Below are 72,089 nucleotides of genomic sequence, written 5' to 3'. Positions count from 1 at the left end.
TTAATCTGTAAATTGTAACTGAAAGAAACTTTGAAAAAATATATCTTACACCTGTGCACTTCCGCATCTGTCCGCCACTATTTCCTCCTTTGTGCTTCTCTCCTAACCCTCGTGTGATCACGTCATATCTGAAAGCTGAAAATGCATCTGCAACTTAGTGGATAAAGGCATTTGGAAAATCTGGTCACTGGCCTCAAAGGGAAAGTCGAGTACTCTGAGTGCTAACTGACCACTCACAGCAGTGTGTTTGCTCGCCCTGTGGACCAGGCTGGTTCCATGGCCGCCGTACCATAAATAAGGAAGCAGACCACATCGGGGAACACAGGCCACCCCTAAATAGGCAGTTACACAGCTCCAGACAATTGCTGACATGCAGAAATTCAGATACAGGGTGCCAGATTTCAAGATTTTTCCAGAGAAAATAGACATCTGGGCTTTTAAGATGTGAAATCTCCAACTTCAAATATGAGCTCAAAATCTTAAGATCAATTTCAAGTCTGTTGAAGTTAATGGATAACAAACCCAGAGCATTGCAGTGCAAGCAGGAAAATATATGGGAGCCACCTGTTTTTCATGTGTTCCCTGTGAACTTCCATGCTCTCCTGCCAAGGCAGATCAGGAGCAGTCCTGCTGAAGTCACAAAAGTCAGGGAGTTCTCTTCCTATCAACTGTCCCCTTTCTAAATGGAAGGTTTTGGTAACAAGGCAAGAGACACGGCAAGTGTTGGGAACTGCATGCTGACACATAGAAAGTAGGGACCTGAAGGTTTCCTACCCGCTTGTCACCTCCTCTTCTGCAGCACTTTGCAGTGTCGGCGGCTGCTCTGGCCATCCGGCCTCAGCCTGTGTCGTGACCCTCCTGACTGTCCCCATGGCCAAGGTGAGGCCCTAAGCACCTGCACACTGTCCACTCCTCTGTTCCCTCAGGCTCTCATGACAGACTGCAATTTTTCAAGTGCAACAACAGCTCTATTCAGCTAATCCCCACCCCCAAACACCTGCTGATTTTCCAAATTATTTATTTGAGAAGATATTGTCTTTGCTAGGCTACAACTGTCCCCTGTTTTGTCCATGCCATGTTAGCAGAGGGATTGCCTTCATGCTGTCCTGTTGGGACATACGACCCTGAAGGGTAGAGACGGAGCCCTCTTGTTCACTGCTTCATCCTCGGCGCTTACAACAGGGTCTGGCCCTGAGGAGGTCCTCAAAAAGATTTGTCGCGTGTTTGAGTCAATGAAAGAACGAATGAGTATACAAAAACTGGAGCTGGGCAGATGCTCATTTGATCTCGTCCAAAGAAGAAGTAGCATTAAAAACTTAACTATTCCTAGGACAGTAAGGGAGTTTTACTCCCTCTCCTATTCGCATTTGTTGGCGGTCTCCTCACTGCCAGGCTCTGCGTCAGGCTCTTGTAAGTTGTTAGCTCCCAACAACATCACACACAGTAGGTGTTTTTATCCCCATTTCACAGATCAGGACTCTAACATCCAGAGAGTTTACATAATAAACTCCATTTCAGAGAATTCTAACCTGATCCTTCCCAGCTCCAAAGTATATGCTCACCTTAATGCTACCTTTATGCCAAATGAAGCCCAATTTCCTTTCGATAAAGGCATCGTGGGGATTGGAAACAAACGTGTTTTCCTGAGCCATGTGATCTAGCTGCACTTCATTTCCTTGTTTTCACTCACCTCTCTCCAGGTTGCTCTGAATTCTACCTTCCCCCTCTCGAGTCACTACCACCCCGACCGCCCACCCAGTTGACCACCCGCACAACAGACCCAGCGGCTTGGTGACTCGTCCTTCTGGCTCATCAACTCCTGCTGAATCCACCTGGAACGAATCCCCCAAATCACTCCATCTCTATTGCAGTGTTTCTAACGTGAACCCCAATCAGTGTTGACTTCAATTCGTCCAAGAAACATTTTATACTTTCTGAACATCTGGTAGCTTTTTCCTTCAGTTAAGCGTCTACTCTGACACAGTATGTGCCCTAAAATGCAGATACTGCCGTGAAAGAAGGTGCTCAAAGCCTTTCATGGATCCCCATTGCCAAAAGGACAGCGACGGTTTCCTTAGCAAGGAATAAAATGCCCTTCAGAGCCTGTACGCTGCCTTTGTTGATGGAGCGACTGTGGCCACTGCCTGCTGACAGCCCAGAAGCCCGGGATGTGATGAACGTGCCACACTCTTCTGCGTGTTCGTTGCTTTGCCGCCACTTGATTCTCCCTAGAATGTCCTCTCCTCCCAGCTATCCTCCGATGGAGTAAAATCCAGTACTTACACATCTGATTTAATAGACACAATCAATTAGCAAATAAAGATTTGTGTCACGCAAATGTGTTTGACCAAAGAACTTACCACAGGCTACCTTTTCCTTGTATTTTTGCTGTTGCGCAGAAGCTTTACTGAGGCTTAATTACATTCAATACATTCGCTAAGTTTAATTACATAACTCTGTGAGTTTTGACACACGTATTCAGTCATGCACCCACCATTGCTATCTGGACCTCAAGCACACAAGAAGTTCCCTTGTGTCCCTTTGCACACATTCTCCCCCAGAAACCAGCAACCACTGACCCGCTTGGTCCCCATACGTCTTCCCTTTTGGATTTTCTCCTGTTGTTTCTTTGAACCATTGAGATCCACTTGCACAAGAGGCACCGTGTCAGGCCAGGACGGTCTCCAGTGTCCTTCACAGGAAAAGACTGCAATGCATCTTTTTTGAAAAAAAGTCCTCCCTACTTCTTCCTCTAGGACATCCTTTCTTCCTCTCTGAGGGTGAATTTCCTGGGACATCCCATACGTAGTCTATTATTACTTTGTTTTGAAGCTTCCACTCACGAACATGCCCAGAGACATGTCATTTATTGCCCTGAGGCGAGAATGTTAGTGTTGTAAAAATATTTCCTCCAATAAAACCACCTTGTCTTCTTCTAATAATGAATAGCTTTGGGCATCAAATACAACCGATAGTAATTATTACATCTCTCTTAGCTGTCAGCAGCTTTTTCAGCTTTGTGCTGCGGTTGGCCCTGATTAGAACTGACATACGACTGTGAACGAAACATGCTCAGTAGGGACAATCCCAAATCAGAGGCAGCTCCCTATACCCACTTCTTCTAACGGAAAACAGAGTAAAGTAAGGAAGTGTGGAGATTCACAACTCTAGCAGCAAAGAGGGAGAGGTGAGGGAGGAGACTCCTTGGAGGCCATCACTTCAAATCAGTAGTCTTACCCGGGGCACCTGGGGCAGTCAGTTAAGTGTCTGACTCTTGGTTTCAGCTCAGGTCATGATCTCACAGTTCACGAGTTCAAGCCCCGTGTTGGGCTCTGTGCTTGGTAGCATGGAGCCTGCTTGGGATTCTTTCTCTCTCTCTCTCTCTCTCCCTCTCTCTCTACCCCTCTCCTGTGCATGCTTTCTCTCTCTCTCTCAAAAATAAATGAATAAATATTTTAAAAAATCAATACTCTTGCTAATGTGCTCTTGGGATAAACAGTCAAGGCATAAGCAACTACATGTGCATATTAAAATAAGATGATGTGTCATAAGCACAAATACCACTGACAGCCAGCTGGGATACAGAACAGGAATGAAGAACGGTTGCCAACCACATAAGCTGTTTTATCAAACAACAGGCAATTGCATAAATAATTACCAAACTGCTACACAGGTTTATGACATACTGGGTGCTAAGGATTTAAAAATTAAATTTAAAAACCACACTAAGTCTCCCTGCTTCCACACACGGTGTTACTCCAAGGCACTGTGGAATCTACTGGAGAAAAGGAAGACCTGACAATGTGGCCTCCTTCCACTACCACTAAGCAGGTCATCTACCAGTGATGGGTAAATAAATACGCAAACAAATACAAAAGAAAAAAAGATAGTTTCATCCTGAGATAGAGCAAAAAAACAGAGGAGTAATCAAAAACAATAGAAATGACAACGCCAACAATAACAACAAAAACAGGGTCACCTTAATGATTTTTGGTTTCAAAGTAACAAAACCTTAAATATGTTCCATAAACCGGGACTCTGGCAGAGACAAGCCCTGATGATTCTGGCTTTGCAGCTGTCTAGAGACCCTTGGAATGACCTCTGTGACTATGACCCACATGTTGCAGCCACTGGGTCCCAACTGGAACAGACAATCTGGTGACCTTAGCAACATTTCCATTTTTTTTTTTTCAAATACTTGTAATTTTAACCTGGCCAGCCAGTCTACCTGTAGGCTGACTCACATGCTTTAGACGTAAACTTTTAATGTTTTAATGAACATTTTAAAAAGCTAAATGCCTCTGTGTCTGAGATGCTCTTTGGTACCTCACTGAGCAACATCACCTTCCTCTTTCAACTCGGCCCCTGTCCTGTTTCCAAACTCCCTCATGTCTTATATACAGAGTAACACCACGGTTATGAGGCTAGGCTCTCGAACTAGACTGCTTGAGTTTCAATCACACTCCAACACTTTACGGTTATTGGCACAAACTAATAGTGATGATAGCTACCATTTACTTAGCACTTACTATGCTGTCTAATTCCTAAACAACTCTATGAGACGGGTACCCTCATTATTCCTATCAAGAAGCAGGAAGAAAATTCACATCTGCATATGAGGCCCAGAAGAGCTAAGTGACCGGCCTGAATTCACTTACTAATAAGCAGCCAACTGAAGATCTGACGTGGGTTTACTGGACTTCAAATCTGTGCCCTTAATCCACCTCTCGGTGTGAATAAAGTGGTGGAAGTCTTTGAAACTGCTTGGATGGCAAGACAGTATGCGTATCTTCCCAAGAGCATGTAGATAGCAGTAGCTGTGCACAAGTGTTTTTCAGAGAAATAGAGCTTTCTACGTTTCCTTTTCCAGTGCAAATCAACTCTAATGGTAGGGTGTTAAATATTAAATTGAGGCCTTTGGTAAGAAGAATAGAAGATACTGTTGAAGAAAAACATATTTTCCTTAAGTGTGTGTGTGTGTGTGTGTGTGTGTGTGTGTGTGTTTAATTCTCCGGAGCATTTTATAAGACATCATCTAAATACCAGGACAGCTGTGAATTATCTCCTGGCGGTAAACTACTGAGTGTAAAATGCCACTCGGTGGAGCCCGGCCTATTGGCAAGGTTCTTGCTGGAACATCCCTTCAGAGTTTTTGAGTATGGTCTCTGTGAGACCGATGGAGAGGCAGTGGCTGAGTTGCAGAGTCAAGTGCTCCCAAGAGTATTAAGCAAGGAGCAAACTGGACATGGGACCTCTTCCCACGTCATCACTAGTTATTATTTTGTGCCAATTCCTGCCTCTGACCAGTGTTTCTCTCCTCTCTTTTCTGGGAGGCAGAAGAGATTCTCGCAGTCTCTCTCCAACTGAGGAGTCTCTGAACTAGCCACCCACACCACTTCGTGCATCATATGTACAAAAATAGGACGATGAGGGAAGAAGCTTCTTTCCACGTCTTCCCACATTCTCGATCGGCACACTCTGTGCCTCTTGGCAACCATGGTGGGTCTGTGGATTGGTAAAGACTCAAAGATCAGTTAACACGTGAAAGGGAAAACTGACTGCAGATATGCTGATGTTTCATCACCCAGATGGAGCCAGGTTCTAAGTAAAGTGCAGGGCTGGGACCTGCATGGAGAAGGAGGGAGTGAAGGCAGGGCTGAGAAGTACCTTCCTGAGGGGATGGTGGTGGCAGTGGCGGGGGAATCTGCCTCCTTTCTTCCTCTCCGTCAGGCCCCCGCGCTGCATTTCACCGAGCACGGCCCTGAGGGGAGGCAGGCAGCGTGGAGTTTGTGGGCACTGTGTGGGCACTGGGGCCACTGACAGCCGGACGCTTGCCCCGAGGGTCTCCGGAGCCTGCTCACCCTTCTGGAGCACACACACGTGGAGGACGGAGCAACCCTCTTAAGTTCACCCTGAGTCCAGACTGGCTTCAGGCTCATCTGAGACCCTCAACAGTAACCACCCCAGGTCAACACGCCCTTTTTAAGGGCATAGATTTCCCTTTACTTCTAATTAGATGACTGGTTTTTAGTTGTACTCCCGGTATTGGGGGTAGTGCCTCATGTTTCGATCACAAATATGAGAGAAGTGGCCCCTGGCTCAAAGACAGAAGAGTCCGGGGCTGAGCCATGTGGCCCCTCACCTGAGACGACACAGGCAAGCCCCACGAGACCAGCAAGAAGGTCCCCTCTGTGCCAATGGTCCAGGTCCAGCTTTTTGATACCATCCACCTGATCTATAAGGATAGTTTTTATTATTCCTTGCTCATCACAGGTCTGCCATAAAGTTTGGTATTTTGAGTTGGCTTTACCAAGTTACAATCATTAAATAAGTAATTGTTCCCAGGCTTAAGCAAAATTGTTATGGAATTTACAAGAAATGTAAATTTTAAAATTAGAATTGCCGATGTCCATAGAATGTTTGAGTTTCTAGAGGCCAAGAGAAGATTTAGTGGAACCCATTTATTTTATATATACAGAATTCGGGTCCCACATCTATTGAAACTTGGCTTCTTAAATCTGCATTTTAACAATTTATTCATGTGAATAATCTACTGCAACATTTTTGAAAACTGCTCTTATAGCACTATTTTTCTGTATTTTCAAAAATATTCACTCTTACTTGCAATAAAGATTTGCCCTTGAGGAAGCAAATGCATTTTAATACAATAACAAGCAGCTAGGTATCTGAGCTAAGTTATTAATAAGTAAGGTATTCCAATAAATCTTCGTCCACACTTTCTGGTCCCTCAGCTTGTTTATTTCATTAGCAGTATTGAGCAGTGAAGACAGAAAAGAAGGAATACAATACACGAAAACACGTATATAAACATTTACAGTCCTCCTAAAATACCTTTCTCAGACGATGGCATTAGAACAGCTTCTACAAGGGAGAAAGAATTCAGCAGTATAAAAAGGATTCTCGTTAGTTAGGAATAACTTTGCAAATCATTTTCCCTAAATGCAAAAACACAGGAAAGGTTTGTTAGTTGCCGATGGAAAAGTCAGTGGTGAAATGGAGAAAGGAAGTGCTCTGGGTTAGCAAGTACTTGGCTTCTGGAATCTCAAGGAATTCAATTAAAATTCAAATGCAGTTGTGAGTGCTTTGTTTTACTAATGTGCTTCTGGTAAACGATTATTTCTGATAACACCTAATATATATTCATTGAAAGGGAAACCTTAAATTAGAAGGAATTGTTTTGCTTATCAATTTATCATTATCACCACCTCCGTTTGCTTGGGTAGAACATATATGCTATTACTTGTTCAGTAGGGAAGTCTTTGAAAATAAGCATTTATAAGTTAATTACCAGAACAATTACAGTAAATGACTCCTTAGGAATTCTTACAGTACAGTCATTTTTTTGAGAAATTGCTAAGAAAATTAATTTTATATATACGCTAACATGTAATGAAATAAACAAGCTATATTATAAGTTAAAATAATTTGTAATAAAAAACTTATTACAAAATATTTGCCTCATCAACTTTAGCTCTGACTTAACAAATTATTTCTTGTGGTCATTAAAAGCACAGAAGTACATCAAGCAAAATTAGATTATCTTTATTGATTTTTGTCAATAAATTCAATATTAGAAGCCTAATTTCTGCTCAGTCAGAAATAATTTCATTTTTATAATTAACTCATTTGGAGAGGGAATCAGGGCTATAAAGAACTGATCTAAACGGATGATATCATTACTGTGATTTATGACCATTTATTAGAAAACTTTGTTGATTGAAAACTTTTTGTGTAGGGAAATCAAACCGAATAAATCTCTCTCTCCCCTCTCCCTGTCAAGAGGAAATGGAGAGAGAAAGAAAAGCTCAAAGGCCATTGTTATGCAACTTTCCTGTGGTTTGCTGTCAGGTAATAAGTGGGTACTGAGCCCCTGGGTATAGTTACTCCTTGGCTGGGATCTTCTCTGAAAAGATTTCCTTTTCCCTTATCTGTGGATTTATACTATGACCATGAGCTCGGTGGACCTGTGTGCTCCTGTATCAGCAGGTTGCACCGTGACCTTGTCCTTGTCCTGATGCTCACGCTGTGCTAGGTTTGTTCAGGGTGAGCCCTTTTAGGATGGCTTCTCCATGCCTCTTGGATACATTCCCATCTTTTTTGTTTTTTGGGTTTTTTTTATTTAAGTATTCACGTCCACCACAAGGTTTTCCAGGTTCACCTTGCACTTTGCACATTCATCCCTGGAATCAAACATTTCTCCAAGGAGACTTGAATTCGTCCAGTAGAGTTGTGTTTCTTACTCCTCCGTCATGAAATGGAAATGGCCACAGCGGCTCCACTGCACCCCTCCTCACACCTGCAGTGTCCTCCCATCTGCCTTCCTGCCTCCATTCACCTCTCACCTTGTACCAACCAGTTATTCTTGTAACAGCCAGAGAATCTTTACAAAAGCGCATCAGAGCATTTCATTCGCCTCCTTACACTCTCTACGTTCTTGGTTTTGTACTTTACTTTTAGAAAGGAAGGGAAGGAGGGAGGGAAGGAAGAAAGGAAGGAGGACAGGAAGGGAGGGAAGGAAGGAAGGAGGGGAGGAAGGAAGGAGGGAAGGAGAGAGGGAAGGGAGAAAGGAGGAAGAGGCATGGAGGGAGGGGAGGGAGGGAAGAAAAGGAGGGAAGGAGGGAGGGAGGGAAGGAAGGAAGGAAGGAGGGAAGGAGGGAAGGAAGGAAGGAAGGAAGGAAGGAAGGAAGGAAGGAAGGAAGGAAGGAAAGAAAAGCTATTCTGCAAGACCCTCTGTGAACTGTCCTGTTTCCATCTGGGATTGTATCTCCTGTGATTCTCCATCTGTCCCTGTGCTGTAGCCACACTGACCTCCTTCCTTTCTGCAAACACCACACACAGCCCCCCAGCCTCTGTCTTTGCTGCTCCCTCTGTCTGGTCTCCACAGATTTACTCCAGTCTGCCTGTTTCCATCATTCAGGTCTCAGCTCCAGAGTCAGCTCTCAGAGAAGCCTTCCCAATTCTCCTTATCTAACATTGAGAAGCTAATATAACACACACACACACACACACACACACACACACACACACACACGAGATTTATTCCACATGTGCAAGGCTGTTTCAACATCTAAAAACCAATCAATGCAATTCACCAAATCAACAGATTATGGGCCAACAATCATATAATCCTATCAGTGGATGCAGAAAATAACAAAATCAATACCTGTTCATGATAAAAAGTCTTGGCAAATAAGGAGTACAGGACGAGTTCCTCACCTAAAAGAAAACAAAAACTATAGCTAACATAAGTAAGTGTGGGAGATAGAATGATCTCTCTGTTAGATGAAGAGCAAGGCAAGGACCTGTCTCCCTGTTCTTGGTCAGCATAGTGGCAGATGTGGAGTCAAAGCAAGGAAAACATAAAAGGCACACAAATTAGGAAGGAAAAAAACAAAACTCTTTATTTCCAGATGAAATGGTTGCCTGTGTAGAAAATTCCAAGTAATCTACAAAAAACTCATAGAATTAATGAGTGAGTCCAGCAAACTGATAGAATACAAGACCCACGCACAAAAATCAGTTGGATTTCTGTATTAACGATGAACACGCGGACACTGAATTATAGTCAGTACTGTACATGCTCAGGAACGCAAAAGAAGGTTCCAATAAGCTGAAATACTTACAGATGGAAAGACAATATTAGAAAGATTGTGGTCCTCCCCAAACTTATCTAAGATTGCAATTCCAGTCAAAAATCTTTATGGCATTTCTGACAGAAGTGGGTATGTGCAAAAATAGTGAAGACGATGGTCAAATTATTGTATTATAAATCACAGTAGTGAAAGTAATGTGACACTGGGATAAAGTCGGATAAATAGAAGGACCAGGTTACATGGTTTGGGTGTGAACGTGGGTGTGCGCGGCTACACCGTGATTTTCATAGACAGTGACTCTCAGCTTCCATTCAGTGGAAACAGTGGACAGCTCAGGAATGGTGTGGGAAGACTGTTTATCTATTCACAAACATAAATTTGAGACTAAGAACCGCGTGCGTGTGCCTGCACTGCACACATTCACCCCGAGAGGTATTTATGCACCTGCACAAAGAGGTGTGTAGAGGAAAATTCATCTCATGATTATTTATAATAATGAAAACCGAGAAAAAAAAGTAACTGTCAGAGCTGGGATCCGGTAACAAATTATGGCATATCCAGACATGAAATGCTATGTAACAGAAGAAAGAATAAGGTGAACTATATATACTGACGTTGAAAAATTTCAGAGGTATATTGTTGGGAATACAAATTAAGTTGTAGAAAATATTTAATAAAAAATTACTACTTGTAAATTTCTTTAAAAGAGCCAAACACCCACACATTGCTACCAAAAAATGATTTTCAGGAAGCCTCAGAGCGTCTGTCTCTCGACTGTCTCTGGGTTCAACCGTGACCTCTTCGACAAACTTCCATCCAAGATTCTCTCTCTTAAAACAACATGTTTCAGAACAAGATAGAAAATGTTCTTCCACATCGGAGTCACTCCATTCTGAGGGAGCTCCTTTGAAAGATGTCAGGGTAGATGTTCATCATCAGGGCCCCCTCTGAATAATAGAAAAGAGGCATAGGAACATAGTTTCTACAAAGTTAGCAGCTCTTTTGAAATATCGTCGAGGGATTCTGTCCCTTGTAAGACTAAAATTAAATAATGAATGTTCCCTAACATATTTAGGCAAGTAGGATATATGAGAGAGACAGAAGAGACAATAGCTGGGATCCTGAGCAATGAATTCTGACTTCGTTTATCACACCTGTTTGAGCCTGCCCGACAGGATAGGCTGGGAAGACAAAAACCCTGGGTCCCTAGAGATTGCCCTGTTCTTTACCAGATTGGGGTAGATAAAGGCCCTTTATTTCGGGGGTTAAACTCTGGGGAGAACAGTGATTATTCTTACTTGTTTTGCAGGGTGTGATTTCTAGCTTCATTTACTAACTAACACCTCTGTGTGACACTCATCCTCTCTCTCGACCTCAAAGCAAGAGTTACAAAGGGGCAGGTCCTGTCCTGCCAGGTCTCCAAAGACAAGACATGGGACCATCATGCCTGTCCTAAGTCCCATGGCCGAGGACAATACCTACTGGCTGTTCTTCTATAGAACAGCTCCTTCCCTTCAGGAATATGGCTCAGGCTTTGCCAGGGTGAGGGGCGTACCCCCCCGCCCCCACTGCCACCGCCATTGAGTCCTGTCTGGAGACCCAGCCAGCCAAGCTCTGTGTCCCCCCACCCCACCATGGTGCTCACGGGACCCAAGCTGGGCCAGCGTCCCACTCCTGCTGCTTGTGAACCTTGAACGCAGACACAAGGGGATAGAGCAAAGTGAGTAAACCCATCCCAAAAGTGTTTCAGTACCGAGACTGAGGACGAGCTTTCACCGTCCTGGGGTCGGTCAACCGCCCTGCCCTTCTGAGTCTTGTGTTTGCTTCCCTCGGTGAAACACGTCCAACAAATCCTCCATTTCCTTTCAGGGGGGAGAATCCGTCTCCACTGCCTGCAGCCCATGAACACCCACGGAGATGGAGGGCCTGTCTGAGCTCCACGAGCACCGTGTCCCCACTGCCAGAAGAGCTGCACAAGGACTCGCGGCCTCCCCTGTGTCCCTCCATCACAATCCTGCTTCTGGAAGAAAGTGGCAGAATTGTTCACACGAGTATGTCCAAGAGCAGTTGGCCTCTTCCATCCAGCATGTCTCATTCATATCCAGCCACACGCGTGGGGTTGTCCTAACACTGTGGGTGCAGAAGGGCGCAAATCAGACCTGTCCCCGAGCCGTGGGCCTGACAATCTGCCAAACCCCAAACCTCCCTAAAGACAGGACTCCAGATCCAGAGCGAGAGACGTTCGGGGGATGAAGGGGCCTCTTTCCCCGTCTGAGTCAGGTCAGATCTGAACGCGGAAGCCCTTCTGGAGGACCCTGTTTAGGGAATAAAACCACGCGTAGCTCAACAGTGATGAAAACACCAGTGGCAGGACGCCCGCTTCTCCACGTAGCGTCAGACACCGGGCCACTCTGCCCTTTCCCTGCCCTGTATCCCTCCCCCTGCCCACGCCAACAGCCCCATGGGACCCTCTCCCCCCACGCACAGCAGAAAATGCTGCCGGACTTACAGCAGCCTTCACTGGGGACACTGCTCTCTGAAACTCTCTAGCTAAAAAACGAAATGTCTAAAAGTATCATTTACTTTACTACTGTAATCATTTTAACAAGTAACTTTAGAAACATTAGCACATTTAAATAAGCAAAAATAAGGTAAAAAAACACACACACACACCCACCATCCTACAAAGGGACCACCACTCCTAATAGGTCAGCCTCTGTGTTCTCAGCCTTTGTGCATCTGCGTCCTGAATGGCACAGCTTCTTCAGAGACGTCAGCGTTCAGAAAACAGGGGTTGTGCTTTACCTGTCTGTGACTCGTGAGGGGACAGCGTGTCTGAACCAGAACAGACAGCCCACAGAGCAGAATGATAGGGAGAGTCACAGAGGTGGAAAGGTCTCTCACTGGCCTCCCGACCCCTCAGGACTAGCCACGGAGGCTCAGCTCTCCCAGCCAGACCTGAACCTGCCGGCCACTATCAACTCCCGCCATTCCGAGGCCATGAGGAAAACACCTTCAAATAACAGTAAGAAGTAAAATAATGATGATAAAAAGCTTAGCGCCCCATACAGGCTAAAGATGTGAGCTGATTGCTCACCCCTAATAAACCACCCAGTATCTAAATTCCCGGGGAATGAGCACTTTTCTTAGCACGAAAAGCAAATGCAAGGTGTTTTATAAATGCACGGGATTGGAATGAATTTTTGAGACCGTAGCATCTTTTGCACAATGCCTAAGCCTTTACTGAGATGCCCCTCCACTGCACATACCAGCCTCCAGAGACTCCCAGCCCCTGTGCCCATCCAGCCCTTTGCACTCCCCCGCTCCTACCCCTGTAACAGCCCTGAGAAGGAGCCTCCACATTAAAAGGAAAAAAGTTCAAAGTTTGACTCTAACACAAGCATGAACATCTTATTTACTGACTGGAGAATATTATCTTATTTTCAAGTGACCAGAATTTGATAGACCAGAGGAAGAAAAACTCAACAGAGAGAATTTTAAAAGTCTCTCGTATATCCCTCCGTGTGCCATGCTTCTCCAAAGATGCACTTATGAAATACGTCATACAGAGAAAGGCAGATACCATATGTCCTCACTCTTATGTGGATCCTGAGAAACTTAACAGAAGACCATGGGGGAGGGAAAAAGTGACAGAGAGGGAAGAAGGCAAACCATGAGAGACTCTTAAAAACTGAGAATAAACTGAGGGTTGATGCGGGGTGGGAGGGAGGGGAAAGTGGGTGATGGGCATTGAGGAGGGCACCTGTTGGGAAGAGCACTGGGTGTTGTATGGAAACCAGTTTGACAATAGATTTCATATTAAACAAACAAACAAACGAAAAAACCAAAGACGCACTTATACGCAGACTAGAGGAGCATTAGTGAATTTTATCACCACTTTCCCCGTGTTAGCACCCTGCACATGGGGGGCGCTTATCCATTCACTGGGCCAGATATTTATTGAGCAACTGGTGAGCCGCTCTGTTTCATCCCTGGGGTTGCAGAGGCAGCAGCGAAGTCCCGTCCTCCATGAACACCCAAGTGCAAAGGGTTAAGTGACAAGAGAAATGAGCATCGCGTGAGCATGAAGTCCTCCCCGGGGTGGGCCGTCTGCCAGGTGTCACTGGACGGAGATGAAGGTGGGGCCCCCGTGTGCGGGGATCTCTCGAGCTCCTCACGACATCGCTTTTTCCACTCTGTTGCTACCTTGCGAAAGCGTGAGTCCAGAGGAGACAACTGCTTTGGGGAGAGCTGAGCAGTGTAGCACAGGTCAAGGATGCCAGCTTCCCATTGCGAGGGGCCAGGCGGCTCTGGAAGGAAGACGTCACGGCCCTGCTGGCTCCCCACGCATCATCTCAGCGGGGTCCTGGACCCCATCATCGTCAGGTCTCCTCCTGGACCCTGAGACCCCTCCCCACCCGCCTCACTGTGGCCTCCGATACTTCAGGGGCCATTTACTCCTTCGTCCATCCCTAGGTTCTCTCCTGTCAGCATGAAAGCATCCTTGGAGAGGAAGGAGGCTAGGGAGTCATCCTCCCATTTCCTCAGGACCAGCTGTAGAGACAGGGAGGGAAGCGTAGGAGTTCCCGGGGTACCGAGGGAACTGGGTTCACCAGGTCTGGTAGGAAATGGAGAGGAGATCCAGGACACGGGCTGGACACAAATTCTCCTGACACATTACCTTGCTCGGTTCTACTAACTTCTTTCTTCCAATTTCTACTACTGCTTTCTTTTGAAATTGCCCCATCAGTGACCATCTGTCCCCTTCCCTCCACATTTGTAAATTCCCAAGCCTCCCCTCCAGAAAAAAAAAAAAAATTCGATTTAAGATGTAAGAAGCTCTTCTAACGATTTTAGTTTTCCTGCTGAGATCAATTACTGGGCAGTCGAAACCAAACCACAAACACCAACCCTCAAAGTACCCATGGTGCGCATCGGCCCCTTCCGCTCAGGAGGGAGCTCGTGTGCACCGAACAGGGGCGCATCAGCAAGCATCTCGGCTCAAAGGAGACACTGCGCACAACACATGCTGCGTCCCCTGCATGCTTTGGAAGCAATTACATCTAGTCTTGTAGATCCCTGGGTTTTGTTAAGAGGCCAGAAGTTCCCCGTTTCCATCACAGAAGTCTCCATGCCAGAGAATTCACAGCGATCCTCCCCGATGACATCCAAGGGGCTGGTAGCCAAAGTCCCCTCCACAGGCAAACAATGCATGAACACGTTCCTTTACTCAAAATACATTTCCTGGGTGCCAGGAAATGCACTTGGCAATGGGGATAAAGTGAGGAGTGAAACAGTGCCAGCCTTCAGGGATCCCAAAACATTATTATTTAAAAGGGATGCATGGGACTTCTACATTTTCAAACAGGGCACTATAGACTTACTGGAAAGGAAATTATTCACCTGGCTAGGCAATGTGTCCTTCCAAAAAGTGTGAAATATTCCTTGCCAAAATCTCAACAGAAGAAATTATTGGCAGTGTGATGCCTTTAAATAGCCCTCTGTGTAAAGTCCTCTGGTGGCAGGTGTTTCTGTGAATCCCAGAATGGGCTCTCCAGTGGTGGTTTCCATTCCCCAAAGCACAAAGGAAGCTGTATCTTCACATCAGGCCCAGTGTCCAAGGCTAGGCCACGTGGTTGGGAAGACAGCTGTGGCACAGCTGTGGCTCCCAGGGACAGTCCAATCTGAGCATGTGTGTGAGCATGCCACCTTTACTCAACAGTGAGGATAATGATGAATTAAATCCATTAAGGCCTACTATATGCCTGGCACTGCTTTAAGCTATTTCTTATAGTATTAACATTATTAGATCTGTGAGGCTCATAACATTAGTCTAATAATATTAGTTGCGCCCCCAAGTTATCGATGAAGTACAGAGAGGTTTACCTACTTGCGTCCAAAGTTGCCCCACTTATTTTTTTAAAATTTTTCATGTTTATTTATTTTTGAGAGAGAGAGAGAGAGAGAGAGAGAGAGTGTGTGATCAGGGGAGGGGCAGAGAGAGACAGACAGAGAGAGAGAGACAGATCTGAAGCAGGCTCCAGACTCTGAGCTGTCAGCTACAGAGCCTGACGCGGGGCTCAAACTCACAAACCGTGAGATGATGACCTGAGCCGGAGTCAGATGTTTAACCGACTGAGCCACCCAGGCACCCCAAAGCTGCCCCACTTATTAAGGGCAGAACTAAGAAATGAGGCCAGCCAATGTGGTTACGTATATGCACATACTTATACATGTACCACTTAAGAAACTAAAATTAGAAAGCAAATCTCTATATGATAACAGTTGGCTCTGCCAGGCACAGTATTAGGTGGATGGATGTTTCTGTGAAGAAATACCCAGTCTGTTTCCACATATGCTAAGTCTATGTCCAATCAATGACTGGCCACATCTTAACAACCTATTGATATCCAAGGCATTAAGTAGACCACAGGGATGAAGCCATTTTTTTTTTTTCAAAAGAAAGAAGAATAAAAATTAAATAATAAAATCTCTCCATTGTAAACACTTTGGAACTAGTAAATCCCCCTCAATATCCAAGTTAAATGTCAGCATCCAGAAGCAAATAAAGAATCAGTGAATCTTTTCCCAATTCTTCCCAAACCCTGAGATTTCTTAAAGATCAGTGTACTTTGCATTTACCATATGGATTATGGAATTTATGAGCTACCGATAAGTGTTGGGTCAACCGGGCAGAAGACAACTCAGCAGAAAGCTCCAGAAAACGGCGGCATGACTCAGCGCACTGGACTGTGCTGTGGAAACCCCATTAGGTTGATTGCACTTGGATGCCTGACTCAAGCGCAAAGTTATCTCAGGAGTCTTGTGACGCTTCTGAATGCTTCTGAACCCACGGCTCTCCAATTTAGCACAACTAGCGTTTGGAAGGGGTGTGGCTTGACCCGGCCTACGTCACGATGTTCCATCAAAACCCACTTTATAAGAAATGACCATTCCCGGTCTTTAGTCGTCCTCTGACAACTATCTAAGTGCATGTTCATCTGGTAACACAAACAATCTCTGAGGCAAAGTGTCACCTTTGTGTGAAACTTTCAACCCTAAAAAGGCAAAGTATCTGTGCCTTTGGGCAGGTGTTGGTGAAGCATCCATGTGGCCTGTTCGTGCTCAGCAGGTAGGGACCTGTGGCACACTGTGGGGGTCATAAATCCCTGGGAAGTCTCCACCATTCATTTCTTCTTATTTTATTTTCAGATCAAGGGAGCTATAGACTCATTTTGGGGAAGAGAGTCAGGTGATCTGTGAGTTCACTTACTGCGAAGCAGAAGTTTCATTTACAAGAGGAACTGAAAGCTGCTTATTTGCGTGACCGCGAAGTGAGTTTTGAACGAGCACAAAACGCTGCAGGTTGCAAGACTTTACTAAAGAACTTGTTTCATTAATCTTCCATTAAATCCTGGCAATTTTAACAACATAGCAAAGTTCCTACTAGCACATGAATTTTGGGAATTCGTAAGATTTTAGTAAAACTTCTCATCAATACATTTTGAGTATTTTCTTGAGAATTTCATGGTTTCACTGTGGTTTTTCTTTTTAATTATAGATGACTATTAGTTTAGATCTACCATTGTCAACATTGTTTCTAGCAGGTATATTGATTAATTCTACAAGAGTTGTGATACATATTTACATCAGTATATTTTTTAAATTTTTTAATGTTTTCTTATTTTTGAGACAGAGAGAGCGGGGTGGGGGGGTGCAGAGAGAGAGGGAAACACAGAATCAGAAGCAGGCTCCAGGTTCCAAGCTGTCAGCACAGAGCCCGACACAGGATTTGAACCCATGAACTGTAAGATCATGACCTGAGCTGAAGTCGGATACTTAACTGACTGAGCCACCCAGGTGCCCCCATCAGTACTTTTGGTCTATAATTTTCCACCTCCACTTGTATGAATTATGTCCCATAAACCTGTGGATCACCACAGGCTTGCAGTTGAAGCGCATATATTTACAATCCTCCAGGCCATGTTTGACAGTGTGATCCATCGCTCACCTCTACGGACCTCCCAGGTGAGACTAGATGGGACCTGGATGGGGGAGGGGTGAACACTACGTGTGAATGAATGGCAGCGAAATATCACAGCGACTTGCTTGGAACAAGTTGGCAGACGCTGACTCCCACAGAAAAGAGAAGTCTGTCGATGTCCTCGAAAAACAAGTTATATTGGTGAAATAATTTGGGGTCAAGGTAAAATCAAGCTTCAAATAAACGTGTGCAAGTATTCTCAGGACCTTTTGTATGTCACCATGCATTATGAACCTCATGGAATGAGATATTTCATGTAAAATTTCTCAAACATATTTTACTGTGAAATAACTATTAACCTTTCCAAGGACACAGGTTGGGAAACAATTGCTTAGAATAATATTATCAAATTGCTATTATTATCATGAATATCATCTGTGAGAAAGTAAAGGTTATGACCCTGAGGCTACTCTGATCCTATGGACGTCACTGATAGAAGCTGCATGTCCATTGGGCTAAAGCTTTAAAAAGCCAAAGCCATGAACTGCCTCGGCCAAAATGCTGTTTTATTTTGTGGATGCTGTCATCCAAAGACCAGCAGGAATGCATACGTGGACAACAAAGTTAGTTTTATTAGTTGGTGCAGCGAGAAAGACCACACTCCATGGGGACCTCTGTAAATATCAGACGTGGGAAGTTGAGTGCCTACGTGATGTGGGGTCAGAGTTTAGCCCAGGATGATCTTGGCAAAGGATGATCGGAACTCGTGCACTGGACACAGGCTAGAAGAGGCCAGTGACCTTGATTTCAGAATATGTATGTCCAAGCGGAGTCACCGTTAGATCAGACCTCTGTGGTCCCATCGTGGACCACACGGGTCTGACTGAACCATTCTCAGAGGGCTTGAGCTTTGATCTTGTGTGGTGCACATCACGGCTTGGTCTGGCACAGTTTATTTGGGAGGGCAAGTTTTCATTCTATCGACCTTTTTGGGAAATGGATCCCTGTGGCACTGGACCAGACAGCCTGTCCTTTCTTTGAGAAAGCAAGGGTTCCTTGAAGGAGCTGATTTGCTTCCCTTCCTAGGGAGTGTGGAGGCAAGGACACAGATCTCTGGTCAGGGACTCAGGATGGTGACCTTAGGAAGAGCTCACACACCCGGGAGAGGAGACACTCTGCACTTCACTTGTCCTACCGTGTCTTTCGATTTCACGGCACAAAAAGATGCCATTTTAGTGGCACATTAGGAGCACTGGTTTGTCTCCAGGTCAGCGGGGACGGCGGTGTCTGAAGGGGAGAGTCTGTGACGGGGCACAACTTTTCACTGCGGGGCAGAGGGCAGTGCCGTCCTGGCTCAGGTGGCACTGAGACGATGAGGGCCAGCCTGACAGCGAAGGCCCGCCGGAAGCCACGGCTGGAGTCATACGCGTTAGTGCCCCCCACCCTCTCCACATATGCAGGTCGCGTGGTCAAGCTCCAGGTCGCGGGGAGGGGAGTACTGTCCCCACCTGGAGGCCAGGCAGGCACAGGGTCGTGGATCTCACACCCGCTCGGCTCTCTCCATCCAGTCACAGGGAATGTGGATACTTGATTCTTTCTCTACATTTACGGATTGGGAAACTGAACCTCTCAGAAGTTATAACTTTCCAAGGTTACATTAACTTCGAAGCCAATTTTTTTCATTAAAAGATTACCATGTAATTACAACCAAAATAAAGCAAACGATTCCAACTGGCCAAAATCAACACTTGTACTTCAGAAAAGACAGGTATAAGATTGAGCAATTCAGCAGTAATATCTTGATTATTTTTTTGCCATAAATGAAAGGTATTGTGTAATATCTAAGACAGAGCATTTTATTATCAAGTCCTTACCATTTATTTCAAACGTGTATTTTATCAAGTAAGTAATTCCCAGTACAATTTCCTAATACACTTATTGCACCTGTTATAACCTCACATTGCTGATACTTCACGTAAATTTGCTGTTATTTGGTAAGGTTTCCTCGTGATTCTTCCTCAACATTAAAAAAGAAAAAAGAAAAGAAGCACAAGAAATTGACAAAACAATGGAAAGGAATGCTGAGTGCACCCAACCTAAAAATTCTGACAAAAATCAGAATTTAGATCGTTTTCTTTTTATTTTTTGTCTTTGATTCTTGTTTCGCTATATGTCTTTTGCTGAAGAAATACTGGCTAGAGAGCTTCTGATTTATTCCAAATCATGACAATGTATTCAGACAACTTTAGCACATTTGCTGCCTCCGTGGTCATCTTTTAATTGATCTCGAGTGCCAGCAGTTCAACCGCAGAGCTCGCACCTGACTGCTCACCAGCACCAGCACCGTGAGTCACAGATCAGGCGCAGGAAAGATGGGCTAGAGCCCGTGCTTCGGGGAGCCTCTGACTACAGAATATGAGATTTCGAAATGAAAGCTCCAGTGACCAACTCCTTAGAGTGTCACGGCTTGAACTCAGATGTGTGTTGGTGTAGAGCCCCGAACTGCCAAATGGCTGCTTTTAATCTCAGTTCTTTCTTAGGTGAAATGGGACAAGACCTACATGGAAATATTCGTTTACAAATGAATGCACACTAAGTGATGAATTTTTATACCATATGTATGTCTATATACCCACATTAATATCAAATGTATAAATATACAGACATGTATGCTTAGGAAAGCTGTCTCCGAAGAGTGGAATGATGGCTCAGTTACTTTTCCAACAGAGAAACAAAACTATTTCCACTTCATAAGTAGGCAGATTCAGGAGCCGCTGGATTACTATCTTCCCATGCTCAAAAGTCAGAGATGAGCAGAGGGAAAATCATTGAATCTATAAATGTAGAAAGCACCAGAATATTATTTTTATTTCTGAAAACTCTGAAGAAACCAGCCTTTCCTCAGCCATCAGTGACTGGAGTTATGTGTCAGCTCGTGCACTAGGGCAGCCCCTCTTAGAAACTAGCTGCCCACAGACGGTGTTGCTCGCACAGGGAAGTCCTTCCCTGCCAGCATCCCAGGACAGGTGTCCAACAGCACTGTGTGTTCCTCTCCTGGTTCTGCTGTTTATTCCGAAGACCGCCCCCCCTCCCCCACTCCTTCTCTACCATGTTCCGTATTCCAAGAAACTGACAGTACACATGTCAACAGGCTTCACTGCCCTCTGGCTTCTCTTGGGTTTAGCCGATAGGAACATCTGGGAAAAGACTGGAGAGAGGGAGAAGAGTAAGAGTGGGCTGTGTATCTCCTGGCTCCCTGCCTGCAGCATCGACGTGGGCCAGCTGCATCCCCGTAGCACCTACATGGAGCCTTATCCACGCAGGGGCCATTCCCAGGATTCAAGTGTTTTCCTGCTCCCATCAAAGCCTAGAGTACGCATGTCTCTCTCCCCCCTAATTTTAGGTCACCATTATTCCTTCCCCGGTGTTGTTTCCATGTCTTTGTACAGACTCCCTTTATTAAGCTCTCCTCACATCATGCAATCTGTTTCTTGCCAGTTTCCTGGATGGCACAGATACCTTTCTTTTATTCTTTCTTATAGATTGTGCATGTGTAGAAAATTACCTATGATATTTCATTACTTTTTTTCTTTTTTCACCTAATCTGTTCCATAAACCTTAACTGAGCGCCCACTATGATGCCGAGCTAAATCCTGAGGATACAGGGGTGGGTAAGGCATTGCCTTCGTCGTGAAGGAAGTTCACCAAGTGGGAGCACTGGAAATATAAGTAGTGTGACCATATAACTTATCACTGAAATTGGGATACTTTGGAGTAAGAAGGGAATTACTCTTAATAAGTGTACTACAAAACTGGCCAACACTGTCACTGTTGGGCAAACCAAAGATGAAGAGATCATTGTTTGATGCTGTAATGAGCACTGAGGTATGAACAGATTCCCTGGACGCCATCTATATGACTGGGGTCGGAGACACAATGATAAAAAGTTCTTGCCCTCTGTGAGGTTAAAGTCCAGTCCAGTGGAACCAAACAAGTGACTTCAACCAATGTGATGAGAGTGTGCAGGTAAACAGACATCCCAATAGGCTGGCCAGCCAACGGACGGAAGTAGTCCTTATGGCCACCCGGGCACTGACTCTGCTTTCCCCAGGGAGAAATGAGAAGGACGCTGTACGAGGTTATGTTTCCCGATCAGGAATGCTACAACATTCCTGCACACCGAAGAAGATGGGTTGCCAGAGGAATGGAGACGTAAAGTCCAAGGAAGAAGAGACCGTGTGTGGCAAGGTCTGCAGACTTGGCAAAGCTCCACTCGCTCAGTGTCCCCGGTACTTACTGTCTGACTGGCCTAGAACTCGCACGTCTTAGCTGAGATGCCGCACAGGCAGCCGACCTGAGAGCACCGTCTGCTGAGGGGACAGGACGCGTATCCACTTCTTCCGATAGACTTAATAACTGCTCGCTTACAAAGCCATACAGTGTGGAAGACAAGCTGAATACCTGGGGAGTTAATTAGTCCCCAGTCTAGTAATTATAGGAAGCGCAGGTGCAGAATTGACAGAGGTGGCAGTAGTAGGGAGTGCCGTGAACTCGCAACGCAGTCCAGGCGACTCCCTTTTCCTTAACGGTCATTTTGAAGCTTCCATAAAAGGAAAAGCGGTAACTAAGTGATTATTTCCCTTTTTCCCAAAGATCTTCAATGAGGCCTGATGTTTTGCTGACCCGTTCAGAAGCCTTCATCTCACGTTACACCGTGTTCATCAGTTTTACCTGAAACGTAGGCAGTGGCCAACGGAGATCGGACTATATTTTAAATATTTCCTACCACCCAGGCGTTCCGGGTTTCACCCCACAGTCGCCGATTCGTACACATGCAGAGTCCGTTCTCAGTAAAAGCGACAGTGGCCACGTGCTCCAGCTGGACCAGCAAACCGGCCAGGAGACAGGAGTCTGAGAATGTTCTGTCGTTCACCCCAACATATCTGGACCTGAGCCTCAAGGAGGAATGCCCCAAATCAAGACGAGCTATTGACTTGAATTTAACGGTTTCTCTCCCTTTTTTCGTGTGAAAGAAAAAAATCTGCTCTCAGCTTTTTGTGTTTTCTGCTTTGTGTTGTTTTTCTAAGAGCCTCACCAGTCACCTGGTGAACTGAGAGACCCTGCAGAGGGAGACAGGGTCTGGAATGAGGGGGCAACACAAACAGGTCGGCACGGATTCTCCCAGTGAGCACAGCTCAGGGCAGGGAGTCCACGCCCCGGAATAGCTGCAGCTCATCTATAACCCCGGGGACGCGGCAACGGGAAGGCCTTTACAGCCACAGCGAAAGGGAAGGGAGGGATCGACTGCATCCCTTCCTTTAGCTCACTTTTCATGCCTCATGTCATCTTAGCAAAATGGTCTTCTGAATATTCTGAGAGCTCAGCTCAAATTGATCAAATTATCGTGAATTTGAAAATAATGGGACATTATCAGCCTAACGTAAAATTCTGACTTCTGAACCGGTTTCGCTAGCAAGCAATATCATCAGCCAAAATGTGTATGGTGTACGGTATTGTCCCCACACACATAGATTTACGAGCATGAGACACAAAAATGTATCAGCTTTAAAGAAGAACTAATCTGTGGTCATAAATTCATTGGAGGCAAAAACCATTAAAGTGCCATTTGCAACTAGAAACATTTTTAGGAACTTAATCACAGGCTAATGTAAAGGCCAGACATAAAAATAATTGACACATAGAAAAAAACACATCTTAATTAATCTTTGGAAAAAAAGGCGAAGATACAGGGTATTTTATTCAAATAAAATTATGGTGTAATCAATTCAACATTAATTATTGATAATATAACTCAAAGAGGAATAAAAAGGAAACAAGGAGGGAATTCTTAACCTGATACCGGGTATATTACCTCCTAGGGCAACACGCAGAATAGTGAAATACTGGAGAGTCCCTCGGAAGACATTGTCAATGGCTCCACTCAGCCTGGGGACAGAGATCTTAACTAGTGAGTCAGAACAAGGAGGAGAATGAAAGGAAAGTTTTAAGGGATGGGGGAGAGGCATGGCTTGTGAAGATGATGCGACTACCTATGCAGAAAAGCCAAGAGATTGTGCAGCTGGAAATGCAAAGAGAGGTCTGCAAGTTTGCCGGACCCAAAGTCAACAGCATTTCTATAAAAAGACTAAATATATCATTAAAAATAGAAAAGGTGACAAAAAAGAAGGGAGGAAAGGGAAGAGCAAAGTACCTAGAAATAAATGCAGTGACAGATTTGCCAGATGTTTAAGGACAAAAGGGCAAACCATCACAGAAGGACTGAACCTACACACGTAGAAATACACGCGTTCATGCATCTTAGGGCTTGCCATCTCAAGGGTGTACCTCGTCCCCAACTGAATCTACAAAGTCGTGCAATTCCAGCTGCGATGCCAACATGACCTTTTGCGGAACTAAACTCTTCTAAGACGCGCGTGCTGCTAAGGGGCTGATGACAGATCCCAAGATAACACTGAAGAGGAAGGTCCGTGCCTGCCCTCCCACAATGAGGACTTACTGAGAAGTGACAATAATATAACTATATACTCACAGTGCGAAATTTCCCAAAGGGAACAACAGCAGAAGATCCAGGCTGAATATACAAACGTACGCATACACGAAAACGCCATGTATTTGTGACAGTGCAGTCAGGAGGAGCCTGATGTGAAAAGTGCCTTGGGAGATGTTTGTGTGGTAGCCGCTGCAAGCTGTCCCCTCTGTCCAGGAGACTGACGTTACTTTCAAGGTGCCTGCAAGTCCCTCCAGCCATGTGAGTGCGTGTGGCTCGTGCGAGGAGCCGCGGGGTCCAGAAGACACCGTTGCATAACAGCACAACCCACCAGCCTCAGCCTGCACCTGACTTGTGGGCAGGACCTGCCCCTGACCCGGGGCACATACACTTATCAAGAAGTGCACTTGCCTGGTCATCCGCATTTGGGAGCTTCTTTGTTCCCATGGCAAAACCAGCCCATCCTGATGGGTACAATCACTCACATTAGATAAAGCTGACCCGGGGCGCCTGGGTGGCTCAGTTAAGCGTCGGACTCTTGGTTTTGGCTCAGGTCATGATCTCACGGTTCATGAGTTCAAGCCCTGCTTTGGACTCTGTCCTGACCGCGCAGAGCCTGCTTGGGATTCTCTCTCTCCGTGTCTCTCTCTGTCCCTCCCTTGCTCTCTCACTCTCTCTCAAAATAGATAAACATTGAAAAAATTTTAAAAAGAGCAGACTAACCCTATATCTATATATAAAAATGGTTCTAAAGTAGATTCAAATCCTAATTATAGAAAAACAAAACATAAAATATGGAAGATACTTTCATGACCTCAGAGCATAGGAAAATTTGTCAAATAAGACTTATTAAAAAAAAAAAAGAAAGAGGAAAAAAATTTATAAATCTGGAAGCACTTCTATTTTGGGTTCCTGGACCCAATTCTAACGTGTGTGCATGCACTGGATGCTTCCCATTTGCTACCAGCCAGTTCTGAGGACACCAGCAGGTGTGGAAGAATTGGACAGGATTCTGCCCACCCAGGGGCGCCATCAGGTCCCACCGGCTGGGACTGCTCCGCCCTTTGCTTCAGACACCTGTCACCACCCCCCAGTTGTCACCTGTGCTTCTGACCAACTGGCAGGAGATCAGAGGTTCCCCGGCCCCCTCCGGGTCCCCTCCCTGGGTCTGAGTAGTTTGCTAGAGCAGCACAGAGAGCTCAGGGAGTCTTACTTACTCCATCCCGGGTTCGTTGTCAAGGATGTAAGCTGGGGAAAACCAGACGGGAGACATGCTCAGGAAGAGGTGTGGGGAGGGACAGTGTGCTTCCGCGTCTCCCCTTCCTCACCAGCCATCTGAGCTCACCCTTCTGAGAGTCTCTGGAGGCTTCGCTACTCCAGCATAATGATTAAGTCATTTACCTGATGCTTGAACTCAGTCTGCAGCTCCTGCCCTTTCCCCCCATCCCCTGCGGTCAGGGGTGAGAGAGCCAAGCCTCTAATCCCAGGGTCGGTGTCCCTGGCAACCAGCACCCATGTCAGGTGCCTCCCAGTGTCACCTGAGTAACAGGACAAAAGGCACCTCAGAGCTCTCGTCACTTTAGGAGCTCTGTGCCACAGAAGGGACAAAGACCAAATCTGTACTTCTTGTAAATCACAACGTCACAACTTCTCTGCAACAAAACGTACCATAAGTACACACATATATTTTCTCGTTAATTAATTAATAAGGGAAACAATCCAGTAAAAATATCTGATAAAAATGAGGAAGACAGAGAAGATAAAACATAGATACATATCAAACACACTCATTAATAGGGAACCGCAAACTAAGCCAGTGACGAAATTCTCTTCTGCGTCCATCAGATTGGCAAAAATTCAGGTGTCTGACACTCTGGAATGTTGGGGAAGGACCAGAGTGACCTTTGCTGCAGACTGTGTGTTTGTATGTATTTGAATCCCTCCCTGGCCCTAGCAAAACCATTGATATGTTGATGGTATTTGGAGGTGGGGTGATGGTATCTGGAGGTGAGGGCTTTGGGAGGTGATCAGATCAACAGGGTGGAGCCTCATGCATAGGACCGTGTCCTTATAAAAGAGACTGGGGTGATCCCTTGCCCCTTCTGTTCCCCTCCCCCCAGTGAGGACATAGGAGAATCCAGCCATCCATGAACCAAGAAGAGGCAGGGCTGAGAGCACAGGGCTCCCCTGGAGGGACACACGGCCCTGTTCTGGGGCGGCTGGCAGGACTTCTTGTCCTTCCCCCAGAGCCCAGGGGACCCACAGGCCGCCCCCTTCGAGCGCGGTACCCTAGCAGGGGTGGTCCCAGAACGTGCCCGGCTCCTTGGTTCCCCCAGCCTGTGCGCACCCCTCGCTCTGTGCACCTGGTTCCTACCCCCACCTGTCCCTCCCACCTCCACCTGTCTGTCCCTCCCCCTTCTGTCCAGCACTCACACCAACTAGTTGAGGGGTCTGGGTGCCGGGCTGAGACGTGTCGCAGGTGTCCTCAGATGGTGAAGTTCAGTGCTCAGGAAAACAAACACAGGGAGCCCTACCATTATATTGGAAAAGAATTACTACAAAGTTGTAATGTTGGATCTAATTCCAATGTTAATTTCAGAGATAAAATTTTGCACAAGTCTGGATGACCGTTGGAAAATGTCCCCTCTGAAATATGTATCTATGACTTGTCAGGCAGAACCTATCATACCATCTACTCCTGATCAGACAGAGGTAGAGCCCTATACATTTTATCTGTCCCTTCTATTGTCTGTCATAGTTTATTTTTTATGTTTTTTGCATTTACTACTAGAGGAGAGAAGGAAATTAATATTCGTTGAGAACCTTCTGTATGCCCGTTTTATGAATTATGTTTCATTTATTTCTCATAGAAAAAATGTATTTCTCATAGCAAAAACTGAATATAGGTAAGGAAACATGTGCAGCAAGTTTCAATGACGTGCCCGAGGTCCCAGGTGGTGACTGGGAGGGTCCCCGTTCAAATGCGTGCTCTCAGCTGCACCACCTGGGGCCCAAATTCTGATCGTCTTCCTTTCTGAGGCACATTTTAGGGTCAACTACAGTGGGTCTGCCTCAGTAGTCAGGAATCGTCTACTTTCATTTCAACCAACTCGTAGCCTTAATTCCCTCACTGCGGGGCCATTATTTCCCAATGGCAGTGTGTCCTCATAGTCACATTCACAGGGATCGGGGTATGGGGTCCCCTGGGGGTCATAAGTCTGCTTGCTGCACCCTCCCCCAGAGATCGGCCCCTGGTCAACACGAGATTCTCAAAGTCGCTGCTACGTTGGTCCATTTCCTCCATGTGCCAGCCATGATTTCCCCATCTTTATCGTGTACTGCACACGATACAAATAGCGTCAGTCCCTGCTGGCAGGATGCTTTCCTTGCGTGTTGGTCTCTTGGCACAAAGGTAGACAGTGGTGGGAGACACCTGAGGTTTAATGAATGCTTGCTGTGTCCCCTTGTGGGAGGGCCTCCTCTGGAACGAGGACCTCTAGGCACTGGAGTCCAGAGTTGCAGACTTGGGAAGCATGGATCCCTCAGTGGGTCCCTAGAAGCAATGGTGAGCAAGGTCACTCCTGCATTCACCCTTTGCTCTTGGGCTTTGGGGTTCTACCTGCTGGACAAGCGTGTCTGTTCAGTCTCAGAGAATGGAGTCCCATCCTTGGAAGGACTCATTTCCAAAGTGTCACCTCAGCTAAACCCTCACAAGGGCATGCCCCTGCTGTGTCGTGTGTGCACAGCTAATACTCCATGCAGCTGCATTTTCCTTTCCTTAAAATGGGCCCCTTGCCCTGGTTTGATATGGAGTCATATGTTGATAGAAAACACTGTTTTCCAGTAGGTATAACTGAGAGTCTGAAAACAAAAGGAAAAATATTCAGAATATGTGTCCATCCCAGTCAAGGTAAATGGCCGCCCTTTCCAGGACAGAAAATGTCTGATAAAATTAACCTGTCTCCCGGTAACCGATTGGCCTGAGTAAGGGAGGTGCTATCCTGAACTTGGTGTTGACCTGTGTCACCGTCAGTGGACATCCAGCAGCTGTAGAAGCTGATCAACTTTGGGATGGAAACCCACCTTCTGGGGTCCATGCAGGCCTCCATTTTGTCAAGCCTTCCGAGCATCTGTGATTCTCACTGACCGGTGTGTGTCCCTTACGGAGCTACTCCATCCCAGTTCAGTCCAGGTAAATGCCGCCAGCTCTACCACCGCGGCCAGCCGAGGCTTTCGGGACCTCGACTTTGATTGATATCTTCCTCAATCCAGCTCCAAAATCCCATTGTCGGGTCTGCTTCCTTGCACCACTGTTGACACCCACAGCCTAGTGTGGGTCTCTCAGGAAACAGACTCTTAAGAGTTTATAGGTAGGACTTCTATGGGGGGGGGGGTTCTCAGGAACAAAGCTTGTGGAAGGAATTGAGGGAAACAGCTCGGGCAAAGACCGAGACTGAAATGTGACACTATCGAATGAACTTCTCAAGAGGAGATCTGGGACTCCCACTGCCCAGCGCAGTGTCCCCGATCAGGACGGGGCACCAGGCTCCGGGTTCCTCTCCTTATTCTCACCCCTCGCTGGCTTCTGACTGCTCCCGGAAGGCGGTTCCCCTGGGCACTGGGGGCTACCTGTTGCTGTGGCGGTTCCCGGAGGGAAGTCCAACTCTGGGCCTTCAGCAGCCGCTCCCCTTGTTGCTGGAGCATAAGATCCTTAGTCTGGATGGAAACCTGGGCAGCAAGGCACACTATCCCTCAGAGTCCGGAAAAAGGAGAGAAACTATGGAGGTCTGGGAATCTGGGAGGGGTCTGTGCGACTCTCTCTACTCGTTTTCACTGCCACCCCATCACCTTGGGCGTGTGTGGATTTGCGCACAGTGGGGCTGCAAGCTGACTTGTAAAGGGTCAGGCAGGAAATGCTTCAGGCTTCTCTGGCCACATACAGTTTCTGTCTTGTATTCTTTCTCTTCTTTGCTGCGACTCTCACGAATGCATCACACTCATTCTTAGCTTTCAGACCCGGAGACTGGCCACCGCCAGACCTGTCCCCAGGCCATAGTTTGCCGACTCTGCTCCGTGGACCTCGCAGACCAGCCGGCAGGAACCCCCATCTCCTCTGGCTTCTCCACGTGGCCTCCTCCTGTAATGTGGTCGGCTAGCACCGTGGCTTTCGTGAGCCTAGACACGGTTTTAGGTGTGCTAACCTGCACGCTTCGTGGGGCAAGAGGTGGTCCTGTCCCCGTGTGTGCGCGAGGGGCTGAACCGCGGAGGGACTGGCGAGATTGCAGGCCAGGCGGCAGGCGGCAGCGGGAGGACCTCGGCGTCCGCGGGCGGATCCCACACAACCGTTACTATGTCCCACATCCTGCCACCTGTCAGAGGAGGGAGCCCGGGCTCCTCGGCAGGCATGATCCACGAGGCTGTATAACTCGGAGCCCCCAGACTTGGGGACAGCTCTCCTTCGGAGTTCAGCTCTCTACAGGCAGACAGACGTGCTCCTTCCTGCTTCCTCGCCCCCCACGCTCCACCCCACACCCCTGCTCCCTGTGCACGTGCAAAGAATCAACACAACACAGCGTTTCTGGAGCATCCTCCTGATGGTCCCACTCTGACACGACCCCTGTCGTCCTGGAGGCACTTTGTGCGTTCCACGAGGGCACACGCTGACACTTTGTAAGTACTCGTGCCCTCGTCAGCCTCCCTTTCTAGTCTAGGGATTTTCACGCTGAAGGTTGCATCCGTTACATCCATTAACGTGGTGTTAAATTAATTCAGTGGGTTATCAAAAGCAATTTTTAAAAATGAAACACAACAGAAAATATCACGTAGGTTAGGTAAATGTATCTCTGAATCTTTCATTTGCATTTGTGTGGGTGTGTGTATTTTAAACATGGAGTTAGTTCCCAACAATTAGATCCCTACACTTTTCAGGTATATACTGGCCCAAGCCAACAAAGACTGAAAAGTGTGATCATTGCATCCAATATAATGATTCCTAACCATTTTTGTAAATTGTAGGTTTTTCTGTTTTCAACTATAACTCCAATTAGGTTGTTCCAAACCTAAATGCTGGCATGCATTGCACTTTGGTGAACATTTTAAGCAAAAGCAGTGAAAAATTAGGTAATTTTTCCAAATATCTTAGAGTGCTTGAAAGAGTTATAGAGCATTGGGTAAAATCAGATCTGAAAATTGTGGATCATCATCCTTAGTTATCTTGTAACTAAAATGTAACCAACTGTTCTCTGGGTCCTGTGATCACCGAGGGAAAGGAAATTAGGGGTGCCTGGCAGGCTCAGTTGGTTAAGCTTCTGACTCTTGACTTTGGCTCAGGTCATGATCTCATGGTTTCATGAGTTAAAGACCCCCATCCGGCTCTGTGCTGACAGTGCGGAGCCTGCTTGGGATTTTCTTTCCATCTCTCTGCCCTATCCCTGCTCATGTTCTCTCTCTTTCAAAAATAAGTAAACACTAAAAAAACAGGCTTTTTAGTAGTTATAGAATATAAATTAGTGCTTTTACTCAATTTGGTGTGGGGGAAGTGCAAGTCATTAATTTTTTCGCTAGTGTTTGTTAGAATCATCTAGAATCCTAGGTCATTGTTATGGCCACAGCCTTGTTTTGACCATATTTTTAAAATTCTTGTTACAATAATATACTTGATACAATAATAATCAACTTTTTCTAATGGGAAGTACATTTATATATGTTAGAGGTCTGGAAAACACTAATACCATCTCTGGACCCATCAGTATGACAGAGAGAAATTGGGCACATTCATAAGGTGCTGGATTTTTGAATGAGAATGTGACAACAAAAATCAATGACGCTTTAGAAACAATCTAACTCAACTACCTTGTTTTATAAATGAGGCTTTATAAGTGAGACTACTTTGTTTTCATCTCATCCAGGCCAAACAGCTCATAAGAAAACACCAGATAAGGGTCCAAAACAAAACAAGAAATTCTTGATTTTTCATGTTTACTAATTAATTAATTTACTCTCTAATTTATTTAGTTATCTTCCTATGAAAAGATCTTCCCATCCACCCACCCAAGGAAAAGCATACAATTGGATTATAGGTTAATTTTCTTTATAGATTTACATGTGGTTTTAAATGTTCATGGTGCTCAAAACATTTTGTTGTCCTTAATGTCCCCTTAAGGGGAGACTATTCTGGTTCTGCAGACACAGAAAGACGTCTTCTTAGAAGCTGGGCACCTCAGAGCTGGAGGGGGTCAGCTACCTGGCACTTCCCTTCACAACTTGTAGGATGGGTGAACCTACAGGGAGAAAGGAACACAGGGCCAGGCTTGGTTTCTGGACCATTACCTGTAGCCTTAACCTTTCTTTCTCTTTTTCTCAAGAAAGTATATCTGAATGCAACCAGTGCAAGTGAAATTATTAAAAGTTAGCCTTTAATTCACTGTATTACAAAAATATATAATTCCCAACATTTACTATGTTCACTCTTATTTATAATGAAATACTTTAGACAACCGATCACAGCACACCAGAATGCTCCTGGTCACATCCCACACATTCACGGCTCCCTGTGACTTGTAAGCGGGAGAAGAACTCTAAGACCCATCTCCATGGCTCAAATCAGAACCGAAATTTTGCCCTTTGAATCCATTTAAGTCATTTTATGTGGGATGGCTGAAGTCTCAGATTTCCTTAAGCAATTCTGCTCGTAGCTCTGGCTCTGGAGGCTGATAAAGTGAATCATTCAGGCTGCTGTACAAACAGAATAATTGCTTAGTGCACCAAGGTTAGGATGTCACACAATGTCCTGTGTCAGGGCATAGATCTCGGGCAGGACAGAAAGAGGATCAGCCCTGTGGTATTGCCATTAAGAGACTCAGATTTATTATTAAACCCTCCTTGGATGGAAAGACCAATGGTGAATTTGTCAGGAAGCCCGCAAGCGTTCTTGAAGTGAGTGATTTCTCTGCATCTCCAGCAAGAGTCTCAGGTAGGTGTTAAAGTTAGCCAAGATAAAATGCAGAAAATATAAGCATGAGGGATTTAGATGTGCAAGTCAGTGATGTCATTAGCCTGAAAAGATGTCCTTGTACTTAAGATGACCTTCTAACCAGATGGTTTTCCTGACCTAGATTTGTCACCTTAATAGTGACATTTGCTTCCTACCTAAATGCTGATTTGGTTTTCATTCATATATGCCAGAAAATAAATCTGAGAAGAGCATTTCCTACCTTTCAGACATCATCAACAAAGTTGTAAGAAATGTTCCCTTCTGCCAGTAAAGACTTCTGATGAACTCTCCTTAGGAAGAAACTAGAATGTCACACAAGACAGCTAGTGTCTAAACAATACCTTGAAGAGGGTTAAGACTCTTGCTAAGTAATTAGTTTTAGAGAGTGGGTTTGAGGACTGAACTAAGACTAGTCACTCTCCCTTCTCACCTAGAAGGGTCTTAGACAGTGCTGAGGGTCTAGCCAAGGGGACTCAGGTCAGCGTGTTGGTGGCTGCAGTGATGCTGATTTGGTAAGTGGAAGGACCAAGAGCCAGACAAGGTAAAGATAGGATGTGAATAGGGCTGGGGACCAAGCAAGATGGGCTATAGGCAACCAATTACAATGAAAATAAAAGGACCTGAGCTCAGGAAATGCATCAAGCTGGATTAAAGGTATAAGGAAGGCAAGTAAAACCCTAAAGATATTGTTAATGTTTTACTCAGGATACACAGTGACTTCACATATAATATAATGTCAGTAGTCTAACAAGTGTCAGTCATAATTTGTATGAAATCTACCTACATATACCTTATTCAGTGTGGCCTCCATATGGTTCATTAAAAATGTGAGCTCTTGGGGTGCCTGGATGGCTCAGTGGCTTAAGTGCCCGACTCCTGATTTCAGTTCAGGTAATGATCTTGGGGTTCCGGAAATTGAGCCCCATGTTGGGCTCTGTGCTGATAGCACAGAATCTACTTGGGATTCTCTCCCTCTCTCTCTGCCCTTCCTCTGCTCATGCTATTCCTCACTATCTCAGAATAAATAAATAAACATTAAAAAAATTAGTTCTTGGGAGCCCCTGGGTGGCTCCGTTGGTTGAACATCTGACTTCACTCAGATTGTCATTTTGCAGTTTGTGAGTTAGAGCCCTGTGTCGGGCTCTGTGCTTGTGCTCTCTCTCTCTCTCTCTCTCAAAAATAAATAAATATAAAAAGTTAAAAAATAAAAAAATAAAATGAGATTACCTTTAAAAAATTGGCTCTGGATTATTTGTTTTTTGGGTGTTGAGTTTGATAAGTTCTTTATAGATTTTGGATACTAACCCTTTCTCTGATATATCGTTTGCAAATATCTTCTCCCATTCTGTCGGTTGCCTTTTAGTTTTGCTGATTGTTTCCTTTGCTGTGAAGAAGCTTTTTATTTGGATGAGGTCCCAGGAGTTCATTTTTGCTTTCGCTTCTCTTGCCTCCAGAGACGTGTTGAGTAAGAAGTTGCTGCAGGCAAGATCAAAGAGATTTTTGCCTGCTGTCTCCTCGAGGATTTTGATGACTTCCTGTCTTACGTTTAGGTCTTTCATCCATTTTGAGTTTATTTTTGTGTCTGGTGTGAGAAAGTGGTCCAGGTTCATTTCTGCATGTCGCTGTCCAGTTTTCCCAGCACCACTTGCTGAAGAGACTCTTTATTCCATTGGATAGTCTTTCCTGCTTTGACAAATAATCCAGTGAAGAAATGGGCAAAAGACATGAATAGAAACTTCTCCAAAGAAGACATCCAGATGGCCAACCGACACATGAAAAAAATGCTCAATATCACTCATCATCAGGGAAATACAAATCAAAACCACAATGAGATACCACCTCACACCTGTCAGAATGGCTCACATTAACAACCCAGGCAACAACAGGTGTTGGCGAGGATGAGGAGAGAGAGGATCTATTTTGCATTGTTGGTGGGAATGCAAGCTGGTTCAGCCACTCTGGAAAACAGTATGGAGGGTCCTCAAAAAACTAAAAATAGAACTACCCTATGACCCAGCAACTGCACTACTAGGTATTTATCCACAGGATACAGGTATGCTGTTTTGAAGGGACGCATGCACCCCCATGTTTATAGCAGCACTATCAACAATAGCCCAAGTATGGAAAGAGCCCAAATGTCCATTGATGGATGAATGGATAAAGAAGATGTGGTACACACACACACACACACACACACACACACACACACAGGAGTATTACTCGGCAACCAACAAGAATGAAATCTTGCCATTTGCAACTACATGGATGGAACTGGAGGGTATTATGCTAAGTGAAATTAGTCAAAGAAAGACAAATATCATATGACTTCACTCATATGAGGACTTTAAGACACAAAACAGATGAACATAAGAGAAGGAAAACAAAAATTATATAAAAACAGGGAGGGGGGAAAACGGAAGAGACTCATAAATATGGAGAACAAACTGAGGGTTACTGGAGGGGTTTGGGGGGGGATGTAGGGGAGGGATGGGAAAAATGGGTAAAGGGCATTAAGGAATCTACTCCTGAAATCATTGTTTCAGTATATCCTAACTAATTTGGATGTAAATTAAAAAAAATAAAAAGTAAAATTAAAAAAATAAAGGCAAAAAAAATTGGCTCTTAAAATTCTGTATCAGTTTTTTCTGTTTTCTAAATGAATATTTTTATTCTCTCTCTCTCTCTCTCTCTCTCTCTCTCCATCTCTCTTTCTGTTGTTATAAGAATCTGAACTCTCTGGGACATTGGAGAGGTGGAGGGAGACTATTGTTTAGGGCACCTTGGGCATGACAGTATAAAAATATTCCAGTATAGAGCCTGAATATAAAAGAACATAATTTCACAGTTTTTTCTCAACTGTTTTACGTTCCTACGGGTGTAGATAGTGTCTTTAATATCCTCACATATTAGAGACAAAGCAAAGAAAGAAAATGTACCAAGATGATTCTGTCTGTATTCTGTGACCATCTCAAACTTTTAAAGTAACTTATCCTTAACAAAATATATAGCAACTTGTAAAAGCAAATGATTATGTGTTTATCTGTTTATAATCAGTTCATAATCAAACCCAAATCTTTAGTGCCTTTCCCATCGTCTTTAACTGAATATTCAATTCTTCCTTTTCCCTTCTTCTTAAATAATGCTTAACACGGTTAGATGTCTTCTGTGCACAGCTTTTCATATGGATCTTGGGTTTATATTGTGAGTCAGTTTCATTATTTTTATTTCTATATTATCTTTTATTTCATCTCCAATGAGAGAAGAGAGAGAGAGAGAAGAAGAGAGATTCATTATTTGGATTTTTAAACTAGTTTCTATTATCAATTTTTAACTGTATTGCAGAACAGACAGAAAATGACCCAAAGCCTCTGATAATGTCTTCAGGAATAGGATTCACCTCTGGTAACCCAATTGTATGAGGGGAAGCAGAGGCGGCCCCCATTCATGACTGTCTGGAGTCTTCCTCTCCCCTGAGCACCCCTGACACCCCATCCTGCAGCTCTGGGGGAAAAGAGGTGGGCCACGGATAAGGTAGGAAGGGAGTCAGGTGGCTCACTGAGCAAATATCAACTAAAATGAGGCCGGACCGGTTCTATTAATACCAGAGAAGGCAAAAATCTAGGGAGCAAATGGCTAAGCAGATATAAAGGGTACTTAATTATGATTAAGGGAAAAATTCATTAACTCATAATCTACCAAAATTATAGCATCAATAAAAGCCTAACCTTTAGGCCGCCCAAGGGAAAGCACAGGAGTGTAGGATATTGAACTGGCCCCTCTCAGCTCTTGTGGGTGCGGAATGAGGTAAACACAGACTCTACAGCTTGGACCTGGCCGCTGTGACCCCCATCCTAAGGCCTCAGCCCTCACTGCATCCTTCCTTCCACCCGATGCCACACACCGTCCAACATGCGGGTGTCTGGAATAGTGCCATGGCTTCCAACCTGCTGTTCCAACTTTCCACCTGGGCCCTGCCCTTCCTTCTGTTTGGAGCTCAGCTCCTGTCTCCTTCCTCCAGCGCCCAAACCACTCTTTTACGTGAGAGGGGATACTTCGGGAGAAGTAAGAGTACGGGCTCTGGGGTCAGACCTGGTGAAGACCCCTGTTACAGAATGACATTGGAAATACTGTTTAACCTGCTGTGTCTCACTGTCCTCATGTGTGGCCGCAGTATAATATCTCCCTAAGTCGCAAAGTCACGGCAAGAATTAAACAAGAGAATGTCTGTACTGGGAGACATGCGATCACAGAATCAGAAATATTAGACGGTTGGGTGTCGTTTTCAAGACACTAGAAAACACCTTAGAAATTGTATTACCTAAAATCGCACACACAAGCACATAACAGAAAATATTTTAAATTTTCCTATGTTTGTAATCCTTCTTGGCTAATTAAAGGTCAGAAAAGGTGAATAAGATACTCAGTCTTGTTCCTCCTAATAGATCTTTCCATATGATGATAAAGGGTACAGTGGCCTGGAAAAGAATAAATATCTTCTAAACAAGTATTTTTCTAGGTATACACATTCCTTTTGTCTTTCCCACAGGAACCTAATTTGCAACTCAGAGAAGTCATCAGATGGCTGGTCCTGCTCTGCATTGTGAGGGAACCGTTCTTTCCTTGTCCAGCTGAGCCTGTGTTTCCGTCCTCGCTCAGCTCAGGCTTGTGGAGCCCGACTCCCCCGTCTGCCCTCACTTCCAGATCTAACAGGAAATACATGTAACTTAGGGGCAATGAGAAATTTCATTGGACTTCACATTACTTCTGATGTTTTCTAAAAAGAGTGTGTGTGTGTGTGTGTGTGTGTGTGTGTGTGTCTGTGTGTGTGTATCCCAGAGAGTTTTGCATTGAAATGTTACTTATGTCTGCATAATGTTTTTCATATTTTTCTTGATGAGCTCTATATTCTGAATGTTCATAGAAAGTACATATTACTATAACAAATCGTTATTTTTAACAAAATGCAAGTTAAATTTTGATCAAATGGAAGAAATACCTCTGCCAAGTGCCTGGTTTATCTGATGCTATTCCTAACACTAATGAAAAACTGAGTTTCATTAGCTATTTGCCCCTAAAATTAAATAAGCTACATTTCTAAATTAAAGATCTTACTTGTGGGGCACCTGGGGAAATGAGGCGTCTTGACTCTTGATTTCATCTCAGGTCATGATCTCATGGTTCCCAAGTCTGAGCCCCACGTCGGGGTTCCGTGCTGACAGCACGGAGCCTGTTTGGGATTCTTTATCTCTCCTCCTCTCTCTGCCCGTCTCCCTCCCTCCCTTCTTCTCTCTCTCTCTCTCTCTCTCTCTCTCTCTCAATAAATAAATAAATAAATAAACTTAAAAAAAAAAGATACTACTTGAAAGGGAATTTTCAAGGTTTGTTACTGTTGTTTCTTTGTTTATTGTTTAAAGCAATCTAACAGGCCATAGACAATAAATCACCATCTGGGGTAAAGAGCATTTAGCTAATCACAGCGACAGTCTTCAGCAATGCAGGCTTTTATTTTCATTCATTCGTTTTCTCCATGGACAGTCTTTGTGATAGAACAACTCCAACAAGCAATCAAAAAGATGATTTGTTCTTTCTCATGTCCATACCTATTCATGTGTTTTCTTCTCCACACCCTTCAGGCGCCTGGGCCTCCTTAATTTACACTGCCGATGTTGTCACGTTTTCTTATTTACCTCGTCCTGTGTAACATGTTGAAGTATGTAGAAGGTAAAACAAAGACCTCCAGCGCAAGGATAGATTCATAGACTATCACAGCTAAAGGAACCTCAGGAATCCCCTTAGGCACCGAAGAACACTGAGGACCACAGAGGGAGAATGCCAGTTAGAGTCCTGGCCAGCTAATGTCTTTCTCACGGGTTTGTTACAATCACCATTGCTGACGGTACCAAAAAGTTACGCATTATGAAATCCACAGACATGAGGGAAGTAAGTCAAATGCTCAGATCTCTTCCAGAAGACTGCCAGCTTCACATGGTGTCCTGGCAGTAGAGAGGGCAAGGGTGTGGTCAGCATACTGCAGCCAGACAGCTCCGGGAGCCCACGGCCCTGACCTTCCGCAGTGGATCCTTGGGAACCTCTCAGCTGATGTGGGGCTTTCCCAGAGACTCACTGACTCGTGTTCACTGAGCTCCTCCCTGCGCAGGTGCCTCACGAGGCCCTGAGGAATGGGCAGAAGGGGAACCGTCACAAAGGTCCCTGATGGCCGGGAGTTTATACTCTGATTGTGGGGAGGCCAGGAAACAAATTCGCACAAAATTAAAAGATAAGTGTGATGAAGAATGTGGGTATCACCGTTTTGATGAAAGGGTGAAGGAAGGAATTTCTGAGGAAGGAAAATTTAAGCTGAGGCCTTTTTTAGGAAAAGTTAGAATGAAAGTCATCATTTTTCCAATCATAGCTTTTTAAAAAATTTTTAATGCCATCGGTTGATATATTTACAACCAAAGGCTCATTAAGTCAAGTTTATTGTCCTGCTTGTTCTGTTTTCTACCAAAGCAGCGTTTGCTGAAATTTGCCAACTCATTTCCAACAGCCCCTGCCACTCAGGTGATTTTCCATCTCCGACTGATGTGCAGACACGGGGAATTATCACAAAGATAATGGTGGAGACTAAGCATGCTCTCTCTTTGAGAGCTTCTCTCAAGGACAGTCACCTGAGCATACCTGAATATTGACATTCAGAGGAGGAACAGTTCTCCGCCCCCCAGTCTCTGTTGTTCTTTGTTTCTCAGGATAAAAAGCTGCCTCTGTCCTACTCAAAACAGAAAAACAAAAAAAGAAAACCTGTTTTTTTTTTAAATTTTTTTTTTAATGTTTATTTATTTTTGAGACAGAGAGAGACAGAGCATGAACGGGGGAGTGTCAGAGAGAGGGAGACACAGAATCTGAAACAGGCTCCAGGCTCTGAGCCATCAGCCCAGAGCCCGACGCGGGGCTCGAACTCACGGTCCGTGAGATCGTGACCTGAGCTGAAGTCTGACGCTTAACCGACTGAGCCACCCAGGTAGGTGCCCCAAAAGAAAACCTATTTTATTAGGAGTCTCAATAAGATGAGTTTTGCTCCCTCAAGGCTACTGCTTTTCTCTTACAAAATGGAATAAATTAAAATTTCAAAAAAGATATTTATAAATTTATCAATAATTCCCAATCAGATGTCCATTGTGTTGGTCATTTAAAAAAAATAATCTTGAGTTGGTCCACACTAAGGTAAATCTCAAATAGCATTAATAAATGTCATTCACAAGAGAAAGATATACAGTTACATCAATCCTCATCCAAATCAACTGACAAAACCCCAGCCTCAAGCACAATTCTGTTTGCAACTGATCTTTTGTATTTAACAACTGATAAAGTGGTATCTTACTGTAAGTGAGATTGCCATTTTTTTCCAGAGGCTTAGAGAATAATGAAGCTGTTTATACTGATTAACCCCCTAGGAAATGACATCTTCACCTTCAAACATCTGTTTGACTCCTGACATGTTTGCCATGAGTCTTACCTAGACTCTGCAGACAGGAACAACCTCATCTAGCCATGTTCCTTGTTACTCTTATTACCTGGAGGAAAGACGGCCAATTTCTAGGAGGATGGGTAGCACTCTTCACACAAAATGTGCTGTGGTCGCAAAGCCCCTGGAATGAAAGCACTTAGGAAAAGTGCTGCTTGCTCACAAAATGATGACCTGGATGAAATTGAAAAGGGCAGAGTGTGCACCGTGGTTCCACTGGCAAGACATTGGGATAAAATGAGATTCATAGTTTATTTATTTAAATTGTTTAAAACTCTAAGGATAAATTCAAGGAAGCAAAGAGAGAAGACAACAGGTTCTCTGGATACGGAGTAGAAAGTTCCACTTAATTTTGGGTTATGCCTTGGCATCTCACCTTCATCAAATACAGCAAAGGGCAGGCCATTAAAACTCTGATGCATGGCCTGCATCACAATGCGATTGTGTCCATTTCAAAGAAATTCATGGGGGGCACCTGCGGGGCTCAGTCTGTTGAGCTGCCAACCTTGGCTCAGGTCATGATCTCATGGTTCCTGAGTTCCAGCCCTGCATCGGGCTCTGTGCTTACAGCTCAGAGCCTGGAGCCTGCTGCAGATTCTGTGTCTCCCTCTCTCTGCCCCTCCCCCATTCACACACTCTCTCTCTCTCTCTCTCAAAAGTAAATAAACATTAAAAAAATTAAAAAAAAAGAAATGAATAGGATTGTAGGAGTGGGGAGGAGGGAGAGGAACAGAAGTAATTCAGTTTTTATTTTTATTTTTAAAAAATTTTAATGTTTATATATTTTTGAGAGAAAGAGACAGAGAGAGATTGGAGAAGGGGGAGAGAGAGGGAGACACAGAATCCGAAGCTGGCTCCAGACTCTGAACTGTCAGCACAGAGCCTGATGTGGGGCTTGAACTCACAGACCGCGAGATCATGACCTGAGCCGAAGTCAGACACTTAGCCAGCTGAGCCACCCAGGTGCCCCTCTGTGAAGGTATTTTTTTTAGATGAAAGTAACATTTAAACCAGTAGACTCTGCAAAAACTATATTACAGTCCATAATGTGGGTGGTCCCTACTTAGTTGAAGGTCTTACTGGAAAAAGACTGACCTATAAGGAAGAGGAGGGGAATTCTTCCAGAAGACTCCCTGTGGACTCAGTGGCACCTCTATCTGGGTCTCCAGCCAGCTGCCTCCCCTGCGGACTGTGGCTTCCGAAGCCTCCACAATCCCGTGAGCCAACTCCCTGAAACAAATCTTTCTCTTACTCTCATTCTCTCTCTCTCTCTGTCTCTCTCCTTCTTTCCCTCCCTCCCTCTCCCAAACCCTAATATGTTGTGCTGTGGTAAGGACTTAATAAAATACTGTGCAGAAAGTGACTAGCACATAGTAAGTGATCCTGAGTAGATTAATATCTAGTTAGTAGATTAATATCTAGTATCTAGTTTTTGATATTTAGACTTTACTCTTTTCAGATGCAAATAGCGTTATAATTCGGCAAGTTGGTTTGCAGGTAGCATGGGGGAGAGAAGAACTTTGGGCCTGACGGAGCTCTTGAAGGGCCTCACTCTGTACTGAACAGTGTATCCCTTTCTATGACCCTGCTGCAGCACTGTCATTTTAGAGAAGGAAGCTGGGACCCAGAAAGACTAAACGCCATGTCCAGAGTCATGGGAGGTAAATATTAGTAAATCCAGGCGGGCGGACCCCAGGGCCAATGCTCCGAAACTGTGCAGCACAGCCCTTCAAGATGAAACACAGTCGAACAAAATTCACGTCAAAAAATAAAAAGGGGATTAACTTTGCTCTTCTGTGTGATGTGGCCTGGGTTTAGCCTCAAAAAGGCTCCAGGGACAACAGCAGAGGCCTCGAGGGACTGACTGCCCCCTCATCCCCCACAGGCTCAGATGCAGAGATAGGGCCACTCTGTCACCTGTGAAGAGGGACCCCTCCCCTCCGTGCAAGGGGGAGGCGCTCACCACGGATGACACCGCCACCCGCGGATTTGCGTTTGTTCAAGGGTGAACTATCATAAATAACTATAAGCATCCGTTCTTTGTTCCTCTTTGGCTGCAGGAAAATACATGGAAATAAGGATCTCCCTTGGGAGGGCTGGGGAGGGGTGGAAGACTGTGGAAACGAGGCTGTGGACTCTGGTGGCTCCTACAGCTGCATCCACTGTTCCCATGCAGACCAGCGGGGCCACTTTCCCAAATCTCCCATCTTCCAAGAGAAGCCAGAAGTATGAAGATTTATAAGAAATGCCTAAATTTTAAGTATTGGGACCGGGCAGTGATGTGAAAAAGCACATTTTTTCTGTATTCAGAGGGTCAGCATATGTGAGCAGATTACATCGTGGGACAGTTCTGACACTGGGATGCCCAACTTACAGACACTGGAATTCACAGGATGGCTAAAAACACTGAGAAAAAAATACTCTGATTTCACTTCAAAAACAAGTCACGGATCAATTCTCAGAACATATTTGTGCTGTGATTTAACAGAGACTGAAGGAAAAAGAGATCTATTCACTATTTATCCTCAACCTTTCTGGTTGAGTTAGTAATCTTCTCTTTTCCAAAGAGAACTGCCTGCTGGCCTGATCACCATAGCTCAAAATGACCAAGTGATGCCATTAACCTGGATAATCCATAGTGAGCAGGGTGTTCATATCGGATTCAGGACGCTCCACTGGCATTTTTTGTTCAAAATAGGTAAATTGATGCGTTGGTAAACCAGATAAAGACTGTTCATAATTATCAAGCAAAACCATAGAGTCAACATGCAAATACCTCAATCTTGTTTTTTTTAATCAAATGTAGCATTTCAATTAATCTTTGAAAACACCTTTTGCTTAGCAGAGGAGTCTAACTGAAGACTCAGTAAAGCAAAACTCTTTATTCAATCAATTATCATGTAATCCCCACACCATCTTACTTAGAACTGTGTCGTCACTGAAAATCAAAAGCACGAGAAATCTGGGGTTTTTCTTCCTTGAAAATGTAAAGGTTTGATTTTAAATGAAGCTGTGTCACCCTACGCGCGTGATACTCGAGGAACCCACGACTGCGAAGCCTGTCATGAGTTCAGACTTGTAGTTACTATGTTCTCCCAACAAGCACAGGGCTGCACCTGATCACGTTAAAAGAAGCCAGACATTTAAATCTGCACATTATGATTCCTGCAGCATCCAATGAGCATCTGAGTGATGTTCTCTTTCCAGGAGAACAGCAGAAATCCTAAATCCTGTTTCTTGTGAATAAAAGAAATGAAAGCATGCAACGTAACCTGGAAAACAAAAGAGTCCGTTGCCAAAATTGTCTCTGAGCTAAGCTTTAAGAGAATGTGTTCGCACCTGTGGAATATTCAAGACACTTTGCCTCGAGAAATAGTTACACTCTCCATAAATTCCTGTACTGAACAGTCGAGTTTGGGAAATGCAAGTTGGTCTTTATTTGCTAATTTTTTTACTTTACATAACTTCCAAATGATAAGACACCAATCAGTGATAGAAAGGTCATAAGAATTACTCTCCCATCAAGCACCCTGAGCAGCAGACCAGGCGAAGCTTAAAGAATCTGGCTGACCTGAATGTGTGTTCATCTGCCTTGGAGGAAGACCACACCCATACATTGTATTCTTACTTTTATTATGCAGAAGATGGGGTAAAGGTTGGAAAGTAAACAAGGCTGTGTTTTGAGAACAACCAGGTGGGCAGCCGGAGGACATTGGAGGACATCGAATGTCACCAACACAAAGAGACTTTGGCCAACACTCCCCCGGGGTGCAGTAAAGAATGCATTACTGGATACTCTCCAGAGAAAGGTGCTAGTGCCATGCAACGAAACAGTAAGGGGTGGGGAGCTAATTCAGAGCTAACAGAAAGGAGATTTTCCCCCAAATGGAAAAATTTGCTCTGTATGGGTATTTTTCCATACCTGTCTGGCAGGGTCTGCTTGGCGGTGAAATGAGAACGTGTGTACTTGAAGTTACTTCTGACTGGAGGGCTTCTGTACCCCCCGTCTCCACAGAATAAATCTACTGATTTTGTTCATTGAACTGGCTCGTTGTCGGATGCAGTTGTCTTACATTGACTGGTAATTCAGCCTACAGCTATGTAACACTGAAATACGGTGCCCCCCTTGTCTGTGGGGGACACCTTCTAAGACACCTTCTAAGACCCCCAGTGGACCCTGACCCTGCAGACAGTACAAAACCCTACAAAGACACCATGTGTTTTCCTGTATGGACGCCTATAATAAGGTATCTCAAAATACCCGGTACTGAGCTCAACCTTCTTGCGACGCCGTGACCTGAGGCGAAGTGAGCAGTGAGGGCCAGTACTGACCTTTGGCTGATACGCTAGGAGGATGCGCATCGGCCTCTGGTTAGCCATGGGGAACCAAGAGCAGGAAAGCATAACCCTGGACAAGGGGGGAACCCCTGTAGCCAACCAACTCAGAGGAATAAAATAACAGGCAAGCATATTGGATTCCCGTGCATGTAGCTGATCGACAGAACTTCCTGCCTTTCACTCCACCCTTTGTGTGTTGGAGTCAGCAGGCTCAGCTCAGTAGCGATCGCCAGACCCCACAGTCCAGGCACGGAGAACGCCTGGCTCCCCCGCCAGTCACAGAGTCCCGGCCTCTCCGTGTTTCCCTCTGCGGAATAATTATTACATTCCATTCCCTCCTCCACAAAGAAGTGAGCATGCCAGCTCAAGGCGAGATAATAAAGTCAAGTCCGCTTCAGGGTGCTTCAAATCATCTAATCGAGAAGCACAAAGTGCTTAGAAATAGAATATCTCCACCATGCTCGCAGTCTCCTGACACTCTGGACAATGTGTGAGTTTCTGGACCGCACCGTCATGGATCCCATCTCTCCCCAAAGCACTCATCTCCCCAAGTTCCCCTCAGTGGGATAATGCCACAAACTACTCAAAGGTTGCAAAACCATGAGCTATCAATGCATTACATGTCACACAACTGTGGCAAACTTGGTGGGCTTTGGCCCAGCAATGGTGGCCGGGGAGGGCATTCCCAGGATGCCTATTAGGCTGGAGGAGGCAAGGGACGTGGAAACCCTGGGTCTCTTCCGGGCTCCTGAATCAGCAGGTCATGAGAGTTAGCACACCAGAGGCTGATCCCGAAGACCTTGCTTACTTCATGCCTAAGAAGTTGCAAACGTCACTGCAAGGATAGAAATCTGCAGCTTCTCAAAGTTAAGAGATGCTCGACTTGTCCCCACCTCCAGTGATTCCACCTCTGGACCCAGAACACCTTTACTTCTTGAAATCCGCGTGGACAACTTCAACACCGTGTCACTGGATTCTGGTTCTTAGACGCGTCCCCAAAACCTCAAAAAGATTAGCTAAGTGAAGGAAGCAGTCACCAAAGATGACTTTTAGATCACCGAAGATCTCATTTATGCTGAGTGTCTAGAACTGACAAGCGGACAGAGACAGGCTGTGGTTGAGTGATGGTGGGGCCAGAGGGGCACAGGGGACGAGGACGGTGCTGGTAGCTAAATGGAACAAGATGTCTTTTTGAAGGGATGAAAATATCCTAAAAATGACTGTGGTGATGTTTGTGCATATCTATAAATATAGGAAAGACCATTGACTGGTACATGTTAAATGGGTGAATTTTATGGTATATTAATTTTATTTCAATAAAGTGGTTATAAAAATTGTATATGATATTGCAGTGAAATTGAGAGAGAAAAGTATATCAGTCCCTGAAAACTTATAGTGAGTTTCAGCACCAAAAATGCTGTCGGGATTTTAAATGCAGAGTTCATTTTTCATCTAACTCTCACCTTTGATGGCTCGGTGGCTGAAATGCTATAGAGGCTCGATTCCATTACAGAAATGAAGTGAGAGGGCCGAGCCATCGATAATGTGGGAGGAAGTTCCCTGTGGACGGCAGAGTTCACATCTCCTTTGACGACAGCATGCTGTCCATTCTTAGGGACGGATGATTATTTAATTAAAAGAGCACATTCCTTCTCTAAGGGCAAAGTGGTTCCCTGGCCACTCACCCAGTGTTAACAAGAGCTCTCTGCCATCCACTGTTCAAAGCCAACCCAAAAATCTGTCGGCATTGACAGAGAAGTGGCCACTTGCGCGGGCAGAATTAATGTTTTACTTTCCACAGCCCTAGTCCCTTCAACGGTGCTTGACGCAATCAAGAGACCAGTGAAAAAATGTGTGATCCTCAAAATATGTTTCATTTCTTTTTTTTTTAAGTTTATTTACTTTGAGAGAGAGGGAGGGAGAGAATCCCAAGCAGGCTCTGTGCTGCCAGCACAGAGCCCGGCGCCCAGCTCAAACTCACAGACCGTGAGACCATGACCTGAGCCGAAACCAAGAGTCAGATGCTTAACCGACTGAGCTCCCCAGGCACCCCAGTGCCAGTTAATTCTTATAACTATTTATTAAGATTTAGGGCTGAATCCATACCCCAAAAATCTTTAGATGTCAGATCAGGACATGTTTAAACTATTTTGTCAACACAAAGTTTCCCTTTACTAAACTTAGATTCGGTACCCTTATTTTTCTTGGGAGGAAACAGTGAAACCTCTCATTTTCTACATAAGAAAATGAAGGCCAGAGACCTGAAGTCACTTGTTCAGTGTCACATAGCCAGGAGGTGGCAATGCTGGGCCCAGATCCAGAGTGTAGAGTGGAACCCTCACTGGAGATACAGATCCTGTCCAGACCCCAAAGCACCACTCACAGTCTGTTCTGCCTCATTGCTCAGCAGGGCCGAGAGGACAGAAGACCAGAGACTGGGAGCTGAAACAACAGAAATTCATTCCTCCTGGTGCTGGACCCTGCAAAGTCCAAGATCAAGTCAAGTTAGCTGGTAAGGTTACTGGTGAGGACCCTCTCCTCCCGCTGGCAGATGGGACCCCTTCTCCCTCTGTCTTCACGTGGCCTTTCCTCCACGGGCACGCACTCGTGTGATTGCACACACACAACCCTGTATCCTAACTTTTTAAGAATAACTTGATGGCCAGTCACCTTACGCTGCAGGGACACATGCTCTTGACATGCTATCTTTCCCACAGTGTGGATTGTGGGGGATTATTGTGCACAGAATCAATGCCAGCTACTCTGAAGTCAATGTTAGAGAACACTCACACTGCTCTGTATGTCAGTTTTCTTTATGCAAAGTCCATTTGCACTACAGGTAGAGATGGAAAGATAGGTTTTTTTGTTGCTTTTCAAACTTTTCAGGTGTTTTTCTGTTTGAACAGAATCACTTTTTTTTTTTTTTTTCAGAGCCAGGTGAAGTAGTGATCCATCCTTCCAGAATGGATAAGACCATCGTGTAATATCTCCCACCCCATGGAGAATGTCGAGCACATTCCTGGGTAGCAGTGAGAGAAGAAAGAAGAATTTCACACAGGGAAACAACAATAATTCCAAAACATAGAACCAATTAAGAACCTTCCTCCTGTGTTTTCAAGAAACTCTCTTACCAGCAATTAGCTACATAAAATCAACTATCATCAAGTTCGATTTTGCCAAATTGAAACTGATGATAATACACAAAATAGTTGGTTTACCTTTTCCTGTTTACAGAAAACAAAAGTTGATTGAGAAAATCAAGAACCTTGTCAAGCATATGTGAGGGAGGCTTTTCTTTTTCTTTTTTTTTTTTAAAGAAAAAATAGCGTTCAAGATTTTAAAAATTTTTGAAAAAAATTATCTTCATTTAAGAAGCAAACATTGCTGTCCATTCTGTGTTCTGTTCTCATTAGTAGAGGTGGACAATTCAGGGCAAACGGTTCCTGCGGCCACAGTGAACCCTCTTGCACCCTGCCGTCACTGAGCACGGGGCTCATCTGAAAGGACTTAGAACCTGGACACAGAGTAAAATGAACTGACCTGCACGGACGTGATCTGGGACGGTGACAGCATGCAGTCCCACATGGTTCTAAAATCCATCTACTTCCCTTCTAAAAGTGTCTGTTTACTAACAAGCAGTGTGATAGTAAAACTTGTAGACTGATTGCTGGATGCTGACTATTTCTATCTATTCATTAAAATAAGCCCTACTGGGAGCTCTGAATGTAAGTAGGCATGTGAAAGAAATTTATAAAACTCACCTTTCCCCCAAATATTATCTTAGTCAAAACTTCCTTCAAATTTGCATTGATTCAGTTAATCTTAATTAACAACATCACAATGGCTTTAAATTTGGCATCATGTGACCTGCTGACCCTCTATAAAATGCTTTACATTAATGAGAAGTATTATACTAGATGTTTTGTCACATTTCTTTTGACTAATAATGGTCATTCTTCACCCCCAGCTAATATTTTTAAATAATTGTTACTATAAAAGATCATGCACAAAATCACATATATGTATATGTATCCTGTCAAAAGATGCAATTCTGCCATTTTCCATATACCTCCCATTAAAAATGTTGATATTCTTGGCAAGGAAGGCCTGTTTCAACCAAGGTATGATTTAATCAGCATGTGGAAATATTCATTTTACATATGGGTGAGGGAAAGGAAACATTAAATGGAAAAGAAAATGCATTGTCCCCTGCAAGGGTATCGATTCGATCATACAGTGGGACTTCACTACTGTATGTTACTAACAAGAATCTTTGGTTTGGGCCTTAGGGTCAATTTTCCACTATAATTTCAAACATTTGAAAGTCATATTCTTTCACCAAGTTGCAAAAGTATTCTTTTCTTGCATCAAAAATTGATTCTTCTGAGTGTTTTCCATTTTTGCACAAATAATTTATTGGTAGATGCCTTTATGAGACAGTAGGAAATATGCTTACCTCTTCAATATCCTTTTAACAAAAAATGGACTGGAATCTATCAGGAATATTTAACCACATCAGGAGGGAGAAAATTTGACTACCTTGTTATTTTCTTATGAAAGTGTTGAGAAGGAGTACTTTCTAAATCAGTTCCGATCTTTGTTAAATCTCTCTCCCTAGAGAGAATGTCGATCCTTAACTGAAGAGACAAGGAAAACATACCTTCTCTTTATACTTTCTCTGCATGGTTTGCATAGAAAAGCGCAGTAAAGAGAGAAAATGCTAGAAACTCTGCTGTGACCAGTGCTATAGTGCTGTGTGTGCAGTGACCTCTACTTTGTTAGTTATTGAAGGACATAAAAGCAGCATCCTTACTATTACTAATGACCTTCCGTTTGATGCTTGCTGTAGGACTCTTTGAAAGCAATGATTAAGGAATTGGGAAACCTGTGCTCTCCTTAATTACAAGGTATTTAAACAATCATTTGTTTCAGATGAACCTTGAAGATCACCTTCTGTCCACTCATTCCATCATTGTACAGATGAAGATCGGGAAGGGTGTGTCAGCCTGGGCTCAGCAGGGAAACAGCCAGTAGGATATATACATCAAGGGTGGTTATGGATTGAGTGGTGTCACCCATGGAATGATGAAATCCTAACCCCCAGGACCTGTGAATGAGACCTTGTTTGGAAGCCTTTGTGGATATAATGAATTTAAAGATCTAGAGATGAGATTATCCTGATTACCTGGGCACACTCTAAACCCAAGGACAAATGTCCAGGGAAGAGACACAGGGAGAAGAGAAGCCATGTGAAGATGGAGGCAGAGACGGGGAAGCAAACACAGCTGGGCTAATCACACTGGCCCACCTCCACTCGTGTCCTCTAGGGTTTTCCACCGGCTCACCCCAGTGCCCAAAGGCTCTCTTTCAGTTTGTTTTGGTGGAGTTGAGTTTAACCTCTCTCCCCTCCTGCAACAGTCTTGAAAAAGTCTTCAACTGTTTAGCACAATTTTTATTTGGCAGTTCACCTACATCAGGGCTTCTTGATCACGTGCACCGTCATGAAGGGTCCTGCACACGAATCAGGGACATGATGAAATCCTGATACCCTCAGCATTCAGAGCAGCCGATGGAGCCAATGTGCCCAGAGCCCCGGCTAGTGACCTCTGGGCAAGGAACCTCTTCCATTTGCCTATATCCATTTACATCAACACCGTTTTTCTTGTGAACTCTTAGAGACGGGAGATCATTGGTACAGATGATAGAGAGCACTGATTCCTTACTTGATATGCATTTCTGGAATTCTTCCTATGCACAAATATTGCATTCAAATCTGAAGTGTAGTGAAGAGTAGGAAGGATAGGAAGAACTAAAGTGCCCATAAGGAACTAGAATATAACATCACGTAATAAAAATAACAAAAGGAATAGTTCATAGAACATAAGGACAAGCTACACAACAGTACAAATAAAGACAAAAAAGAACTGCATAACTTAAATTGGAAAATAAAAGGATGTCAGGTAAAGTAGACGTAGCATACTATGGAGGGAGTGAGGGCAAGATCGAGTAAGGGAACACAGTTGGGTGAGCTGTGAACAGTGTTGTTCTGGGAAAGCTTCACAAAGAATGCGAGTTCTCCAAATCTGATCTTTGCTGTGGGGTGAAATGTAAAATGTACCTGCAAACTTCCATTTGCCCCCGAGGGGAAAGCAGACAGGCTACTGAAGGTTTCTGTGATGACCCAGAACTGCAGCCATGCAGTCTTCAAGGGACCGGCTCCATCAGAGAAGAGGGTAGGTGTGCCTGCAGAGGTGTTGTCCTGGTGTGCAATGCTTCCCGACCTGTCCTGCCCTGAAAGCTTTCCCTGAAATGCCCCTCTGCTCTGCTCTGTAGGCTGCAGGCTGAACGCTTCTGAACATTTTCTGCATCTCAGCTTGGGGGAAGTTGGGGTTAACCTGGATTTCCAGACTTGTGACCATCATTACCTACCTTCTAGCCTGAATTCTGAAGATGCTGATGCTATTTTCTAGAAGAAGAAAGACAGCTGCCCCTTCCCTCACCTCTGGCTCACCCATGGCCACTCCAGTTATTTTGTATTAGAACCTCTCGTTCTGTAATCAAGCTAACTGAATCTGGAGGTCTCACACAGACCACACAAGCGCTGGATGGCAGAGATATTCAGGCGGCCCCTGCCTCCCTCGCCTTCATTCAGCAACTTCATGCACGGGGCCCCTGCTGCGGGCCAGGCACCGGGCTCAGCCCAGGGTGCAGTTATGAAAACACCTGCTTTTCCAGATTTGAAAGTCTACTGGGGAGACCCAAAATATGCGTGCAAGTGATGCAGGAAGGGCCAGGGGCTTCTGGGAAAGGCAGGCGGCAGCCAAACCAGGTCCGAAGGAAGGAGAGGCTTCTCAGAAGGGACGTGTCAGCTGTCGACACTGAGCAGGGATGGGCAGCTGACTGTCTTCTCACCCCCAGGTGTCCACACCCTGCACTTCCCAGCTCCCGAAGGGCCCCCAACCTGGTGCCTCATCCTAGCTTTCCTTTCCCAGGAGACACCGCATTTCCCCTGTCACTCCACGCTCAGCCCCAAAATGAAGGAAGCAAGCCCCTGTGTCATGTTGTCTTCAGTCCTTTGTAAATCGTGGTCACAGTCACGTCATCTGGGATACCATTCTGACTCCGCCACGAACAAGCTTTGTAAGCCACGGAAGCCACATTTTCCTTTGTGAGTCCCACATCCCTCAACTGTAAATGGGATAATGCATGACTGTCCTGACTGCTTTACGGAGTGAAAAGTGGGTAAATAGTATTTTACACATTAAATATGTTAAATAGTATTTTACACATTAAAATCACATTTTTTTTTCAACGTTTTTTTTTTTTTTTATTTATTTTTGGGACAGAGAGAGACAGAGCATGAACGGGGGAGGGGCAGAGAGAGAGGGAGACACAGAATCGGAAACAGGCTCCAGGCTCCGAGCCATCAGCCCAGAGCCTGATGCGGGGCTCGAACTCACAGACCGCGAGATCGTGACCTGGCTGAAGTCGGACGCTTAACCGACTGCGCCACCCAGGCGCCCCTAAAATCACATTTTAAAGGAGGAATATTACAAATTTCTGTTAGGCAATTTGCCTTCAAAATGCCCAATCCTTCCATGTCTATCCTTGATAACAACCTGCGCCCCCATCTCCATTATCATTCCAGCTAATGTGATTGCTGATATGGTGAGTGCCCATAGAGATCCTGTAGAAATATTGTAGAAAGTCACTTAACCTGCCCAACAATTCTATGATATCAGTGTTACTATATCCCAAGTTTGCAAATAAAGAAATGAGTCAGGAGGAGATTAAACATCTTGCCAAAGTTCCAGAGCATTTGTGCCTGTCAGCACATCACGTCTGCCCTCCCTCATCCCCCGACTATTTGCTTCTAGACCCTCCTTCACTGTGCCCTGGAACCGTTTTCTGTGGTCCACAGGGAAAGGCAGAAGCAGGCTGTCCCGTCCTTTTCTTGATGGCACCACAGCAGGGCTATCTTTTACATGCTGCAAGCACAGAAAATTTCCAGCCGCTTCTTCAACAGGCAGGCACACAGAGTTACAGAGTTACAGAGCCCTGTTCTAAGTCACCACCGGGAGAGTGATTTCATTGAGTGGTTCAGAAGCGGCAGATGAAATGGAAGCCTCCTGCCGAAAGCGCTAGATGTCCTTTTAAACAACAGCATCAACCTGTCTTTACAGACAGCAGCAGGTGAATCCATCAAGCCTCATGACTCATTGCCTCTATTCCAGTTTCTGGATTAGTTTCAGAGAAGCAAATAAAGAAAATATGATACTATCAGAGAACCTTGTGTCTTTTCGTTACCCTGGGAAGTTTTCACTACTGATTATCACCATAGATGCATAAGATAACCATGAGCTATGTGCTCATTCTCTCAGTTGAAATTCATGGGAAACTTCCTTTGAAGCAGACAAGAAATGGCGATTCCTGGATGGTATAAGCTTTGGCTCGCTCTGTCTTGTGCATTTTCAAAGGAAAACTGAATCTGTTACCTTTTGGGGCACACCTGTAATATTCTGTACATAGTAAAGTAATAATAGAAAAATTAAGATTATGAAATCATGAGCCAAAAAACCCCCAAATTATTCAAATAATGTAGTCATCTCAGGAAGCTGTATATTTGTAGAGAAAAAGTCAAATCACTGATTTGCTGAATGACGCTGGGTCCTGCCTGTCTTGCCCACTGCATGGTGTAGCATGAGTTAGCTCAGCACCTGGAGCCTGGTGAACCGACAGGGTACGGAGTGACTAGCCCATAGTGGTGCCAGCAGAGAAAACCCTAAGGTGCTGACATCTGAGCTTTGAATATTCCATCTTCCTAGAAAGGCTACTTATTTTTTTTTAATGTTTTTATTTATTTTTGAAACAGAGAGAGACAGAGCATGAGCAAGGGAGGGGCAGAGAGAGGGGGAGACACAGAATCTGAAGCAGGCTCCAGGCTCTGGGCTGTCAGCACAGAGCCCGACGCAGGGCTCGAACTCACGGAGTGTGAGATCATGACCTAAGCTGAAGTCGGACGCTCAACCGACCAAGCCACCCAGGCGCCCCTATGTTTGTTTATTCTTAAGAGAGAGAGACAGAGCATGAGCAAGGGAGGGGCAGAGAGAGGGGGGGACACAGAATCCGAAGCAGGCTCCAGGCTCTGAGCTGTCAGCATAGAGCCTGACGTGGGGCTCCAACTCACGGACCGCGAGATCGTGAGCTGAGCTGAAGTCGGACGCTCATCCGACTGAGCCACCCAGATGCCCCAAAAGGTTACTTCTTATAAACAGAAAGTTTCTGTTGCTGCAGTATTAGCCCCATGATTTCCTTCCATAATCTCAATAAATGTCTTAAGTAGTGGAGTTCGGAGTGTGGAACCTCTGGGAGAACTTTCCGTGGTACATCGAGTCAGGCCTAAGTACCGATCTTTATTGGATCATAAGAGCCCCAGGAGCACTGGGTGTCCACGGGGGGAAATAATACTGGTTTGACAGGAAATGCAGGTGTGTGTGGCAGTGAGTTGAATTTAGCAGAGGGTTCAATGAATGGGTGCCTTGTGTCAACTCTTTGCTTGGAGTCTTCTCTAATAAACCTTCACTTATGCTTGGCCATGTGAGTTGACCCTTAATTGACATGCCTTACTGATTTGACATGCCTCATGTAATTTATTAATTTCTCAGTCTATAAATTGGAATAAAACTTCATGCAAGTTCATGTAAGAATTAAATAAGAGGGTGCATGGGTGGCTCAGTCGGTTAAGCGTCTGACTTTGGCTCAGGTCATGATCTCACAGTCCATGAGTTCGAGCCCCGTGTCAGGCTCTGTGCCGACAGCTCGCAGCCTGGAGCCTGCTTCGGATTCTGTGTCTCCCTCTCTCTCTGCCCCTCCCCTGCTCACACTCTGTCTCTCTCTGTCTCTCAAAAATGAATAAACGTTAACAAATTTTTTTAAAAAAAAGAATTAAATAAGGAAATGAATGTAAAATACTTAACACCATGACTAGGCCAAAGCTTGTACTCAACTAACACCACAGCTGTCTGTCCATGCGGTGTTTGGCCAAAGACCTCGTCCACCGCTGCTCTCAAAATGGAAGATGTTGTTCTTCCTCATTTCCACAATGACTACCTCCGCCTTTAGCTTTTTTCCCTAATTAACAGACCTAACTCCAACCACATGTTAGTTGTTTGCAGAAATTATACCGTGTCTCGTGGACCAAAATTTATCAGTTAAAAGTATGGTTCCAAAATGGCACTGACTCTGGAGACAAGTGCAAAGCAGCAGCTCTCAGAAGACACTGGGCAATGGAAGCCTCATTCACTGAAAGATTTTGAAGATGATAGGGATCTTGTTGTCTGAGTTTTTTGTTTGGATGCAATTACTGAGATGTCAGATAATAGTCAATCATGTCTGGTCTCTTATCTCAGTTTAATTCTATCAACAGTTGTTAGGCAACGCCTCTCATCAGAACACAGTGCTGGGTGCTGCAGACAGAACAAAACTCAGTAAGTTTCAGAAAGTCGTGGGGGAGTTATAAAAAATAAAAGCGTCCAACTTTGACTCGGGTCATGATCTCGAGGTTGTGGGTTCAAGCCCCACATCAGGCCCTGTGCTGACAGCTCAGAGCCTGGAGCCTGCTTTGGATTCTGTGTCTCCCACACATACTCCGTCTCTCTTGCACTCTCTCAAGAATAAATAAACATTAAAAAAAAAAAAAACCTATAGGATGTATTAGTTAGGATTATCTTAGGAGTGAGGACTGAAACCGTGGCTGAGTGGGAGGCTCACCCACAGGGAGGGAGGCAGCAATAGTACAACTGAAAGTAAGAGCACTTTAAACAACATAAGAGTTTATTTCTCTCTCACAGTCAAATCTTAGACTGACTTAGTCCCCAACTGGCAAGAAATATGACAGCAAAAGAAACCTAGGCTCCTGTGTCTGATTGCTCCAACATGTTTTTTATTCCCAAAAGTACAACGTGGTGTACGATAGCTGCTGGGGCTCCAGCCATTACATCACAGTCCCACACGTAATAGGACATACACGCTTGTAGAAGAAGCCCCTCCCCTTTAAGGATATGTCCTGGGAGTTGCACATACAAGTTCCAGTTGCATTCCATTGGCCATAACTGGTATGGCAGCCCAGGCAAAAGAGGCTGAGGTGTGTAGTCTTTGGTGTATCCAGCTAAGGCTTGGAGGTACAGTACTGTGAGAAAAGGAAGGATGGGGATTTGGGGATAATAAGTCTTCACCAAACACATGGAAATAAATAAATGTAAGGTAAGTGCTGTGCAGACACTAGAAAATTATGGGTTTGTTTTTCCTTTCCGGAAGGCTAAGAAGCTCTAAAATCAAACCAGCTCCTTGATAACACTGCCAAATTACGCAAATGCTGACCCTTCTATACACTAAGATAATGCCAAATAATGATAAAAATGAAATTCTGGCAGCTAGATGCTTCAGGCACATCGTGAACTGATCCTGGAAGATCCATCAGGGGCAATTTTCTGAGAATGTAATGACATAAATTCTTAGCCTCGGGATTTTGGCATTTTCGATCTTCCATGCGAAAATAGTAACAAACAGTTATCATGACAATTGAAGAATGAAATTCAGGGGGCGCCTGGGTGGCTCAGTCGGTTAGGTGTCCGACTCTTGATTTCAGCTCAGGTCTTGACCTCAGGGTTGGTGGGATGGAGCCCCGTGTTGGTCTCTGTGCTGACAGCACAGAGCCTGCTTGGGATTCTCTCTCTCTCTCTCTCTCTCTCTCTGTCTCTGTCTCCCTGTCTGTCCCTCCCCCATGTACTCTCTCTTTCTCTCTCTCTGTCTAGCTCAGAAAAGTGAAGAAACAAACTTAAAAAAACACAACGAAATTCAGGAAATGATGCCTCTATTCTATTACTAAGAAGTGAAAATCACAGGCCCAGATGACTTAGTCCGGATTACAGTGAAAAACAGACCCCAAACCAAGGAAATGACATTTATTGAGCACATAGTCTAGCACAGGGCACAGGACACTAGTTTTTCTGCCCCACACGGGCTCTGGCACCTACTCAATTCTGCTGTTGTGGCACGAGAGCACCAGACACGGCACAGAAACAAATGACGGTGGATGTGCACCAATAAACTTTGACTATAGACGCTGGAATTTTAATTTAATAGAAACCCCCTGTCACAAAATATTCTTTTAAAAATTTTGTTTCAACTACTTAAAAAAGTAAGCACGTATTAGCTCACAGGCCATGGGAAAACAGGCAGTCGCAGACTCGGCTGACTCCTGGGAATGCACAGTGAAACACATAGTCTCTAGTCCTGAATTGAAGATCTGCAGTTTTATGGCTCCAGGATGCATTTCTGTCTTATTGTCCGCATAGTCCCTCCATCGCTAGTCCTATATCAAAACCAGGTTGTCCATCCTGAATATTCACCCACTTTCCTACTTACACCTCTTGATACGCTACTTAGCCTAGTGGAAAGTTAACACAGACACTACGATCTGTTGATATTTACCCTTTCCTTTCCAACAGTGTGATTACCACCAAGGACAGATGTCGTAGACTCTGGGTCTGGAGTTCTTTCTTGTCCAGCAAGAAAGTGGGACGCAGGATTAAAATGCGGGAGATGGCTAATGTCTGGGAAGAGACAAGAGCTCCAGTTAAGGGTGCTTGCTCTGTTTTTATCAGGATCAGAAGGCTTACAAACATGGTGATGGACGTGCGCAAAGGGACGGTGAATTGGTGAACATTAACTCATGGGCTGAGGGAAAGGGGGTTCTGAAGACACGCAGGCTTAGGGGTTTGGTTAAATACAAAACAAAATCCTGGCGCTGGGCCTGAGGCTCCTCCACCTCTGTTTACCTAAACTGGTCTAGGGGACAATACAGACAGAGCATGCTATGCTACCACAGGGCCAAGGAGGCACCTTTCTTTTGCTAATTAGCTCCACTCTGGGCAACTTCGCCCTGCAGTGGTCTATAGCCCTATTTACCTGTTTACCTAATTTTGTCCTTCCTTCCTGTGAGAGCAGCTTTCTGCTATAGTACTAAGTTGGGGGACTTTTCTGCCCTGAACGCCTAATCTTGTTTACCTCATATACCTTTGTATTGGGGGCCTTTGCCCCTCCTTCTCTATACTGGGACCTTGGTCTCCACCCTCTCTATACTGGGGCCTCGGCCCCGCCCTCTCTATACCTATTTACCTAATCTTGTTTACCCAAACTTGGGTGTGTGCATCCTCGCATTCTATGGCTTTGTAATTCTTTATGCCTTGTTAATCCATCAGTGCAGGCTCAGGGAATCCCTAAGCTTATTCCCCTCAGAGAGAGAATAAATAACTAAATCTAAATCTTCCTCATTAAAATGAGAATGTGCTTATTCCCAAACTCCAAAATACGTGAGGAAATCTAACAAAAATCTAAAATCTAAAATAGTATCCTTAAAAATTAACTTAAGATAATAGTTTGACAACAATCAAAATAGGGATGTTTAGAATGGCATGTAAAAATTAAGTAGGAGCATTGTTAAAACAAAAACTGAATTCACCAATTCCAGAAACCTGATATACTCTCTCAGAAATGGACAGAGGAAGCAATGATACAGACCCAGCAAAGATAACTAAAATGTGAACAATTCAGTAAATTGTCACCATCTATTCCATAGCAGCAAAACTAAGCAAAGCACATGTACTATGGTAATGAACATCAATGAAGCGGATTGAAAATGTGTGGCAAAACTTTCTCTTCATTTTTAAAAGTCTGATGAGAAGGGATTTTTAAGATAAAAAGTGTGAGCATTTCAGCTGTTTTCACCATATTTGGTGAGATCTGGGCATTGATATAAAAGCCATACCTTAGAACCCCAAATCAAGTCAAACTGGTCAAAAATTAGGTTTTAAACAGTTGAAACCTCAAATTAAGCCATTGTTTTAAATCTTTTTTCAAACCAAATGTAAATACATGCTAATTCCAGGAACATCTCCAAATAGTTTTAAATTATTTCTAATTGGTACTCTTATAATTAGAACTAAAGCAAACTTATATCTAAATATAACAATAGATAATCACTATATATATATATATATGTGTATGTATATATATATATATATATATATATTTACATATTATGAAAACTCAACTTGTCTTTTGGCTTCTAGGGATAAAAATATTTGATTCTTTAACTTAGTTTACATCACATAAAATATATGTCATGAAATTCATTTCACGCTACCCCCATCACAATGTACTCACTTGCAAATTTGATTTTAGTTTTTTAAATATCGTGAATGATTAATTTCTAGTTCTTAAATAAACAGTGCTTGAAAAACTCATAGAATATTTGAGAGCCTAATGTTTTCAGTAAAAGAATATATCCAGGGGAAAAAAGTCAATCTACATTAAATTGTAATAAATTTCTTGTACCTCTGATATGGAATTTTTCTAAGTAACAGTAAGACAGAAGGTTAATTTCAGAGTGCTCTAGACCCTAAGAAAGTATCAATCACCACAAAGGTGTAGTGTGCTTCACAACATTCACTAATATTCAACATTACTCTTTATTGCTTATCCAAATCCTGAAAATAGCTATTCAGCAATACATCTCTACAACATGGAGACAGATAAAAACTCAACAAAAATTTTTATTTTTTTAAATTATTTTTTAAAGTTTATTTATTTATTTTGAGAGAGAGAAAGAGAGCACGAGCAGGGGAGGGGCAGAAAGAGAGGGAGAGAGAGAATCCTAAGCAGGCTCTGTACCATCAGCAGAAGTTGGACCCGGGGCTCAGTTCCATGACCCTGGGATCATGACCTGAGCCCAAATCAAGAGTTGGACACTTAACCCACTGATCCACCCAGGCACCCTTACAACAAAACATTTTAAAATCTTACTAAGGGAGTTAGAAGAACAGTTTCAGTGCTCTGTTGTAGAAGCTGGAGCTAAAAAGCCTAAGTTACAGAGTTAACACTTTTTTGCAAAGCAGTAAACATATATGTTATTTTTCTTTATGAATGAAATATTTTCTTGCAAAATACTTTCTTGTGGCAACAGTAACTCATTATCCAGCCCTTTGTTAACACCCTTCTCATTCCTCCCCTTTCTCTTCCATCTCTTCCCTTTCTTCCTCTGTTGCCCTTTCCCTCTCTTCCCCTCCCTCCCTCCTCCTGCCCCTCCTCACCTCCCTCCCCCTCTTCCTCTGCGTCCCCCTCTTCTTCCTAGTCCTTCCATCTTGTCTTTAGTTCAGTTACATATATACATAGTTTTGAAAATAAAAGGGAAATTTTGGTTTTGAATGCAACAGTTCTAAATCATTTCACCAAGTAGTACTTCTGATGGATATACTGGTCTGAACTTTACATTAAATTATGAACCTAACAGTAATTTATTGCTAATGTAGATTTTTAAAAGCTTCATAATAGTCAAACGCAATATTAAAAAAACATGAGCTTATGGTTTCAGGATATTGATAACTCACTAGCTTGCCTACACTTATGTTCAAGATCTTTATTGATAAATTGGCTAAAGAAAGCTAACTTAATCTTTAAATACTGAATAATGGTTTTATTTTGCTTAGGCTAGACAGATGGTCCATCCATGTGATATCATTTTCCATGTTTAATTCCTGAATTCCTTCAATCTTCATAGTTTCCTAATAAACTACTAATTCATTTTACTGAATAAAATTATAAAAATTCAACCTTTTATTGAAAGTGTAAAAAAAGTATATTATAGAATCAAAAATAAGGCATTTACATAACATTTCAAGTGTAGATGTATTTATTCTGGCTCTTCAACATTATTCAAGATGAAAACAGCAAACAAATAAATTGTCTAAAATTTTCCCAGTCTAACAAATGAATGCTCCAGCCATCAACATGCCCTGATCTTCTATGTTGCTAAGGAACATGGAAGCAAAACGCATCAATCGTGCATTTGTTTCTGAATTCTGTTAGTTCCCAGCTGGAAGGTGCTAGAACATGTTTTCCATTTTGGAAAGTGCATCTCCATTTCCATTTCCTGTGACATGCTTTTGCACACATTGTCTTGCTCCATATTTTCAACTTTCAGTGAAATATGACTGTGACACTTTTTTAAAAACATCGTTTTCTATGCTAAGTATACAGTGCTCACAGCTTTGTCTAGCAGGTCCTTTATGTTGTATTCTTTGTGGAATTGAGGATGTCAGAGCTATTACTGCACTCTTACATTGCTGTGCCTGACAGCTGTTCTTTAAAAAAAAGTTCTCTGCTAAGATTTTGTCATTCAATTTTGTTCTGGTTAGCTAAGGTGAACTTTTATAAACAGTAAGAAACTTGCATAAAAGTTAAGCTGCCCGCAGGTCTAAAACTCCTGCAGAAGTTTCTCTATCTTCTAAATTCTGGTAGGAACATTGTCTTGTCTTAAGAAGATCCAGTGAGTAAAGAAAGCAAATACACACCTATTAGGGTGGCCCAAATCTGGAACACTTACAACAGCAAGTACCGGTGAGGCTGTGAAGAAACAGGATGAGAAAGGAATGCAGTACAGCCAGTTCTGAAGACAGTCTGAGGGTTTTTAGAGAGCTGAACACCCTCTGACCGTAGGACCAGCTATGAGGACAGTCTGGGGGTTCTTAGAGAGCTGAACACCCTCTGACCATAGGATCAGCTATTGGACTCCTTGCTATTTCCCCAAAGGAGATGACAACTTCTGTCCACACAAAAACCTGCACACAAATGTTTATAGAAGCTTCATTCATAATTGTCAACACTCGGGGACAACCAAGATTGCCTTCAGCAGGTGATGGATAAAGAAAAGGTGGTCCATGCAAACAATGGAATATTACTCAGCTCTAAAAGGAAATGAGCTATCAAGCCATGAAAACACATGGAGAAGATATAAATGCATATTAGTAAGTGAAAGAAGTCAGTCTGAAAAGGCTACATATGTAGAGTAGGATCCTAACAATATGACATTTTGGAAGAGGCAAAACCATGAAGACAGTAGAAAGGTCAGCAGTTGCCAGGGGTTGGGGAAAGGGAGAGAGCACACGTTTTTTTTCAGGGCAGTGAAACTCTTTTGCATGATATAATGTTGGCTTCCTGCCTAAACCCACAGAATGTACAACATCAGGAGTGAACAGAATGTAGACTGTGGACTTTGGATGATAATGATGGGTCAGTGTAGTTATGAGAACTGCTCACTGAAGAGAAGTGAAGATGCAATCTGTAAATACAGCATTGTTTGCCTCGTTTTGAATAAAATTTTAGAACTAGCATCTTAAGGCTGCTAAGGTTGGCTTTCATATCTTTGTTACCATTCCTGTTGAGATGCTTCTGAGAGACTGTTTTCTGGACTGAGAGTATCAATAAAACACATCCCGTACCATTTGGATCCGCTTCTCCCCTGCAATAACATTGGTATCAATCCAGGATATAGACCAGATAAGTCAACAAGCAAGAAGAAACTCACTTCTTGAATTAACAGTTTATATATTGACACACTCAGTGTTCGTTTAAAAAAATATACCTATATACCTTCAATATATTTATTTTATATATGTATAGTTTTTATTATGGGGCATCCCCAATTCACCTATAACTTTTTGTTAAGTCATAATTGTAGCATGAGAAAAACAGGTTATGAGTTTAATAGTAATTTTCTATATTAATCATTGATACACTTTCAATGAACAGTGTGCATAAATTTAGAATTGTTTTCTTTTTTCCAATAATCATGGTTTTGCTTATATTTATTAAAATGTATTTCATATCTGTTTAATGTACATTTAAAATGCACTTGTCTTTTGTACATCTTTTTTTCTTTCTTCCAGTAACTTATATTTCTTGTAGTTTTACCAAGTCTGGACAAAACTGAAGAAAAATGGAAGTCCCTTTACTGTGGGTAATTTTACAAATCTAGTCTAGAATTTACTACTATTTCTCTGTCCTTGGTCCTGAGCTGGTAAGTATGGTAACCAGTCTCTACAATGGCACCCGTGACCCCTGCCTTCTGGCATTCACTCTCGGGTCATCTTCTGCCCGTGACTGTGGCTTGGACTGACTCATCTCCTTCCCTCTCCGGCTTCCTCTGGGGAAAGCCAGCACCACGTTGTGAGGTATCCCCTTGAGAGGCTCTGGCAGGAACGGACTTCTTGGGCTGGGGCAAGTGTCAAGCCTGTCCACGGTCACGTGGGCAGCTCTGGAAGAGCACCCCTCACCCCAGGTGGAGTCTGGATAAGATGCAGATACGGGCTCCCCTTTTTCCACCTCGAGAAAGACCCAGAGCCAGAGGTGCTCAACTAAGTGCACCTGGGATCCTGACACACGGAAACTCTGAGGTAATAAAGGTTTCTTGTTTCGAGCAGTTAAGTTTCGGTGCTAATTTGTACAGCAACAGCTAAAACTAATATAAGAAACCTGACTAAACTTCTGGAGAGACAGTGCAGGAAAGGGGTTGGGATCTTTGCGTCAAAGTGTGACCTCTGCAACACTGAAGGTTGTCTGCCCTTGACAGCGTGCACATGCCCCTTACTGATAGGGAACCTGAAGGGACCATGAAGGACTGGTTTCCCTGCCTCGGTTCCCACCGGGACCTGCGCCTCACCTGAACGTATGTCCTCTGTGGAAAGGCCAAGGCGTTAATGACGCCTTTGGAGTGTTCCGGCATAACAGAAACATCTCAGGAGTGACCCGTGAGGTCCTCATGACGTTTCCCAAGACTGCTGACTCTAGACACCCTGACACCAAGGGTCCAGGGCTTAAATGATGGGCGGAGGCCACACTTCTCCTTGTTCTGACCACTTCCCGGATGCCCGGGAGGACACTGTCCTCAGTATGAGCCCCAGACCTCAAGCAAAGATGAGACCCCCCCCTTTCCTTTGAAGTCTCCCAGACTCTCTGCCTCTGCTCGCTCATATCTTCAATAAACTCAGCCCTCACTTCGTCTCTGCTGGCATTTGATTTCTATCCAGCCCTAGTCCCCGGCTGGTCCTGAAGATCCCCCCTGGGGCCTCCACTGGCCAGCCTCTATGATCACCACCCAAAGGAAGATCCCAGAGCAGGGGGGATGTGTGGTGGGGGTGAGGAGTGGAGCATTGCAAGACCCTGCAAAAAACCATCAACAGAATATATCATATTTAATATTTAAGTAAACAGGTTTCCTGGAAAGAGGGGCAATAAGTCAAAGGTCAGAACAGCTGCCTTGATTTCTGGCTTCAATGTACCTCACTGCTGGGTCAGTAACAAGAGGAAACCATACTGGAGCCAGAGGGAAAGGAAAAATCAATAACCCGGGTGGATTCTTTACATACAAATTTGATATTTTGTGCATCAAGTTTTTTTGTACTGATTTTGGCTTTTCAATAATGCATTAAAGTATTAGTACTCTTAATTACTAAATATTATTCTTTTAATGTTTGTGCCCGAGGCCAGTGCCTTTCCCACGTCACCAGGCCTCCTGTTCATAGATTGTCGCCCATGCAACAGGTCAGCAGGGACAGGGTAGGTCCGCCCCAGGGTCACTGGGCCTGAGGGTCCCCCTCTCCTGGAACCTGCACCCCTCCCCCCCCAAATTCAGTGGTGGAGGTGACTTCAGGAACGCAGTCTGTGGCCAACGCGGTGAGCACCACAGCCAGATGGGCGGATTTTTGTCAATGATTCAGACTGAGGTGTTAGGAGAGGGACCGCGGGCCCCAGGTGGGGATGCGCCCAGGTCTCCAAGGGAGGCTCTGGGACCCCGCTTCCTGCGCGGAGGCTCGGGGGTGGCGGGGCTCGGTGGGCTCTGACGAGGGAGGCGGGACCCGGGCTCTTTGGGGACTTGATCATCAAAAGCACCACCGCCTGACCCGGCGCCGCCCTCTGCAAGGCGGGTGAAGGGCACTCTTGGCGGAGCGGACCCTGAGCCGACCCGCACGTCCCGCCTCCGGAGACCTAGCCCAGGTCACGCTGAGCCCGGCACCCGAAGCTATGAGAGAGGGGATCCCGGCTCCCGCTGCCTCCACGCGGTCTGCGGGGCAGAGACGAGCGAGGCCGGAGGCCGGGGCACGGGAGCTGTGGCCTGGGCGAGCGGGGTCCTCCGGGGGGGGGGGTGGGCGCATCCCCGGACCCCAGACTAGCGGGATCCTCCCGGGGGGGGGCGCATTCCGGGGCCCCGGACTAGCGAGGTCCCTATGGGGGCGCATTCCGGGGCGGGGGTGAGGGGGGGAAGTGGAAGGCGAGCGGGGTCTCCCGGGGAGGGGAATGGGGGGGAGGGACGAGCACAGAGGGAGGGCGCCCCCAGAGGCGCAGGGCTAGCGGGGAACTGAGGTCTAGACGCAGCGCGCGGCTGTCGGGGTCTCGGGTGGGCCGGGCGACCGGAGGGGACGACGCGGGAAGGGGGCAGGTTCCGCGGCATTCCGAGGCCCTTCGCCCCACTTGTACCCGGAACGCACCCTCCGTGTCGGACTCCCTCCAGAGCTCGCTGTCACTATGACCCCTGCCCGGCAGCCTGCAGCCTGCCCTGAGTCACGACCGACGGTCAGGTGGCGCCCTCCGGCCAGGAGCGGGGCGCGTCCCGGTCACCATTCCCAGGCCCTGGGGATCACTTGTCCCCCTGGTCGTGCTGATGGTCAGTCAGGGTGCAGCTGCCTTCCCAAGCCCCTGTTTGTTCTGGCGCCTCCGCGTCTGGGAGCGACAAGTCGGGGACAGAGGACTGTGCTGTGAGGGAGCCGGGGTGCTCATGTCTGGGTGCCTGGTCCACACCGCACCCCAAGGGCCCCGCATTCGCTCCGGGTGCCTGGTTCACACCCCACTCCAAGTGCCCTGCACTCGGAAGTGGTTACCTGCGCGATGCCCGGGCCGCCGAGGAGGAGGAAGCATGCCAGGAAAACTGCCACAATTTGACCCAGACTTTTCTGGGAAACCGCTCGTACAGGAAAACATCCGTTAAGGAGAGTCATCCCTCCATAAAGTAAAGCCAAATCAGGAGGAAAAACCCTGACTTTTGCAGGGATGAGACACTGAAAGGTGAATTCTGCTCTCGTGTCAGACCATCCACGGGCACGGAGGGCCCCTCTCTGCCTCGCAGTCAGCATCCCCCACCCCTACGATGGATGCAAGGAAAACACGACAGACACACAATAGACCAAGCAGCGTCTTGTATCCCCGGCCGCCGCGCACTGAGGAGTCTTTATCACTTCCAGTCCCTTGTTTGACATCAGTTTGCTTTTTGCCTTATTCAAAAAACAGAAAAAAAGAGCAATAGCTATCCTGTATTTATTGTGAAATATTTCTAGTCCGTTTTCACGTGTTGAGAGGAATAAAAATCAGTTCATACAGAAGTAAGGGGACTTTCTCTCTCTCTTTTTAACCTTGAGTAAGACGGTGCGATTGCGGGGTCTCTTGTTTTCACTCTGCAGACAGTGCCCTACAATCCACGCTAGATCTAGGTGGAGAGAATGAGATGCTTCATTCATCTTGGACACCTGCACTGTCAGGCAGATGGCCCCAAGGCTTCCTGCCCTCTCCGCCTTCCTGCTGTGTGTCCCAGGGCACCCGTGTCCTCACACTTTTCCTCCTATGTGCACCCTTCATCTTCTTCTTAAAACCGAAGATTTAGGGGTGACAGCCTTGCCTACTTCCTACGTGGTTATGAATGGAAAGGGGGGGCAGGACATGTGAGAAGACCCTTGAAGTAACTACAAGAGTGCTTCTGAAAGATTTGCTTCGGGGAAAAATAAGATACGGCTTCTGTACCTTTCACAAACACACGACACAAAATTTAAAAGTTAGAAAACACTGCTTGTTATTGCTATATTGCTGTATTACTTTTCCAGAAATTCATCTGGCAAACATCTTTGTCTCTTACACAAAAGGAGAGCTTCTCTTCTATCCTGAATGTATATGAGTTAACCCTCAGGGATAGTGGTGAGGTTTGGTATTCTTATTTCTTTCACTGGAAGGAAAAGAAAAAGAGAAAGGGAGAAAGAAAAAAAGAAACACAGGAAGGAAGGAAGGAAGGAAGATGAAAAGAAACTTTTGTAGTTTAGGATAAAAGATACTTGATATACAAAAAATGAAAATACTAATATGATAATAAAGTATTTCAAACTTTCTTATTTCTTAAACAATGACTAGACAATTGGACCAACTTGGGAATAAGTTAGAGACTTAAGGAATCTCTAAATAACGTAGTTTTTATTCTTCTTTGAAAGTTCTTACATGAATTCTTTTTAGCCAAATAAGGTAGATTATATCTGATATTTGCATAATTACAATTTATCTCATTGGAAAGTATACTCAAGAGTTGTTTTCACATTTACATATATTTTTGGTATTTTCAATATGATAAGCCATTTACTTTGGTAATGTTTTATAAATTGAACTTAAAAAATGTGACTTTAATTCTCCCAGTGTATCAGCAAAGCCAATAAATTAGAATTTGATTCTCCTAAGAGTTTAAGATTCCAGAATAAGCTCGCTATTTGCCATTGTAGAACTGTCAGAATTCTCTGTATATTTTACAGTTTTTTTTGTAAGTATTCAAGAAAGGGAGTTAGCTTAAGTTAGTATTAATCTAACTTTTATAGGCTTACATGTAGTTAAGAAAGTTAGCGAGAACCGCGGCAGAAAACAGCTTCCTGTGTTTCATGCTCGGGCAGGAAACAGAGGTCACATAGCTGTATTCTCCTGCTCCATCCGAGGGCTTTTCCATGATACACTGTACAGGTATAGGAATATGGCCTACATTCTTTCATTTTCAAATATTTCCTTTGGTTCGCAGCCCAATTCAAATAACTTCAAGAACAAATTTACCCCGTTACTTCAAACGACATGCATCTGGGTCCGTGTGTTCTTAAGTTCAATGGTACCAGTCTGAAGATAAGCAGTTCCAGAGTCAGAACATCATGCTCCCTTCATGATTAATTTATTCTTTCATTTAACTTACATTTGTGGAGCATGAATCCATATTCTTTCAAATGAGAGTACTTGTTTCATGAAGGATTAGAAATAAATAATTCACTAAAGGGAAGATTTGATTCATGAATTTTAAAGTCTAAGTGAGTCTTCTAAGACATTTGCTAATCCTGATGAACTATGACCTTGATAATGAAACACTGGTTCATAAATATCTACTATGTAGGTAACGCTGTGTTTCATATGAATTAGTAAAAAAATAAATGATCTATTTGTGAATATTTCAATGCTTTCAGAATGGAGAAAACCTAGAAGTCATACAATAACAAAAATTATAAAAACCATAATTTTAGTATATATATATATATATACACACACACACACTAATTATTATATATATATAGTATAGTATATATATAGTATATTTTAGTATATATAGTATATATATAGTATACATACACTAATGTAAATTTATATAATATAAATATATATACTAATATATATGAATATATATATATATATATATGTATTTATTTATTTTTTGCCAGAGTTCAAGCCGAATCTTAGATAATCTTTTTTATTAATCCCCTGTGAAATACCAGTATGGCAAGAGACCATGGGATGGAAACTCAGAAGAGTCAGCTAATGTATTTTAAAGGTCAGTGGGTCTTTCAACATAGGATTTCTAGTTGATATAAAATGTGAACTCAAGAAGAATTCCTGCTTTCAAACCCAGAAAGGCCAGGAACCTGATCCTTACTACTGATTCAACTACAGTGAAATTTGTAATGAAAAAAGTTGAGGTCAGTTATCCCTGGCTAAAATATCTAAAGATCATTACATGGCACTATATCTCCAAAGTCTTTCAAAATGTCTGCCAGTCAATTCAAAAGGATTCTTTCTGAAATCCACAACTCTGATGACCTTTCAATTTTGGTTTAGTTTATAGCCAAAAAAATTAGAAGAAACAAAATGCGTTTTAATAGTCCTTAGAAATATTGTGCGATGTTAACTTTATTTTAGGTGAACAATAATTTGTTATCCCTTTTGATAAACATATAGATTTCATGTCTCTCAGGAGTTTTTAGAGTGGATCATTGATTGATTAAATATGGGGGTTGTATGGATTTCTATCAAATATAGAATTAGGAAAATAAAAAAAACCACAATGCAATACCACTACACCTCCCTTTAAAGTAACTCCCTTTAGAATGAGGGGCGCCTGGGGGGCTCAGTTAGTTAAGCATCTGACTTCAGCTCAGGTCACGATCTCACAGTTTGTGGGTTCAGGCCCCGTGTCGGGCTCTGTGCTGACTGACAGCTCAGAGCCTGGAGCCTGCTTCAGATTCTGTGTCTCCCTCTCTCTCTGCCTCTCCCCTGCTTGTGCTCTGTCTCTCTCAACAATAAATAAAAACATTAAAAATTTTTAAATAGCTAGAATGAAAAAAAAAAAGGAAAAGAGCACATGTTGAAAAGCCTATGAATGAACTGAACTCTCATAAAGTGTTTGGTCTAAATTGGTAAAACCAATTTGGAAAATTATAATGTAATGATCCAGCAATTCCATTTCTTGGTATATATACCAAAATGCACATATATTCACTAAAATACATACTCTAGAATTTTTGTAGCAAAAATCTTCACAGTGACTCCAAACAGGAAGAACTCCAAATGTGGATAAAGAGTAGGATGAATAAAGAAACTCAGAGCTACTCAGGCATATATTACTATATTGCATTGAAAATGAATAAACAACTACAGACAATACCATGGATGAATCTCACGAAATTTTGAGCAAAATGAGTCAGATATAACAGTTTCTCTTTGATCTTATATAATATAAACTGCAAAAATAATACAATTTGCGGTATGAAAAGTCAGGATAGTAGTTATGTTGGGCGCTAGAGAGTAGAAGGAGAGCTGAGAGGGCACCTCTGTGTCCTGATTCACAAGCAGGTTAATAAATGCTCCTTGAATTTGTGGAAATGTAGCAAACTGCACGCACATGATTTGTTGAAATTCTCTTTGCATTTATCCTTAACTTACCATTTGAAAAAGAAGATGATAATTAAACATTGGAAAGGAAACAGATCTGCTTCTGTTATAGTTTTTAGATATCATTTCAAATAATAAGAACTTTTAAATCATTTCAAATAACAAAAACTTTTAAAGACATTATGCATCGAAAGAGAAACTTTGCCTAAACTTATGCATTAATTGCACTGATTATAGATTTGTACAACAACCTTTTCCAGTAACAACCAAAGAATTTTATAAATCCAACCTATGGAAAATTACCTTGATGATTTTCTGAATCTGCAAATACATGGAATGTTCTCCATAACTTTATCCCAGAGAATGAGTCTGTAAATGACCAGAGTCATGTAAATTAGAGGTCGCACATAATCTAGTCTTAATCTACTATTCTCTGGCATAAAGTCAGTAAGTCAAGAACATAGCCAAATACATAACTCAAGAATACTCCAGGATATACCCCAAAACATAGCCAAATAACTTACTAAATTTTGTATACTGGCTAAATAAAAAGTATTTTAGCATCTTACTGGTAATTCTGGTAATTTTTAATGATAAACTCTCTTTATATGTAAATTGATGGGTGCTTATAGAAATAGATGTCGACTTAAATTGTCTTTTCCTTATCTTCACTTATTTGCAATACACATTTTTAGGGAAAATATAAATTTACTATAAAGATATTTGTCAAATTGCTGAAATATTTGATAACCTAATATTTCTTTTTAAAAATAAAACTATTAACCTGTCAGGAGTTTTGAGTTTACTATGGCAATTAAAAAAAATGCATTCATAGATTGTCACTTTCATATATTATGAAGTTTTAAAAGGAAATCAGATACAACTAAAATGACCAAATATAAATCTACTGAAAAGGTAGACTTAATCATGTAAAGGCTTTCACAGGTACTTAGTTGGCTCTATTTTTCTTTGCCATAAAATGTGCCAAGTGGGAGTTTCATACCAAGATTTACGTTAACAGCCTGTCTCCTGCATCAGGCTCTACATCGGTTCCCTCCAGGCCTGCTGCCCGAGTCCTTTTTCCAACATCCACCTCAGGAGAAGACTCTCCCCTCCTTTCTCCTCGCCTTCCCAAACATTTTGCCATCTCTTCTCCACCAGAACACCCAGAACTGACTTTTCAAAAATTGCAGGGTTTTATCACAGACAAGAGGAACTATTAACTTGTCTACTTTTATTTTCTAGAAAAAAAATATAGTTAATTCCTTCCTTAGTCAAGGGAACACAACTGGGTCTGATTAAATGTTGGAAATGGTGGGAAGAGGCACATATATGGAAAACACACAAACACTCCCTGCTAAAATAAAATATCCTTCAAAATAATTATGTAGAGAGTTTGGGCTCCCAGTATTACCAGGGAGCTAGTTTTAAAAGCTAGAATTGTGGGAAAACATGGAAATTGGTTTCAGTAAGCAGAGTTCAAAAGACATTTTATTTCTTCAGATATCTGGAAAGCCAAGGTCAAGCCCTTGGACTTACTGATCTTTCCATCTCTCTGGCACAGTGTTCTTACACTCTTGTGTGTGCATGTGAATATATGTGTGTAAATGTATCCACTTACATGAGAGAAAGCAGGGGAAGGAGAAAGAGAAAATGAATCAATTTCATTTTGATCAGTTAAAGGGATTACAGTTAGCGGCACTCACGGTTTTATAGCAGACAAATTTAGATCTGAATTTATTTCATCGAATATACAGACATATTTTGAAGTAGAGATTCCTATTTGGTAAAATAGGAATTCACTTAGGGTTTGCCTTGGAGAATATTTTTTATGCTCTCCTACTGTGATCTGAGTCAATATTTAGTCTGTTTTTAGTTTCAATTGATTCCAAATTTTTCATTAGGCTTTTTTTATTGTTGTTTTATTTCTTTGGTTTGTTTATCTTGGTGGAAAAGTTCAGAGTTACCAGGATAGAGAAACTTGTTTCATGTTTAATTTAATGGATTATTTTGTGTGGCATCCTTGAATTTAAAAAGAACTACAGAGGAATATGGAAAGGTTTATATGCCTTTCCCTTGGACCCAGACAATTTGTATTCAAGGAAGTTCAGAAATGGTCTGATAGATAAGATTAAGCTTTAAATTGGTTTTGCTTTTCCTACTTAGTCCCATAAGAGCTTTCCCACCATGAGACTCCAGGGCTCCTTGGAGAAATGGTAAATTCTATGACTGGGATGAGGAATACATAATAAGGCACTGAGGAAACACTATTGGGTCACATTAATAGTAAACGTAAGAAAATGTAATTTCAGATTAGAGAATTTGAACATTAAAAATAATAATGAATGCAACTAATTAAAACACATCACATGAATAAAAACCATGTGTTTATAATGATACTCAGGAAATGTTCATTTTTTTTTTACAACCTTAAGTTTTTTCAAAATTTGTATTACAACAAAAGCAAGAGATCACGTTTAATTTTACATTCTCTCTGCAAACTGTATTTCCGGACAACCAAATAGTTGATGGGGAAAGTTTATCCTTTGTAAAAGTATTCCCCATAGTACAACATCCATTCATGATAAAAACCCTCAACAATGTAGGTTTAGAGGGAACTTACCTCAACATCATAAAGATCATATATGAAAAATCCATGGCTAATATCGTTTTCAGTGGAGAAAAACTGAGAGCCTTTCCCTTAAGGTCAGGAACAAGACAGGGACGTCCACTCTCACCACTTTTATACAACATATTACTGGAAATCCTAGCCACAGGAATCAGACAACAAAAGAAATAAAAGGTATACAAATTGGCAAGGATGAAGTAAAATTTTCGCTATTTGCAGGTGACATGATACTCTATGTAGAAAACCCTGAGGATTCCATCGAACAACTACTAGAACTAGTAAATGAATTCAGTAAGTGCAGGATACAAAGTCAATGTTTAGAAATCTTTTGCATTTCTAGACACCAATAATGAAGCAGCAGAAAGACAGATTAACGAAATAATTGCATTTACAACCGATTAAATGGGAATCCATTAAATGAGAATTGATCCCATTTGCAATTGCACCAAAATAATAACATGCCTAAGAATAAACTTAACCAAAGAGGTGAAAGACTGTATTCTGACAACTATAAAACACTGTTGAAAGAAATTGAAGATGACAGAAACAAATGGAAAGACATTCCATGCTCATGGATTGGAAGAACAAGGATTGTTAACATGTCTATACCACCCAAAGCAATCTACATATTCAATGGAATCCCTATCAAAATACCAAC

The sequence above is a fragment of the Panthera tigris genome, chromosome D2 (assembly GCF_018350195.1).
Source record: "Panthera tigris isolate Pti1 chromosome D2, P.tigris_Pti1_mat1.1, whole genome shotgun sequence".
In the NCBI taxonomy this organism is placed as follows: domain Eukaryota; kingdom Metazoa; phylum Chordata; class Mammalia; order Carnivora; family Felidae; genus Panthera; species Panthera tigris.
This window is presented reverse-complemented; position numbering follows the sequence as displayed.